We start from the raw sequence: 72089 nt of genomic DNA, 5'->3' as shown, positions 1-72089 counted from the left end.
TGATCATACAGAGGCCAGAGCACACACATGATTGCACGCAGAATATAAACCCAGTCATTCAGATACACATACACATCTGAACAGAGGACGGGATAGGGGTAGGTTGGGTGTCTCACCTTTCCATCGACATCAGCGTCTTCCTGCTTTCTCTCTTCTCGCTGCATTGTCCCCATTCGACTCACATCCACCAATGTGTTCTGGCTATACGGCCTCGCAAACCTCACATCACTCATCCTAGAGTCAGTGGTTCCACACACCTCATAGTTGTATACATGCTGTAGGGTTCCGAGGTTTCCATCTTGGTAAACGGGCGGGTAATATGGGATAACGGGAAGATTTGCTGCAGTTTTATAGAATAGTTTTTTCTGTTTCCACCGGTAGATTTTCACGGACATTATAGCAATAATCGAAAAAATGAAAAGCAGTGAAACCACAGCAAGTGCCAAAATTAAATAAAAAGTCAGGTTATCATTATAATCCTTGTCGTGCGTAAAGTCAGGGTATTCTGAGAGTACGTCGGGGAAGCTATTAGCCATCGCTACATTCACGTTGACTGTAGCTGATCGAGAGGGCTGTCCGTTGTCCTCAACTACAATTGTGAGCTTTTGTTTCAGAGTATCTTTATCAGTAACCTGACGTACAGTTCTTATTTCTCCATTCTGTAGGCCCACTTCAAACAACAACCTGTCTGTCGTTTTCTGCAGTTTATATGAGAGCCAGGCGTTCTGTCCAGAGTCCACATCAACAGCCACCACTTTAGTGACAAGATAGCCCACATCTGCTGAACGAGGTACCATTTCAGCCACCATAGCGCCACTAGTCTGTACTGGGTAGAGAACCTGAGGAGGGTTGTCATTCTGGTCCAGGACAAGTACATGCACACTTGCGTTGCCACTGAGAGTAGGAGAACCACCATCATGCGCTCTAATATTGATTTTGAAATCTTTAAGTTGTTCGTAATCGAATGATCTCACCGCATATATAACACCAGTTTCAGCATTAATTGAAACTAAGGAGGACGCTGGTGCCCCGTTAACCACAGAGTCCTCAAGGATGTAGGAGATGCGTGCGTTCTGGCAACAATCAGCGTCTGATGCTGTTACGGTGAATAATGATACACCTGGTGAATTATTTTCCACTATATTTGTAATATAACATTCCTTCTCAAATATTGGTGTGTTATCGTTGACGTCAGACACTCGTAAGGTAATAGTCTTGTTACTAGAGAGAGGGGACGAGCCTTCATCTGTGGCAGTTATAGTAACGTTATATTCTGATACTATTTCCCTGTTTAATTCTTCATCTGTCAATAACGTATAGTAATTCCGTAATGATGACCTAATGACAAAGGGGGAATCTTTTGATATGCTACAACGCACCAGTCCATTTTCTCCCGAATCTATGTCTTTAACATTAATCACTGCGATTGTTGTTCCAGGTGGAGAGTTTTCAGAAACAGGATTCGTGAATGATGTTAAAGATATGACAGGTATGTTATCATTCACATCAATTATGTCAATAATCACGGCACAAGAATCAGTGAAGCCGCCATGATCTTTGGCTTCGATGTTTAACTCGTACTTTTTAGCTTTTTCAAAATCTAGATGTCCAAAAACGAAAATCTCACCTGACTGTGCATCGATTCGGAAAAGCCCGTTGTTACTGTCTGCGCTGTACCTGAAAGCAAACGTCACCTCTCCGTTTATGCCTTTATCTGCATCAGTTGCGCTTACTTTAGCCACAGCGCTTCCCTTAGGCGCATTTTCTGGAACTGACGCCCTATACAGCTTTTTGGAAAATACGGGAGTGTTATCGTTTACGTCTAAAACGTGGATATTTATTTTCATCATGCCTGATTTCGGTGGATGGCAACCATCAATTGCGGTTAAAACGAGGGACAATTCCTCATGGCTCTCCCTGTCTACTGGCGACAGCAACATCATGTCTATGTATTTGTTTCCGTCTGCACGAGTTTCCTGTTTCAGAATGAAATGATCAGTGGGTTTCAGAGTGTAGCTCTGTATTGTATTTTCTCCAACATCTGGATCAAATGCGCTATCTAGTAAGAAACGCGCTCCCGGGAGGGCTGACTCGCTAATCTCGATATATATTTCATCTTTGGGAAATGTAGGAGCGTGGTCATTGACATCCATGATTTCTACGGTAACTTCATAAAGCTGAATAGGGTTTTCTAAGATTAGCTCGAAGCTGAAACTACATGGAGAAGTTTGTTTACACAAGAGCTCTCGGTCTATCCTCTCACTCACTGCCAGTGTCCCTTTGTCTGTGTTCAGCTCGACATAGGGACTATTGTCCCCGGCTATGACACGAGCTCGGCCGCTCCTCAGCCTTTTCAGATCAATGCCCAAGTCCTCTGCGACATTACCCACGACCGAGCCTTTCGCCATCTCCTCAGGAATAGCATATCTCACTTGTCCATGGACTATACATCCAAATGAAACGAGGACAAGCCATAGTGACGCATGGCTGTCAAAAGCGCATACCAGATTCCTAGCAGACATTTTATAAAATCCAGTTCATATACTAAATAAATGTCCAGACCAACAGAAAAACTAATCTACACAGACCAAAGACAACGAAGTAGAAGTATCCAAACGATCTTCAATTAATCACAAAACATGTAGTTCCGCCTGCTTCAGGCGTGTAATTCTGGCAAGTCTGTTTTCTAATATGGCTGAAGCAACTGGCAACCTTCAGATAGAAAGAGCTCACTGATATGGGAGGTGCTTTTTACATTTCACTGGGCCACATTTCACAGTCTGAACCAACAGCGGCACTCACAGACCATTGCTAGGAGCGCACTTCTACTGTACAAAATGACACTACAAAACATTAATTATGTAAATTGTATGGCCTACTATATCTTCTAGTGTGACACATTTGATCAAAAAACACGTCAATGTAAGACAATACTGAGAGAGATACACATTCAGGCCTATATGTTGTCATCCCCAGGCAGAACTACTTCTCACTTAAAATAAGTTAAATGTAAAAATACACCTAACGTTAAACAAAATATTAATTAAGGTTTAGTATCGTTCTGTTATAATAAAACCTGTTAACAGACTTACGGTGCCCTATAAAATAATACGTGAAAGAGGCTACGGGACTGTGTCCGGGACTGTGTCCGACAGTGTCGCTGTCCACGAGTGGTGGTGCTGAAATGAACAAGACTTGAGGCTCTCTTTGAAAAACATTAGTAAATCAGTTGATAATACACATACAAAGTCCCAATCTAATCGAATTTAAATAAAACAATTTAATGAATACAATTATTAAGCAACATAACACATTGGGCAAATTCACCATTTCAGGAGAATCTGGGAAACTTTTCTCTCTTTGTGCATGTTGGAAAGTATCTGTAGAGATCGAGTCCATTATTAACAAAAGGTCTGGCAAATGTACAGTCACTCTTCCTTGAGTCAGTCGTCATGCACACCTCATAGTTGTACATATGTTACAGAGTCCCTGTCTCTTAGGCGTCTGCGTAACTGGGTGGATAGTATGGAATAACCGGGAGACTAGACTGATACATGCGTGATTGTCTCCACCTGTAGATGTTAAATGATATTATAACTAATACACACGATATGAAGAGGAAAGAGACCACAGCCAAGGCCAAAACTAGATAAAAAGTCAGGTTGTCATTATAATCCTTGTCGTGCGTAAAGTCAGTGAATTCTGAGATCACTTCGGGGAAGCTGTTAGCTAGCCACCTCCACGTTCACACTGACTGTAGCCGATCGAGAGGGCTGCCCGTTGTCCTCGACTACAACAGTGATTCTTTGTTTCAGTGCATCTTTATCAGTGACCTGGCGTGTTTCTCCGTTTTGTAGTCCCACTTCAAACAATGCCCTGTCAGTCACTTTCTGCAGTTTATATGAGTGCAACGCATTCTGTCCAGAGTCCACATCAACAGCCACCACTTTAATGTCAAGATAGCCCACATCTGCTGAACGAGGCACCATTTCATCCACCAGAGAGTTACTAGTCTGTACTGGGTAGAGAACCTGAGGTGCGTTATCATTCTGGTCTTGGATTATTATTTTCAGAGTCACTTTACTACTCAAAGGAGGGGAGCCTCCATCTTGCGCTTTTACGCGGAACTGGAAATCCTTTATCCGCGCATAGTCTAAGGAGCGGCCTGCATGGATGACTCCACGTTCAGAATGAACTGATACATACATATTAAGAGACAGACGCCCCATTAACCGATGATTGTTTCACAACCTAAGAAACACGGGCATTCTGTTTCCAGTCTGCGTCACTGACCCGTAATGATAATATGGAAAGGCCGGGTGAATTGTTTTCACTAAGGAACGACTCATATGCGCTCTGTTCAAAGATGGGCATGCTGTCGTTCACGTCTGTCACCTTTACCATAAAAGTCTAATTTTTAGATAATCGGGGCACACCCTGATCAGTGGCAGTAATGGTGATGTTTTATTCTGGAGTTGTTTCACGATCTAATGCAGCATCAGTCTGCAAGCTATAGTTATTATTAACGATATCATCATTTTAAACTGGATGCCATCATTGATTAAACAGAGTACTCTGCCGTTGCTCCCCGAATCTAAATATTGCACTTAATCACAGCTATGATTGTCCGTGGTGACGCCATAGCAATCCTTGGGGTGTTATCATTCACATCTAACACGTCAATAACGATCTTTGCGTTGTCTTTAAGACCACCCCCGTCACTGGCCTGAACATTCAGCAGATCGTTTTTAATAGTCATATTTCCCAATTAGTGTTATTTCTCGGCTTCTGCGTAACTGGGTGGATAGTATGGAATAACCGGGAGACTAGACTGATACATGCGTGATTGTCTCCACCTGCAGATGTTAACTGATATGAAGAGGAAAGAGAACACAGCCAAGGCCAAAACTAGATAAGATATGGTACATGTACTTGATAACAACGACAATCCTCCCATGTTAACTTAGCAGATCCACTAAACATATATTGCTGAAAATGCACGGAAGGGTTCAATGCTTTCTGTTGTTAGTGGCAACGATGCCGACAGATCCAATGCTCAAGTGTCATATTCAGTTACGCACAATAATGAAGCCCTGGGGGAGATGTTACCGGTTAATAAATTGGTAACATCTCCCCCAGGGCGTCATTATTGTGCGTAACTGAATATGACAACAGAAAGCATTGAGTAAACGATTAACTGCCAATCGTTTGTGATGTTATCAATTGGAATATACAGTCCTGAATGATGACATCATGCGGGAAAACCACGAGAAAGGACTGAGCTGGTAGCCTATTGTGATGTCATCAATCAGTGTGTCAGTTCACACCGTCAACTGGCTGCATCATACACTGATCAAAGCTGTATTCAAGTATAAATATAGTACAGCCTACAACATATGCTATACGTAGCTAATAGTCTGTACTGGGTAGAGAACCTGAGGAGCGGTTTCGTTCTCGTCTTTGATAAAGAACAGTTAAAGTCACATTGGTGCTCTGGGGAGGTGAACCTCCATCTTATGCTTTGACATGAACTCTAAACTCTTTAATTCGTTCATAATCAAAGGACCGTACAGCATACAACACTCCTGTCTCAGAATAAACAGAAATGTACGATGACACAGGGACTCCAACTATCTGGGTCTCCTCCAAAAGGTAAGATATCCGCGCATTGTGATTCCAATCAGAGTCAGCGGCGCTCACTGTACATATAGATATCCCCGGAGAGTTATTTTCCATGATGAATGTGAAGTATTTACTCTGATCAAAAACAGGGGAGTTGTCATTAACATCAGAAATCATAAGAACAACTGTTTTGTTACTTGAGAGGGGTGGGAAGCCAGAATCGGTCGCTTTTATTGTGATATTATATTCAGAAATCGTTTCTCGGTCGAAAGCAGAATCGGTCACCAAGGTGTAGTAATTAGTAAGAGAAGACAAGATCTTAAACTGAAGTTTGTGATTGATGTTACATGTCACCTGACCGTTCAACTCTGAGTCTACGTCCTTGACATTGATAATTGCTATTGTCGTACCGACGGGTACGTCTTCGGTCACAGGATTTGAGAAAGACATAACATTTATCACAGGTGCATTATCATTAACATCAAGTACTTCAACTATAACCTTACTAGAATCTGCTAGACCACCTTAGTCTTTGGCCTCGACGCCAACGTCATACCTTTTTGTTTTTTTCGTGATCTAGCTGACCAACAACATATATAGTTCCAGTGTTCTCATCCACACTAAACACATCGGCCACTTTACCGTTCATGTTAGAAAATTAATATGTTACCAGTTACCAGTCCAATCGATCCGCTATCTGAGTCACTGGCATTAACGGTAGTGATGTATGTGCCTATGGACGCATTTTCAATGACAGTTGCTCTAGAGACTGACTGGTTAAACACAGGCGCATTATCATTATTATCTAAAATAGTAACCTCAATATTTACAGAGCCAGATCTCTGTGTATTACCACCATCGACTGCAGTTAAGGTTATAGAGATACGGGGCTCATGCTCTCTGTCCAACGGCAGCTGAAGCACCATCTCTGCGTATTTCAGCCCGTATATGTTGTTTCAGGATGAAGTTATCATTAGAAGTTAATATGTACTTCTGAAGAGCGTTTATTCCAACATCAGGGTCCTCCGCGCTCCCTAAAACAAAGCGCGCTCCCGGTGCAGCAGACTCACTGATTTCCAATTTGATCTCTTGTTTTTTAAATATCTGTCAGTGATCATTGACATCCAACATTTCAACCGTGACACTGTGAAGTTCAATCGGTTTCTCTGAGATTATTTCGAAAGTAAAGCTACATGGAGTAAAATCACCACAGAGCTGCTTTCGGTCAATCCTCTCGCTGACGACCCATACCCCTTTGTCTGTCTTTGGCTCTGTGTACTGAATGCTGTCTCCGGTGACGATACGAGCCCTGCCTGCTCTCAGTTGTCCCACATTTAACCCTAAATCCTGCGCAATATTCCCAACAAAATATCCTTTCTTCAATTCCTCGGGAATAGAATAGCGAAATTGACCACAAACGGTCTGGATTAGGCACGCAATGAAACACAACCGTAGTTGCCAATGGAGACGGCAAAACAGTTGCCATCTCATGCTGTTAAATATGATAAATCCTCCCTCCATTATTAACAATAGAGGGTTATCTCAATATAAATCCGGAAGGCCACTTTCTTGTAGCAGCAAAACACAAAATACTGTAAGAATTCTCAAAATTCCAGTCGGACTGCAGTTAAAACCTATATTTATTAGACGTGAAGAGATATGTGAATCTCTCTCTCTCCGCCTTCTGTTATACATCACAGTTATATGGGAGGGACCTCTACACGTTAGATAATTGTTTTTTTCTTTCTACTGACCAACAGCAGCACTCAGAGCCCAAAGACTGAATACACGAGAAATGGGAACATAAGCAAAGCTGTAAAAAAGCTGTAAAAAAGACTGCATTAAAATATTCACTCACACGTGCAACATTATTATATTATATTGATTACCACACGGTGGAATTTACACACAAACCGGAAACAGTGTATGTGTGTTAATTACTGTGTGGTAAAATAGAACAACATCCTGATAAAACACAACAAAATACCAGCCCTATAGTGAACGTGGTAGAGCAAGGCCCTGTCGCTTTCCAATGTGCTGGAATTGTGGATGAAGTCTACTGAAGGCAAGGCAGCAGCCACTCAGGCCTAGTACAATTATACAACGTGTAGGCTACAGAATATTGAACCATTACATAAACGCCATATCAATATAATACTCAGATGGATATGATCATTAGGATATATACTGAGTAGACTATCACCAGCACCACGTTGGCTAAAAGTGAACAAAACAAACATACCAGTGAAAACTAATAGCTACACGAGATGAGGTGTAGGATAACCATGAAGTATGAGAGACACAAAATAGTTTATCAAATGAACTAACTTCCAATGGGAAAACTGGCTCATCCAGGAAGTTTTTTTTCAGGCAGTGTGTGCTGCAAAGTCTCTGAGGAGTGGGAGCCCAATAATAAAATGTTCTGACTAAAAGCTCTGGCGAATTTAGCGTCACTTCTCCTCGAGTCAGTCATCATGCACACCTCATAGTTGGACACGTGTTGCAGAGTCCCTGTCCCTTCGGTGTCTGCGTAACGGGGTGGATAATATGGAATAACTGGGAGATTGGAATAGACTTTACTTGATTGTCTCCACCTGAATTGATTGTCTCCACCTGAATCCAAATGAAATATTTGTATCGTGTCCTATGCTGCTCTCTCGACTCTCTCTCTTTGTCCGCCTTCTCTCTAACTGTATACAGAGGGGAGGTGTCATTGCAATGTAATTTTTTGGTTCTTATTTCCCTCCTGTGATCAACAGCGGCCCTTGCAGTCCAAATCCAAGACAGACACCCATGAAAAACCAAGTATAACATTTTAGTTTCCTGTGTCCAATAGAGCAACATAGCGCAATGATCTACAAAATAATGATGACAACCATGCTAAATCCCCGATGATGAGACAGAGGTACAAAATCAACCCTGAAACGTATATCATGAATGTAATGTAAATGTATGAAGCTACGAAGCTATTTCTAGAACGTTATCGGCATAATTTACTGTGCTGAGAAGGATCAAGTTGTGTAGGTAAAAAAAATACAAAAAATACAAAAGCAAATGAATGGCCTCAAAGGACGTGTTCCACAATGCAGTAAATAAAACCTACAAAAATAAACTGCAGCTGCCTGCTTCGTGGCGGAACAGCCTAGGGGCAATGTCCACTAAGCGTGGTGCTGAAACGTTAAGACACTGCTACTATCATGTAAACTCAGCAAAAAAAAAGAAACGTCCTCACACTGTCAACTGCGATTATTTTCAGCAAACGTAACATGTGTAAATGTGTATATTTACATAACAAGATTCAACAACTGAACAAGTTCCAACGACATGTGACTAACAGAAATGGAATCGTGTATCCCTGAATAACGGTCAAAAGTAACAGTCAAAATCTGCTGTGGCCACCAGCTGCATTAAGTACTGCAGTGCCACTCCTCCTTATGCACTGCACCAGATTTGCCAGGAACATTCACGCAGATGAGCAGGGAGCCTGGGCATCTTTCTTTTGGTGTTTTTCAGAGTCAGTAGAAAGGCCTCTTTAGTGTCATAAGTTGTCATAACTGTGACCTTATTTGCCTGTAAGCTGTTAGTGTCTTGATGACCGTTCCACAGTTGCAAGTTCATTAATTGTTTAAGGTTCATTCAATAAGCATATGGGACACAGTGAATAAACCATTTAGAATGAAGATTTATTTGGATTTTTACGAATTATCTTTGAAAGACAGTGTCCTGAAAAAGTGACGTTTCTATTTTTGCTGAGTTTAGTAGGCCCATTCTTCACGAAACAGCACCCTGTAAGTGCTTTCTTTTTTCAAGACTAACTAGGTCTACTAAATAAACTACATTATGAAACAAATACATCATTTGATTGGCCTGACGAATGTGCTGACAATACACATACACCCCCCCCCCCCTTCCCCATCAGGACCCCACAAAGGATTTCCAGAATGTACTGACAAGAAAAACATCCAAACATATTGCAAGCTCAGCAGTGTACTTTCACTAAACAAAGCATGTAATATTTCTGTACAGCCTGTCTCACCTGCTCAGGAGAATCCGGGTCATCCAGAAACTTTTTATCATTCTGAGAGCGATGCAAGGTCGCATGGCCTCTGGTCATAGTAGAGCTCGGGTCCATTATTAAAACGTTCTGACTAAAAGGTCTGGCGAATTTACATTCACTTTTCCTCGAGTCAGTCGTCATGCACACCTCATAGTTGTACACCTGTTGCAGAGTCCCTCCGGCGTCTGCGTAACGGGGTGGATAATATGGAATCACTGGGAGATTGGAGTGGTGAAAGTTGCGAAATTGTCTCCATCTGTAGATCTTAACCAATATTATAACCACTACACACGAGATGAAGAGAAAAGACACGACAGCCAAGGCCAAAACAAGATAAAAAAAGTCAAGTTATCGTTGTAATCGTTGTCATGCATAAAGTCACTGAATTCTGAAAGCACTTCAGGGAAGCTGTCCGCCATCGCCACGTTCACATTGACTGTAGCTGATCGAGATGGCTGCCCGTTGTCCTCCACTACAACAGCGAGTCTTTGTTTCACAGCATCTTTATCAGTGACCTGGCGTATGGTTCTTATTTCTCCATTCTGTAGGCCTTCTGCAGTTTATATGAGAGCCAGGCATTCTGTCCAGAGTCCACATCAACAGCCACCACTTTAGTGACAAGATAGCCCACATATTACCGAAGAGAATCGGTGTCCCGTCGTCTGATACATTTATGGTGACGTTGTATTCTGAAATCGATTATCGGTCGAGGATACCATCAGTTACTAAGCTATAATAGTCGGTCATTGACGACTCAATTTTGAAAGGGATATCTGGAGTGCACCACGCCGTTCTTTCCAGCATCTGCATCCTCTGCATTTATCACGGCTACTGTAGTTCCAGGAGGGGAATTCTCTGCTATGGTATTGGAAAAAGAAATCAGTTGTATTGATGTAGAATTATCATTCTCGTCAATAATTTCAATAACAACTTTACATATATCGGAAAGTCCACCGTGGTCTTTTGCTTTCACATTCAACTGATAATTGTTTTCCTCTTCGTAATCTAATTTGTCTGATACTCTGATCTCTCCTGTTTCCGCATTTATCTGAAACAACTCCTTTGCATCTCTTGAGGCCATGGAATACGATACTTTTCCATACGACTCATTATCAGCATCCGCAGCGTTGACTGTTGATATCAGTGTGCCTTTTGGGGAGTTTTCTCTCACTACAGCCTTGTAAATAGATTGACTGCAAACTGGAGCGTTATCGTTTGCATCTAGCACTGTAACGTGGATGCGAACAGTTTCGGATTTTTGCAGATCCCCGCCATCGGTTGCTATAAGGAGCAACGTAAGATCTTCCTGACTCTCTCTGTCTAATGGGTTCTGCAGAATCATTTCGACATATTTACTATCGGTGTTCCTATGTACTGCTAATTAAAAATTATCTGATGGCTTGAGTGCATAGTTTTGTAAGCTATTCATGCCCACATCCGAGTCCATTGCATTATCTCATGAGAAGCGAGCTCCAGACAGCACAGACTCGCTAATTTCCAGGTTAAAACTATCTCTCAAAAAGGAAGGGGCATTGTCATTTATATCCCGGACCTCGACTGTTATTCGATACAATTGGATGGGATTTTCGATTATAACCTCAAAACTAAAGCTGCAAGGCGTAGTCTGCTTGCAGAGATATTCTCTGTCTAGTCTCTCTTTCACAACCAGAGTGCCTTCGTCTCTGTTTAGATCAACATACTGACGACTCCCCTTTGTTACAATGCGAGCTTTACCAGTAACAAGCCGACTGACCTCCAAACCCAAGTCCTTCGCAATATTACCGACAAAAGATCCCTCTGCCATCTCCTCTCGGATGGAGTATCGTGCTTGTCCTGTCACATTGTCAACCCAGATCACGCAACACACGATGCACAGTACTTGCCATATGTAACCAAAGCCTTTCCTCCACAGGCTCAGTGGAACATCGAACAAACGCCAAATATCCATTGTAATGACTATTGAAGTGGTAAAGTCGTAATTCTAATGACAACCCGATGAATTCCAAAATAAAATATTGCCAATGCCTGCATTTATCCTTCTCGGCTGCAGAGTATAGCAATACTGAGGTAGGGATCACTGCGCAGCCACCCATGAGCCAATAGAATAACTTATTGTTAACCAACAGCGGCTCTCACAGTTAAAAACATGAAAATGCACCGAATTAATAGTGACTATGCCTCTAGAAACCTGATCATTCCTCTACAGACACAACCTCCCGTAGGACTCTAGTTTAGATCCAGCCCAGAAAGAACCAATAAGACAGTTCTATTTTACACGAATGCATGGCAAGCAGTGGCTCAATATGGTTAACCAAACACTGCATTTTATTTTGGTCTACGAAGGTGTGCTGTGACAGTCTGAATATTACATTTTATACGAATTGCAATACAAAAACTTTGACATGCATGTCATTTTTCTACAACACGATTCGAAAAGCCCAAACATTGTGGATAAGAGCAAACCCCGTGGGTTTAATTCAGGATGAAGACAGGCAAACAAGATGATAAAATGTGATCCTAATAACCTAAATAACCTATACCCAACCTGGGTTCATGCCTATTTAAATACCTATGTTCTGTGTGTTTGTTTTACTAATATTGTGGCCGAAATACTTATATTTGAAGTTGTAAAATGTCAGCGTCTCACCTGCTCAGGAGAATCCGGGTCATCCAGAAAGCTTTTATCATTCTGAGAAGGTTGCAAGGTCACTTGGTCTCTGGTCATAGTAGAGCCCGGGTCCATTATTAAAACATGCTGACTAAAAGGTCTGGCGAATTTACAGTCACTCTTCCTTGTGTCAGTAGTCATGCACACCTCATAGTTGTACACCTGCTGCAGAGTCCCTGTCCCTCCGGCGTCTGAGTAACGGGGTGGATAATATGGAATCACTGGGAGATTGGAATGGAAGTTACGTGATTGTCTCCACCTGTAGATCTTAACTGATATTATAACTAATACACACGAGATGAAGAGGAAAGAGACCACAGCCAAGGCCAAAACTAGATAAAAAGTCAGGTTGTCACTGTAATCCGTGTCATGCGTAAAGTCAGTGAATTCTGAGATCACTTCGGGGAAGCTGTTCGCCACTGCCACGTTCACATTGACTGTAGCTGATCGAGAGGGCTGCCCGTTGTCCGCCACTACAACAGTGAGCTTTTGTTTCACAACATCTTTATCGTTGACCTGGCGTACAGTTCTTATTTCTCCATTCTGTAGACCTACTTCAAACAGCGGCCTGTCTCTTGCTTTCTGCAGTTTATATGAGAGCCATGCATTCTGTCCAGAGTCCATATCAACAGCCACCACTTTAGTGACAAGATAGCCCATATCTGCTGAACGAGGCACCATTTCAGCCACCAGAGAGCTCGTCGGTACTGGCTAGAGAACCTGAGGAGTGTTGTCATTCTGATCTTGAATTATTAACTTTATAGTCACGTTACTGTTAAGTGAAGGGGAGCCTCCATCTTGCGCTTTAACCTGGAATTCAAAAGCTTTGATTTGTTCGTAATCAAAGGATCTCACTGCATAAATCAATCCTGTTTCAGAATTAATCGATATTAAAGATGCAATAGAATTTCCTCCCACCTGCGATTCCTCCAAGAAATAGGAGACCCTGGCATTCTGGCCCCAGTCTTCATCTTTGGCGTGGACCAAACCAATTGACACACCTGGGGAGTTGTTTTCTAATATCCAAGCTGTGTACTCGCTTTTATCGAACACTGGCAAATTGTCGTTCACATCAGAGATTCTTATGCGAAGGGTCTTATTGTGACGTAATGAGGGAAGACCTTTGTCCGCCGCTGTCACTGTGACGTTATACTCAGACACAACCTCACGGTCTAAAAGACTGTTTGTTAGTAAAGTGTAATAGTTCGCTAATGAAGATTTTATCTTAAAGGGAAGAGAATGGTCGATGGAACAATTAACATGACCATGTTGTCCAGAGTCCAGGTCTTTCACGTTAACAATGGCGACAGTTGTCCTCGGGGATGGTATTGGAAAAAGATGTCAATGCTATAACGGGGGGATTGTCATTCACATCTATCACTTCAATTACTACTTTGCAAGATTTTGAGAGGCCACCTATGTCCTTGGCAATTACATTAATTTGAAACTGCTTAGTTTTCTCATATTCAAGTAACCTGTAAATACGAGTAAACTCGTATTTCTCCACTGCTTGGATTTAGTGTGAACACCATAGCATTTTGTTGTGTAAGCTGGTCAATGTAATATTCTAACTGACAATTACTGCCCACATTTGCGTCGGTCGCAATCACTGTTGCTACTAAAGTCCCTTTTGGGGAGTTCTCCAAAACAGAGGCTTTGTATACGGCTTGACTAAAAACCGGAGCATTATCATTGGCATCCAAAATATTCACTTTTATGCTCACAGTCCCTGTTCTCCGCGGATTTCCTCCGTCGGCAGCTGTCAATGTTAGAAACATTTCACCTTCCTCCTCTCTATCTAAAGGACTTTGCAAAACCATCTCCACATATTTACCACCATCAGCAAACGTTTGTTCTTTCAAAGTAAAATGAGTCGAAGGTTTAAGACTGTAGCTTTGCAGGGCATTTAAACCGACATCAGGATCCACGGCACTGCATAAAATAAATTGAGCTCCAGGTGACGCTACTTCACTGATATTCAGGGTAATTTCCTTATTCGCAAAGACAGGTGAATTATCGTCGATATCGAGTATTTCCACAGTTATACTAAATAATTCCATTGGATTTTCTAGAACCATTTCGAAGTTGAAGCTACAGGGCGATGCGTGTCCACACAGCTCCTCTCTGTTTATGCGCTGTTTGACGATCAGAATCCCTTTGTCCGCGTTCAGCTCTACACAATCATTTTCCTCACTAACAATGCGGGCCCGGCCAGATTTTAGTCTTCGGATATCTAGTCCCAAATGTTTTGACAGATCCCCAATCAAAGACCCTCGTACCATTTCCTCTGGAATCGAATATCGCACCTGGCATCGAACCATATGCGACAAGAGCACACACACAATAATCAATCGTGCTTGCCATTGTGGCGTTCGATTTTGCTTTCCATCAAACATTTCGGAAAAAACAGCAAAAATATACATTTCTGAACAGAAATATTGAGTAGCCTTCTGATGCACAACTCTCTCTTAGTCCATATAAATCAGCTATATTGGTAATCTATCCGTGTTGATTTTCATTCCTGTTTGATTCTAGATATCTTCCCCGAATGTTGTATCAGCTCATATGAATCCATCAGACAGGAGGTTCTGTGAATTTGAAGCTTATAACTCGTCTTACTGTCCAACAGCGGCACTCAGAGTCCAGAGTGCAGACTATCATCATGTCGAAATCATACACAGCCAACTAAAGACATACTGTTTTGTTACACAGTCCATAACTAAGCCTACATCAGCAAATGGAAGACTATTGCACTGTGTATTGTCAGTAAACACTTTTTATAACACTTTCTTTTTTTAAAACGAATTTGGAGCACTTACAAGCCTAAGACTTGTCTTTGAATGCAGCACGTTTGATATTTCAGCACCATGGAGAGCGACAGTTCCAACCTGAAACCAACACAATTTGAGCTTCTTCCAGACCAATACTTAACATGAATACTGTTTCAGGACTTAAAAATGTGTATACTATAACTGTTTCACCATATATCAATAACTAACAATCGATCACCAGCAAATCTATGTGGCTTCATGTGTTTAACCCTGACTGCAACATTTCATAATTCACAGCCCCCACCAATATACCCAAGTCTGAAATATCTGAAAAGCTGTAGTTAATGTTTTATTCATCAAAGTTGCCAACTTAGTTGCCAACTAGGGGTGAAACTGGCCTCCCACAGAGCGAGGTCAGAGGTCATCACAGGATGAGACAGACAGTGTGTCAAAGCAGTGAAGCATGAAGCCGTCTATCCCACAGCACAACTTCGACATGTTCCCCAAAACAACCTACACACGTCCTGCTGCAGGCTTACACATCCTTGAGACATCAAGGCTTGTCTTTACCACAGTCTAACAATCACCGGCAGGCATGATAGTCTAGGGTCCTCTGCACTAGGATATCACTGTCACATTCATACACCTCTTCCAATATCACAATTGAAATTGCATTACCAGATCATTATACAAAATATGTACTTTGATGAATAAAACATTAACTACAGCTTTTCAGATATTTCAGACTTGGGTATATTGGTTGGTGCTGTGAATTATGAAATGTTGCAGTCAGGGTTAAACACATGAAGCCACATATATTTGCTGGTGATCAACGAGATCAGATGCCACATAATTCAATTAATAAGAAATATATTTGAGCAGGGATGGAAGGCTGTGGATCTAAAAAATAATAATTCTCCCGACCTACTTTAGAATTGTGTGGCAGTGCTGAGCAGAGTTGTCATACTGCAGTATGTGTGTATGTGTGTCTGCAGTGCTGAGCTGTGTGAAGGTCAGCGTGAAGTATACTTTGTGTTACTGGTCAATTGTGTGTGAGTGATTTTGCTTTGTGAGCCACTACTGGGATGTCTTTTCAGTACAATGTTCTGTGTGTAATTGGTGAGAAATACGATGGACTGCTGTGTTGTGTGCTAATGACAAGTTGTGTTCATACTGCTTGTATGTGTTACTGTGTGAGCAGTGTGCTTGAGATGGTCAATGGCCAATGTTGAAGGAACTGAGGGAACCACTGAGTTTAACATCAGATAGACATGTAATCATGAAAAGGGTTACACAGTAAGGCCTGTACAATGACCTGCTATTGTGTAGGCCTACATGGCAACTGCACGAGCCACCCATTTCATTGGGAGACCCTAATTTGCATCTGTGTCTACAAGTAAAGAAGAAGAAAATCTGTTTTTTACCTTCAGATGTCCAAATGGTGGTTCAATGGGAGAGGGTAAAAAGACAAGAAAGAAATGAAAGAAGAGTGTTAAAAACAAAATACAGGTTTATAGGCACTTACAAGAAGAATGACCTATAGCAGAATTGTATTATACATCTATGGTTATCTCTTTCAGACCCCTATAAGAAGCCACATTACTACTGTAAAAAAAGCCATTACAAAAGTATGTGTTCCTGACAAATAATACAAATAGCTGGATATTTCTCTCCATTGGGCCTAAAGCTGTAGTCTTGAGCCACTTTTAAGCCAAAGTGTCACTTTTCTGTGTATGCTTTACAGAGAGGAGTGCAAGAGAAGGCTGGTTCTGACTGGCATATATACTTGGATGGAACATGTTCTTCATTAGAGACTTGGAAGCTGCCAGTATGACCCTGGGGTGACCTCAGGGAAAACAGGCTGGCCTTTTTACACTAGCTTTATCATGATGTGATGCCAGGGTCAACAGTCTAGTCTCTTCACATAGCCCAAAATAACAGGCTAGCCTCTTCACATTGCCATTTCCACTTTTGGGTGAGACATTAAACTCTGGGTGATTCTGCTCAAGACCAGAGTTGAAAAGTCTGCCCACGGGTGACAAATTCAGGTTTTCTTTAAGACCATAGAAATGTGCACAGCTATCATCAGCAAGATCTTCCTGAAAATAAAAGGCATTAACACAGTTAGATGTTAAAGATGTCTTCAGCATTTAGCTTCCTTTAAAACGTTTCTGACATAGCTTAGTCCCTAATGTTTTCATGGCAGAACAAATACTGCTGCATGAGTCCGAAAATGTCTCCTGATTTGCATTCTTCAATGGTTAAAAATCTAAATGTGAGACAATTGTATCCATCTCCAGAATGAGTTAACTTTACCCTAAAGGCTTTGAGCCTCTTCTGACCCAAGGCCAAAGTGAAAATCTGGTAATATGGAATGACGGGATGACCCAGGGGTCGCCCAGGTGTCCAATGATGGGTCAAAGGATGCAACAGCCAAGGAGCATGAATGCAACAGCCAAGGAGCATTACTTTCAGTAATCATTGACCTGTGTTTCACCACTCATCTTCCCCACTGCCACAAGCCAAGAGCCTTGTCTACCTCTACCTGGGAGCATGGTTCTATTTGACCCAATTCTCATGGTGTTATACCTGTGATCCCACCTCTTGCTCATGGATGAAGGAATTCTAGTATGGATCATCACACACAGTTGAAACTACTAGAAGGAGACCAAACAAATACATTTCCTCTCTCCCGCCCTTTATCTACACCAGTATCACACATGTCATTGACATAACTTTTGTTCAGTACCATAAGTCAAAAATGTTGATTCAATGTCAGTTGCTTCACCGGTTTCATCTGGACTCCTCTTTTGTGCAAGACCAGCCAGCAGTGCACTGTCTTTGTAAGATCTGACAAATTGGAAGTCACTGGTGCGTGAGCCCGTTGTCAGGTATGCCTCATAATTATTACTACGTAGTGTTCCTACTCCGTCCACCTCTGCATAGTTGGGAGGGAAATACGCACAGGGAACAGAGACTGCTCCATCAAACAACATTCTAGGCTTTCTCCTATGGTAGAATGAGAATAATGAAAGTCAGGAAAAAGGTGGAAACAGAGACCAGTGCTATTATCAAATAGAAAGTTAGTTTGGAACTATATTCCTAAGCCATGTCTTTCAGTTCTGGAACTTCAGCCAAGTTGTCTGAAATGAGTAAATTTACATCACGCGTTGAAGAGAGAGAGGGTTGTCAGTTATCATTCACTGATATAACAAGGTTCTGCTTCATATTGTCAGATTCAGAAACGTCCCATTGTGCCCTGATCTCTCCGCTGTGGAGACCAATAGTGAAAAGTCCCGGATCAGTTAACTTCACGATCTGATATGAAAGTCAGGCGTTCTGTCCAGAGTCAGTATCCACAGCTATCACATTGGAAACCAGGGAACACACCAGAGCAGCTATGGGGTCCATCTCGGTCAACAAAGAGTTCCCTGTTGAAGCAGGGTATACTATCTGGGGAGAGTCATCATTCTCATCTGTTATGAAGACACTCACAGCCACATTACTGCTGAGTGGAGGAGAACCATTGTCTCTGGTTACAACGTGGACTTTGAAGCTCCTAAACTGCTCATGATCAAATGCTCTCACAGCACGGATCACCCCCGTGTCTCCGTTGATGGATACACCGAAACACCGTTGATCTCACTGGGCAATAGAGAATAGACCACTGTACCGTTCTGTCTCCAGTCTGGACCTCTGGCAGTAACAGAACACATAGAGGAGCCAGGCTTGTTATATTCAGTCACATAGGCGCTGTAGGATTGTTCTTCAAACACAGGTGGGTTGTCATTCACGTCTGACACAGATACATGAATAGTCTTTGAGGAGGATAAGGGTGGAGAGCCCTCGTCAGTGGCAGTGATAGTTCAAATATATTATGATATTATCTCACAGTCTAATTTAGAGTTATAGTTTTTAATCAAAGGTTTTAGTTTGAAAGGAATATTCTGTTGAATGGAGCAGCGGACCTGTCTATTTGCCTCAGTCTTTATCATGTACATCAATGATGCCACCTCTGTGCCAGGTAACATGTTCTCAGGGATGGGATTTTTCAAAGATTTAAGAATATCACAGGTGCATTGTAATTTCTAACTGTGATTTCAACAATTACTTTTGTCATGGAAACTAAACCAGATCCATCTTTCGCCTGGATAAGCATTTCATAATATGTTTCCAATTCAAAATCTATTAGTCCAATTACTCTGATATCTTCAGTATCCTTTTGAATAGAAAACAGCTTCGCTGCTTTGTCAGATATACCACTGAAATCATAGCTCACTTCCACATTTTGTCCCTCGTCAGCATCCGTGGCACTTACTGTAGCTACCATGGTACCCCAAAGGAGAATTTTCCAGAAGACTGACTTTATAGGCGTCTTGACTAAATACTGGAATATTATCGTTTGCATCCAACACAGTGACGTGTATCACTACAGTTCCAGATCTCTGTGGAGTTCCACCATCAACCGCAGTAAGTAACAACGTCACTTCCTACTGTTGTTCTCGATCCAATTCCTTCTCTAACATCAACTCGCTATATTTACCACCGACTGTATTTGTACGAACAGCCAAAACAAAATGTGCATTCCTCTCGAGCATATATGCTTTGAACTGCGTTTAATCCGATGTCCTCATCATGGGCTTCATCTAGGAAAAAACGTTGCCCTTTATCCGCTGATTCTCTAATTTATAATTATATGTGGTCACGAGGAAAGACCAGTGAATTGTCATTTATATTCTGAATTTGAACAGTAATACGGTGTAACTCTAAAGGATTTTCAAGTGCGAGCTCGTATTTCAAAGTACACGAAACCTTGGACCGCACAGCTCTATCTATTGTTTCAGCGATAATCAAATCCCCCGGGTAAGCATTGATATCACAGTAGCGTGTTCTGCTGCCATCCATGTCTAAACGAGCTTCACGCGCCAACAGCCTCTTAGCATCCAACCCGAAATCCTTTGCTATATTTCCGACCACAGATCCACGTTTCATCTCCTCCGGAATAGAATAGCTCACATCTCCGTGGCTCGTGTTCAGTTTTAACAGAGAAAGGAGAGTCACACAGAGTATTGAGTCAGAGAAAAGGTTGTGTCCCATCTTCGAGGTAATCCTACTGAAATGCTGCATAGTCTGGTTGTCCTTGATGAAAACATATTTAAATAAAATAATATAGGTTGTTCAGCAGTAGGCTAAACGAAGAGAAGAGACGCAGCGCCAACAACCAGATTATCCAGTGAAATTATTATGTCACGCAGAGGGTGTTTTCTTGCTTTGAATATTACGGTTGTGGGAGGAGAGGCTGAGGAGAGACATATCTGTTCACGCCTGGTGTATAGCGACACACTGAGTATTTATATCAACACTGCCGTTACTGACTGTAAAAAAGGGGTGTGGATTTGAGGCTCAAAATGTTTAGAAACCCATTTTTCTATGTCTGACAGTTGATGAAATAAGCGACAGTCTACACTTCACACGCTTTAGGCTATATTATAGTAAACAATCAAAGTCAGGTAGCCTATACGGTAGTCTGCTATCATAAAATCCGAAAATGAACTACAGAAGACTTCGCAAGACGTTGGAAAACATCACAAAGAATTGCAAAAAGAGCAGCAGAGTATTAACAAACAAACAAACATAACACTAAATCAAATCCGTATTCACTGTATAGTCTCAAGTAAATCCTCCATTTTATAAACGGATGTATGCTAGATTTCAAATAATTAGATTAATTTTCCTGAAGCACCATTAAAATAACGAATAATCATATGAAATCATTATTTAAAATGGTTGTAAAAATCCCCGATGACATTCCTTAGAAAAAGGTAAGACCAGAAAAAGTTAAACTATCGATATCTTTAACCTTCCTGCTGTGTTCCGGTCGAATTGGACCGATTTACAAGTTTTCTCTCTGAAAAATGTAGTTAATTTAATCTGATTGTCATAAGGATCCATTACTTTGTCCACACAGGGAATCTGAAAACCCTAAATAAATTTGGATGATTTTCAATACATTCTGGGTGTTTTATTTAACGTTTGTACACCTGTGATGTTCCCTGTCAAAAAAATGACTTGTCATTAGAAATTAATGGGTGAGACTACAATTAGTGTAGAAAATTGAGTTCAGGCACATGCACATTCATCAGATGCACACACTTCCTCTCCCAGACCCCACATGCATGTGTGTCTGAGCACACACACCTCACTCCCCTTCTTGGCTTCCACTGCAACCCCCACGGGAACCTTTCCCCAAGATAATATTTCCCCACTGGAACCACACCTGTTGGCATTCTCACAAACAATCACAGCATTGTTTCAATAATATATAGAACTTTTCTCGTAGCTCTAGTATATAATGCTTTTTTGATGCCTGTGGCAGCACAATGGCCAAACGATATATTGCATGTGAGGCTCTTGATCATATCTTTGATAATGACACTGGTGAGGAGAAGAGAGACCTTGTTAAACTTTGACACAAAGTAGTCTGTGATAAATAGCACAATATGTTTCATCTGAGTATTTGTTATAGTCAGAATAATCCGTACATTATGCTTTTTTTTAAACTCAAAAACGAGTTGTATGAGCTCAGGTCAATGATGCCTACAGGCCACAAATAGCAAATAGAAGTTCAAAACTTGTAATGTTCACAATAACTTAAGTTGATAAAAAATCGAACACAACATTATGTGATCATATATCGATTATTATGGATTTATAATCAGCTATAACAGGGCGGTCATTTTAGACCGGGAACACATAATGAATTAACATGAAACGAACACAACAGGAGGGTAAATCTGTCGTCTGCATTGGCCATGCAGCATTTATGGTGACATGGCCTCTGCAGAATTCAGGGCATTCATACTTCTTGCGATTCACGGAGCAGCGCATAGCTGTTGAGCAGGGCTGTTGTGAAGGAAGTTGTCCAGGAAGTGAGTTTGTGTTTATACGGGACATCCCGCCCCCACCTACCGTCAATCAATCATGTTCATGCGGAGCTATACGGAGCCGGACGCATTGTTACGATATTTGGGATCTGCACGGCTATGCGGTACAGAGCTCTACTTGTCCTCTGCATGCTTCTGGAGGCTACGCAATTGCGTCCGGGCTCATTTTCCGATTAAGCATAATTATCTTTTAGTCATTCCATTCCGGAAGCCTGCAGAGATGTGGGCGCTGTCCATAATAGTGGTGCTGAAATACCAACGACCTCGAATAGGCGAACGGTTGCCATAGGATTTTTATTTTTATTTATTTTTCACCTTTATTTAACCAGGTAGGCTAGTTGAGAACAAGTTCTCATTTGCAACTGCGACCTGGCCAAGATAAAGCATAGCAGTGTGAACAGACAACACAATAACACAGTAGAAAAAAAGAGAGTCTATATACATTGTGTGCAAAAGGCATGAGGAGGTAGGCGAATAATTACAATTTTGCAGATTAACACTGGAGTGATAAATGATCAGATGGTCATGTACAGGTAGAGATATTGGTGTGCAAAATAGCAGAAAAGTAAATAAATAAAAACAGTATGGGGATGAGGTAGGTAAAAATGGGTGGGCTATTTACCGATAGACTATGTACAGCTGCAGCGATCGGTTAGCTGCTCAGATAGCAGATGTTTGAAGTTGGTGAGGGAGATAAAAGTCTCCAACTTCAGCGATTTTTGCAATTCGTTCCAGTCACAGGCAGCAGAGAACTGGAACGAAAGGCGGCCAAATGAGGTGTTGGCTTTAGGGATGATCAGTGAGATACTGTCACGCCTTGGTCTTAGTATTTTGTGTTTTCTTTAATTATTTGATCAGGCCAGGGTGTGACATGGGTTTATGTTATATTGTATGTTCGTATTGGGGTTTGTAGTATGTGGGATCACGGATGATTAGGGGTGTTGTATAGGCTTGGCTGCCTGAGGCGGTTATCAATCAGAGTCAGGTGATTCTCGTTGTCTCTGATTGGGAACCATATTTAGGTAGCCTGGTTTCGCTTTGTATTTCGTGGGTGATTGTTCCTGTCTCTGTGTAGTTTCACCAGATAGGCTGTAATAGGTTTCTCGTTCCGTTTGTTGTTTTTGTATATGTTATAGTTATTTCATGTTACGCTCTTCATTCATTAAAGTCATGAGTAACTACCACGCTGCATTTCGGTCCGACTCTCTTTCCACAAACGAAGAACGACGTTACAGATACACATGCTGGAGCGCGTGCTACGCGTGGGTGTTGCCATCGTGACCAGTGAACTGACATAAGGCGGAGCTTTACCTAGCATGGACTTGTAGATGACCTGGAGCCAGTGGGTCTGGCAACGAATATGTATCAAGGGCCAGCCGACTAGAGCATACAGGTCACAGTGGTGGGTGGTATAAGGTGCTTTAGTGACAAAACGGATGGTACTGTGATAAACTGCATCCAGTTTACTGAGTAGAGTGTTGGAAGCAATTTTGTAGATGACATCGCCAAAGTCGAGGATCGGTAGGATAGTCAGTTTTACTAGGGTAAGTTTGGCGTCGTGAGTGAAGGAGGCTTTGTTGTGGAATAGAAAGCCGACTCTAGATTTGATTTTCGATTGGAGATGTTTGATATGAGTCTGAAAGGAGAGTTTACAGTCTAGCCAGACACCTAGGTACTTATAGATGTCCACATATTCAAGGTCGGAACCATCCAGGGTGGTGATGCTAGTCAGGCGTGCGGGTGCAGGCAGCGAACGGTTGAAAAGCATGCATTTGGTTTTACTAGCGTTTAAGAGCAGTTGGAGGCCACGGAAGGAGTGTTGTATGGCATTGAAGCTCGTTTGGATGTTAGATAGCACAGTGTCCAAGGACGGGCCGGAAGTATATAGAATGGTGTCGTCTGTGTAGAGGTGGATCAGGGAATCGCCCGCAGCAAGAGCAACATCATTGATATATACAGAGAAAAGAGTCGGCCCGAGAATTGAACCCTGTGGCACCCTCATAGAGACTGCCAGAGGACCGGACAGCATGCCCTCCGATTTGACACACTGAACTCAAGGCAAGGCAGTCATCAGAAAAACCGAGGCTACTGAGTCTGCCGATAAGAATATGGTGATTGACAGAGTCGAAAGCCTTGGAAAGGTTGATGAAGACGGCTGCACAGTACTGTCGTTTATCGATGGCGGTTATGATATCATTTAGTACCTTGAGCGTGGCTGAGGTGCACCCGTGACCGGCTCGGAAACCAGATTGCACAGCGGAGAAGGTACGGTGGGATTCGAGATGGTCAGTGACCTGTTTGTTGACTTGGCTTTCGAAGACCTTAGATAGGCAGGGCAGGATGGATATAGGTCTGTAACAGTTTGGGTCCAGGGTGTCTCCCCCTTTGAAGAGGGGGATGACTGTGGCAGCTCTCCAATCCTTGGGGATCTCAGACGATATGAAAGAGAGGTTGAACAGGCTGGTAATAGGGGTTGCGACAGTGGATAGTTTCAGAAATAGAGGGTCCAGATTGTCAAGCCCAGCTGATTTGTACGGGTCCAGGTTTTGCAGCTCTTTCAGAACATCTGCTATCTGGATTTGGGTAAAGAAGAACCTGGAGAGGCTTGGGCTAGTAGCTGCGGGGGATGAGGAGCTGTTGGCCGGGGCTGGGGTAGCCAGTAGGAAAGCATGGCCAGCCGTAGAGAAATGCTTATTGAAGTTTTCGATAATCATGGATTTATCGGTGGTGACCGTGTTACCTAGCCTCAGTGCAGTGGGCAGCTGGGAGGAGGTGCTCTTGTTCTCCATGGACTTCACAGTGTCCCAGAACTTTTTGTAGTTAGAGCTACAGGATGCAAATTTCTGCCTGAAGAAGCTGGCCTTTGCTTTCCTGACTGACTGAGTGTATTGGTTCCTGACTTCCCTGAACAGTTGCATATCGCGGGGACTCTTTGATGCTATTGCAGTCCGCCACAAGATCTCTTAAACCTCTTAAACCTTGCGTCGACACTACACGAAAAAAGACAGAAAGACACTTTTGGCAAATATTTAGAGCCTGTGGCTACCCATTTCAAGTTACAAAATGTCCAGAAATGGTTAAAAACATTAAAAAGTGGGCGCTGAATCAAAATATTTTCATGGACAAAGTTATCATAAGAGAGAGGAGCAAAACCAATGGCAGAAAGTAAGCACACTGGAACAGTTTACTACATTTATTGAATTAAGTCTAGGCTAAACAAGCCTACCATGCTTTAAATGCTTATGAGCCTTAAGTGGATATTCAAACTGCACATTTCAATTTGGTAATTCAGCAAATTATATCAGACCACTGTTATCTTACCTCATCACAATCTTCTGCACTGTTCTGAGTAATTGTACTTTCTCCAATAGGCTCAACTTGTCTCTTCATTGTAAGATCTTACAAACTTGAAGTCACTGGTACGTGTACCCGCTGTCATTTATGCATCCACCTCTGCATAGTTGGGAGGGAAATACGCACTGGGAATGGCGACTCCTCCATCAAACAACATTCTAGGCTTTCTCCTATGGTAGAACCTAATGGCCAGGATGACAATAATGAAAGTTAGGAAAAAAGTGGTGAAAGAAACCAGTGCGATGATCAAATGGGAAGTTAGTTTGAAACTATCCTCAGAAGCCATGTCTTTCAGTTCTGGAACTTCAGCCAAGTTATCTGATATTAGTAAATATACATCACAGGTTGTAGAGAGAGAGAGGGTTGTCCGTTATCATTAATACCCCGGCAGTCCTACAATCTAAGCTAGATGCCCTCAATCTCACACAAATGATCAAGGAAACCACCAGGTACAACCCTAAATCCGTAAACATGGGCACCCTCATAGATATTATCCTGACCAACATTCCCTCCAAATACACCTCTGCTGTTTTCAATCAGAATCTCAGCGATCACTGCCTCATTACCTGCATCCGCTATGGGTCTGCGGTCAAACGACCACCCCTCATCACTATCAAACGCTCCCTAAAACACTTCTGCGAGCAGGCCTTTCTAATTGACCTGGTCTTTTAAAATAATCACATCAGATCTTATTAAGAGCTGATCTAATTTGTCAAAAAAGATCCGAATTGGGCTGCCTAACTAAATGCAGCCTCTGAGCCACGTGCTAGAAAACAGCACAGGCAGCCAGTACCTATCAATAACTGCAATGTGCAATATAAATCACAAAGGATCTGCTGATAGACCAGATTTACAGTAATGAAATGCGTGTGCAAAGACCTGCAGCTTATTAGTGTAATATCTGTAGGCCTAGTCAATTTTCAGCAATGCTTTGATTCAAATCTCATTGGCTGCTGCTGGAGACCAGGAGTTTTAGCAAGCCACTGTTGTAACAGTATTCATCATCTGAAGAAGAGGAGTCATCGGACCATAGCGCAGCAAGGTAAGTGTTCATGCTTGTTTTATTAAAACTGAACACTATAACAAAAATAAACAATAGAATAACCGAAACAGTCCTATAAGGTGAAAACACTAACCAGATATTCATTAACTACCCACAAAAACCATGTGGGGAAAAGCTATCTAAGTATGGTTCCCAATAAGAGACAATGATAGACAGCTGTCCCTGATTGAGAACCATACCTGGCCAAAAACAAAGAACTACAAAAACATAGAAAAGGGAACATAGAATGCCCACCCAAATCACACCCTGACCAAACCAAAATAGAGACATAAAAAGCTCTAAGGTCAGGGAGTGACAACTGTTCCCATCTCAAAAGTATGTATTCTTAATAATTAAAGCTCACCACATAGGCTATAGAGCAAGATATGACAAAAGCAACCCATTTGATTGCAACTTAACTTCATGCCACTTGCGGGCAATTCCTCATTGACAAACCCTGTCAGGCCCTGTCAGGGCAGCACTATTCACAACACTAGTGTAAAGTTTATCTCTTGATGGTCATAACACAATTATTTTGAAGAGTAACAATTCCTGTAATAGCTGAATCCATATTCTGGTTTTGGTTGAATTTAATTTATTTGGGGTAACAGACATACAACAAAAAGTATATTTAGGACCCAGAGGATATCACTTGAAAGTAATAATTAAAACGTTTGTTTCCAGTGGTCCTCGAGCTCCAATGGTAAGTTGACACACAAAAGAAAGCACAAATCAATCTCCATACCAGATGTTACTGTGAGTAACCCATCACTTTATGTATATTTTGGTGAATGAAATAACAGACTGGAATGAGGGTTTCTTACCTGTATAGCCTATATCATGTCCTCTGAAACGGTGGCCACACAAGGAGCAAAGGTCTGTATAACTGTTTCCTTACTAGAACATAAACCATGATACAGAATTACCAAACATGCAAGTCAGTGCAGATTACATAGGGTTGTGTGTTGGAATAGCACAACACACTTTGTTTTACACACAGTGCAATGTTAAAAGATGCATGCACCTACACTCTTAGAAAACAGGGTGCAATCTAGAATATTTTTGGTTCCATGTAGAAACCTTTTTTGTTTCCAGGTAGAACTCTTTTTCCCTGTGTGGAAAGGGTTCTACATGGAACCAAAAATTGTTCTCCTATAGGGACAGCCAAAGAACCCTTTTCGAACCGCTTTTTCTAAAAGTCTTGTGTGCATGATCACCCAGGCCAGTACATCATATCAGTAGTCTAGGGCAGGCTGCTATATCGTTTGTCAAATTAACCATAATACTTTGAGATGGTCGTGTTTCCGTATATATAAAGCCATATTCCAAGTCGGCCTAGACCTATTCTGGGCTATAACGATATAAGGGTCACAGCGAGTGTTGGGGAATTCGATCTCTATTTTTGTGTGATATTAGCATGGCTAGTTTCTTTGTGACGTTCATGATGACAAAAAGTTAGGCCTATGCTAGTCAGTCATCACCAAAGAAAGTAAATCCCAATCACCACATAATCAATCAGCATAACAGCTGAAGTACTGGCTAACAGCAACCTTCTTTTTTTATTTGCATGTTGTTGTCTTGGCCTAGGTTAGAAGATGTGCGTTTCAAGTTGTCAACATACTATGGACAACACTTTTCTACTGTTTGGTAGCTACCTTCTCACAAGTCATTCAGGCAATATATTCCTGCTTGGATTGCAGCTTGGCGCCGTTGACCGCGGCTTGAGAAAGGTTCTGTCTGACGCTTCATTCTGGGAGCATTTGTTTTCATCTCCCCAAAGGTGCTCTCAGCAGTGAGAAGAGGTATGCTTTGATTAGAGTTATGGTGTGTTTATGCTAAGTGGATAAATGCTGTTTAATTGATGGGGTAACATGGGTTGGTTCATATATGATAAGACAGGGACAACAAAATAAAAACCTCTCCCTTTTTCGTTCGCACATTATGTGCACGCACACGCACACGCACACACACACACACACACACACACACACACACACACACACACACACACACACACACACACACACACACACACACACACACACACACACACACACACACACACACGCACACACACACACACACACGCACGCACGCACACACACACGCAAAAACATAATCAGTAGCACTGACAGTAAACACTCCCAATTGCATGATACATGGGGTTGCATATCATCTCATTTCAGCTTGTGAGTGAACACAGACACGCTCTGCCACATTTCAGCTAATTGACTGCAAAATGCAAATCCAAACAAGTTGATGATGGAATGTCTCAAAAATACTCTGACACCTAACCAGTCTCCGAATTCAGCTCGGATGTCTTTGATGTCCATCATTTCATTCCCTTGATGGCTCCTCTCCTGGCCTCTCCCCATGTGAACAAATTCATTGACAGATACAAGGATAGTGCAGTGAATTTGACTCCATCTTCCTCATCTGCCTTGGCATAGCAGCTGTAGCCACTGGATGCCTTAACTCCTCCATCAGTCTTATACTTCCTTCCTTCCCTCCTACAGACAGTCTTAAACAACACACCCAATATATCTGGTGGCCTGTTTTAAAGGATGCTCTCTAGAGTGATCTGTTTTTAATGATGCCATATTGATGTCCTGCCTGAGCATTGCCTTGCTCCTAACTGAAGTCTGCATTTGTAAGTTTAGCGATGTTTGCTCAAAGTAGACCAAACTCTAACAGTAAAGAGGATTAAACCCAAAACACTGCAAAACATACTGATGATGTAGATACTGTATGTATTGCATTCCCCACATGTGGGACCTATGCTTGGTGCTGCCCCTTGTGAGTGATTGCCCCAGTTTAGCCTCTGTGAGGGAAGCAGCCTGTATGAGTGAAGCAGCTTGTGAATGATTTTACTCCCAGACTCCCAGATGGCCTGGCTGGGTACTCAGCCAGACAAGCCCAGGGGGAAGAGGAAAAAATATTGTCACTGCTTCAGCTCATTCTGGCCCTGGTAAACCTTTAACCCAGGGCAACAGTCAGCCTGTTTCCTTCAATCAAGCCCCCTTATAATGACATGTCCTCTTCTTACCTTTCTAACCTTCTACTGCCAGTCTATTGTTCTCTTCTTATTACTGTGTTTTTGTTGACTAGATTACCGTTGCCGTTGGGATGAAAATGGTGACATATCTTTGAACAAATAAGAGATGACATTGATACATACATACAATGATTATTACCCAAGATGGCATAGCAGTCAGACGTCCTTTGTCCTCGTCTTGTCGTGTCCCGTGTATATATACAGTGCCTTGCGAAAGTATTCGGCCCCCTTGAACTTTGCGACCTTTTGCCACATTTCAGGCTTCAAACATAAAGATATAAAACTGTATTTTTTTGTGAAGAATCAACAACAAGTGGGACACAATCATGAAGTGGAACGACATTTATTGGATATTTCAAACTTTTTTAAATCAAAAACTGAAAAATTGGGCGTGCAAAATTATTCAGCCCCCTTAAGTTAATACTTTGTAGCGCCACCTTTTGCTGCGATTACAGCTGTAAGTCGCTTGGGGTATGTCTCTATCAGTTTTGCACATCGAGAGACTGAATTTTTAGGGAATACAGAAGGGGACTAAGTACACACCCCTGAGGGTCCCCAGTGTTGAGGATCAGCGTAACAGACGTGTTGTTGCCTACTCTTACCACCTTGGGGCGGCCCGTCAGGAAGTCCAGGATCCAGTTGCAGAGGGAGGTGTTTAATCCCAGAGTCCTTAGCTTAGTGATGAGCTTCGTGGGCACTATGTTGTTGAACGCTGAGCTGTAGTCAATGAACAGCATTCTCACATAGGTGTTCCTTTTGTCCAGGTGAGAAAGGGCAGTGTGGAGTGTGATTGAGATTGTGTCATCTGTGGATCTGTTGGGGTGGTATGCAAATTGAAGTGGGCCTAGGGTGTCCGGGCGGATGTTGTTGATGTGAGCCATGACAAGCCTTTCAAAGCACTTCATGGCTACCGATGTGAGTGCCACGTGATAATTTAGGCAAGTAACCTTCACTTCCTTGGGCACAGGGACTATGGTGGTCTGCTTGAAACATGTAGGTATTACAGAGTCGGTCAGGGAGAGGTTGAAAATGTCAGTGAAGACACTTTACAGTTGGTCCTTGCATGCTTTGAGTACACGTCCTGGTAATCTGTCTGGCCCAGCGACTTTGTGAATGTTGACTTGTTAAAAGGTTTTGTTCACATTTGCTACCGAGAGCGTTATCACACAGTCATTCAGAACAGCTGGTTCTCTCGTGCATGCTTCAGTGTTGCTTGCCTCGAAGCGAGCATAGTAGGCATTTAGCTCGTCTTGTTGGCTCGCGTCACTGAGCAGCTCACGTCTGGGTTTCCCTTTGTAATCCGTAATAGTTTTTAGGCCCTGCAACATTCGAAGAGCGTCAGGGCCGGTGTAGTAGGATTCAATCTTAATCCTGTATTGACGCTTTGCTTCTTTGATGGTTCGTCTGAGGGCATAGCGGGATTTCTTATAACCGTCCAGATTAGTCTCCCACTCAATGAAAGTGGCAGCTTTAGCCTTTAGCTCAATGCGGATGTTGCCTGTAATCCATGGCTTCCGGTTGGGATATGTACATACAGTCACTTTGGGGGTGACGTCGTCAATGCACTTACTGATGAAGCCGATGACTGATGTGGTGTACTCCTCAATGCCATTGGATGAATTGCGGAACATATTCCAGTCTGTGCTAGCAAACCAGTCCTGAAGAGTAGCATCCACTCATTCCTGTCTGTGCTAGCAAAACAGTACTGTAGAGTAGCATCCGCGTCATCTGACCACTTCCGTATTGAGTGAGTCACTGGTACTTCCTGCTTTAGTTTTTGCTTGTAAGCAGGAATGAGGAGGATATAATTATGGTAAGATTTGCCAAATGGAGGCAGGGGAGAGCTTTGTATGTATCTCTGTGTGTGGAGTAAAGGTGGTCTAGGATTTTTTTTCTTTGGTTGCACATGTGACATGCTGGTAAGAATTTGGCACAAGAAGTAAAAAATAAGTTATACAAAAGGAAAAAAAACTAACAAAATAGCGCAATTTGTTTGGAGAATGTAAAATGTCCGCCATGTTCTTTGGCGCCATCTTCTAATACGAGACTGGACCCACTGGACCCACTGGACCCACTGGACCCACTGGACCCACTGGACCCGAGTGTCATAAAAGTGTGGAAAAGTGTATGTGTAGGTGAGCACAAGCTAAAATGAAACTAAAATGTTTGCTGTGTGACTTAACTCTGTCTTCCTCCTCCCCGGGCCTTCTGTTTCAACATAGCACCAAGAACCTGTTTGTCTCCCTGTCTGTCTTCCTGTCTCCCACTTTTCTTGCACTCTATGCCCTTTGTAGAGTGTGAAACTACACAATGTCTTGCGGGAACCTGCACAATGTTATTACAATACATTATTTAGATACCTCATTTCGACACATTGTAAAGATGCAGTACTTTCCCACACTCTACCCCAGCCAGGTGCAAATTGGGGGAGGAAAGGAGCGTCTTCCACTTTGGACCCTCAGCCAGCCACAGGATTAGCACGTCATTATCCAACTCATCAGCAGCCTGCAGGAGGAGAAATATGGTTGTACATATATTTTTTTAAATGGAATGGTCTTCTTGTCCAAGGAATGAGCCACCCCGCATGGCTGCCAATATAATAAGGATGCAACCAGGGCCGACACGGATTGTGGTTACTCATGTGCAGGACAAAGTCTATTTTTGAACTGTTCATCCCAGACACCATCCAGAAAATAATTCTGGACTGCACTAATATGGAGAAGGTGTGTTTTTGGAGAGAGATGGAAGGAGATGGACCAAACTCATTTACATGCAAACTTTCGGGTTCTTATCTTTGCTGGTGTTTTCAGATTCAATGGGGAATTCACAGTATCCCTGTGGGATGCAGAAACTGGCAGAGAACTTTTCCCTGCAACAATGTCTTTGGAAAACTGTTTTACAACCCTGGGCCCAACGTTACTGTTTATGAGCAGCTTATGCCATTTAGGGTCTGCTGCCTCTTCAGGTAGTACATATCATCTAAACACGCAAAATATAGAATCCAAATCTGGGCTGACTGTGATGCTGCTTCATCATTTGCGTGAAACTTGCAAGTGTATACAGGGAAGCCAGATGGAGGAGCCCCTGAGAAAAACAAAGGGATGTGAGTTGTCCAGGACTTGACACAGGGACTCCGTGGCCACAGCATCACATGCAATAACTCTTTAAATTCACACAAGCTGGGATAGGAGCTCCTCAAGAGGAAGCTGACAATAGTAGGAACAGTACGAAAAAACAAGCCAGAGCTCCCACCTCAGCTGTTCAATACACGGAGCAGGCCTATTAATTCCTCTAAGTTTGTGTTCACGGCCGACACGTCCCTAGTGTCCTACGTGCCAAAGAAAGGCTGAAATGTGGTACTCATGAGTACGCTGCATAGGGATGGGAGAATCTGTGGCCAGGAACATCAAAAACAGAAATCATAATAGATTACAATGCCACAAAAGGAGGAGTGGACAATTTTTAGACAAGCTGGTGACTGGCTACAGCTGCAAAATAAAAACCCTACACTGGTCACTTCTTCAACACATTCTTCAACATCTTGGACATCTCGGCGTACAACGCGTTTGTCATCTGGATGGCGTTGAACTCAGATTGGAACAACAGTCGAGAAGCTGGGCAAGGCATTGGTAAGACCTCAAATCCAGAGGAGGCAACATATCCCAAGGACCCCAGCTTCTGCAGACATCATGAGGAGGATTCAGGAGGAGGATGTTGGTGCCCCATACGCCCATCCGACCAACCCACAGAACTAACAACTCCAATACCGGAAGTAAGTGTGAGTGATGTTGTTGCGTGTGTGTCTGACTCTCCTACCTTGGCCTGCTGTAACTGCATATGTGGGTGAGTGAGATGTTAGTAAAATTGCTGAACTAAGTGTTTCATCATTCTAGATTGCAGCCGGTAGCAACAAGAAGTGCTGTGATGTGTGTGGACCCAAAAAGGACAGGAAGACACAGTACACGTGCATCAAGGGAAATAAATACATTTGCAATAAACATGATTTATTCCACCCATATCTTGATTATAATTGTTTTTTTGTTTACAAAAATCCAATTTTATTTTTTTTTAAAGCAAATAGCGCTTTAATTGATAAATGTGATCTAGCAGAGGTAAATGGCAAATATTAACAATGTATGCTGTCTATATTGCTTGCAATTGATATAAGTCAACATCTAAGCATTAAGTATTAAGTATTGTATGTACATTGTTATTGCTGTATTGTTTTAAAAACCCAATAATGTTGTGGGTCCAACAGACCCGCAAACATTGAGTGAAAAACAAAAACATGAACACCACACAAGGGTTAAGTTCTTCTTGCTCTGACTGGGAGAGCCCTGTTAGCCATAGATATATAATTTATCATAGAGCAGAGCTGTCTCTCCCTACAGTGACATACTCAATGAGATGTGTTATCTAACCCAGATGAGAGTCCTCGTTGGGTCCGGGTCTCTCAATCTCATCTTCAGACCTGGTCAGATTTGCCCCTAGCACTAATAGCAGGTTAGGAGAACTAATATAGCAGGTTAGCATAATTAACATATTAGGTTAGGGGAATGAGGTTAAGGTTATGGGAAAGGGTTTGGATTTTGCTACAATACTAGTTGACCCATAGAAGAGAAAGCAGCTAGGATCCAATAGAAAGAGAAGCAAGACGGGGTTTGGTTCCCCGGGGCGTTTCTTCCCTGGACTTTCCCTGGATGCAGGTCAGGGGCAGACCCTTCTCGTTGATTAGCGCTCAGGTATTAGACTCAGGGGTGTTTGTGTGGGTCTTTCTGCAGTTTTTGAGCGTTTTTCTCCTGTAGCCGCCGTTAGGTTTCTACAGAACTTAGGATATTATTTTGTCAATTGTAGCCAAAATCGGTAAATATATGTAATTATCACTTTTGCAGTGGGCCTGTTCAACCTTGTGCCCAAAACCCAACTAACCAGGCTGCTGGGCTTAGCAGTATACATTAGTTAAAATCAAGGCACAGACCATTTTTTTCCCAATATTTAAGAAATACCATTTTATTTGTGATTTATAAACAAAACACGATACCAGATCCATCAAATAATAAAAAAGACAAATCACTATATCACCATTACATTGATGAGCAGGTGTACAAAAATGTTATTAACAGATCTGCAATGTCGCAGTCGACTGCTTAGTGCCATACAGGCACCAGATGACTCAGGAAACACAAGCAGAGAGTACATCAAGATTAGGTTTTTTTTTTTTTTTTACAATTTTGTTAGTTTTCTTTTCTCAACATTATAAAAACATTTTCAAAGATGTTCGGGATATATATCGATGGTGAGTAAATGATTCAGTATTACGTTAGTGTTTCTTTGATATCAGTTCATAGCTTAACACAAGGTATAAGGACTCATTTTGTAATCCTCAAAAATCATAAGGGGCAGAGTAAAGACAGAGATGCCAACAAGGGGCCAGAAGGGCCAGGGAGAAGGGTCCCATTTCAAGCAAGGTTGGGGAGGCGGGCAGGCAGGACTATAGCTGGCTGGCAGGACTATAGCACCACCATTAATAGGGTATGTGAGGTTTCTCTCACATACTGTACGGCATTTTATACATGAAACGTCTGGGTATCTATCGGTAGTTGATTGGATTATCATCTTTAGGTTATTCTAATCAAAGAGATTTTTGTGGAATTTTCAGCAAATGTCTGGTAAATGAGAGCCTATTAAATATATTTAAAAATAGTGTTTTATAGCCAGAGGTATGGAAGCTTCAGAGGGCCAATCTGGCAGAGGATACTATTGGCTGCTTACATGTTTTACAGAGATAGGCCTCTGCTAATGGGGACCTGGCTGGGCAGACTTAACTATGCAAACACAACACATGGAGACTCTCCTGATTCGAAAATATACATTTGGCTTTTTGTCTTGCAGCTGTTATTTGGACTTTAGTTGGTAGCTCTGTTTTTATATCTCCCCTTTCTCCTCTACTCGTCCACATCCTCCTTCCCCTTGTCTTTCTTCTTTTTCTTCTTCTTGGCTTCCTCCTTCTTGCCGAAGGAAATGAAATCACTCTTGTCATCCTGCTCACTCCCTTCACCATCTACAAGAGAGAAAGAGAAGAAACGGAGCGAGATAGAAGAGCTATGTCTAATTCATGATCATCTTCATCCCCATTATTCATCATCACAATGAGATTCTGAACATACCAGCACATTCATAAATTGTTACCACTTTACCAAATAAAGTGTTACCACAGCTGTAATACAGCCAGTGGTGTAAAGTATGGAAGTAAAAATACTTTAAAGCACTATTTAAATAGTTTTGGGGGGTATCTGTACTTTACTATTTCAATTTTTTGATCACTTTTACTTCACTACATTTCTAAAGAAATATTGTACTTTTTACTCCATATATTTTCCCTGACACCCAGATACATTTTGATATGCTTAGCAGGACAGGAAAATGGTCCAACTCACACATTCATCAAGAGAACATCCCTGGTCATCCCTACTGCCTCTGATCTGGCCGACTCACTAAACACAAATGCTTCATTTGTAAATTATGTCTGAGTGTTGGAGATAGCCCTTGGCTATCAGTACAATAAAAAAATAAGAAAATTGGGCGTCTGGTTTGCTTAATGTAAGACATTTGAAATTATTTATACTTTTACTTTTGATACTTAAGTATATTTGAGCAATTACATTTATTATTTATATTTAAGTACATTTCAAACCAAATACTTTTAGATTTTTACACAAGTAGTATTTTACTGGGTGACTTTCATTTTTACTTGAGTCATTTTCTATTAATGTATCTTTACTTTTACTCAAGACAACTGGACACAGCATAGATAAGCAAAATAATTCAAGACATAGACACACCGATAAACTAAAGAAGGGGAAAGTGATTGCAGGGAGTATAACTTTATCAGCCAGTGGTGCAGCTGAGAACACAAGGTTAGACTAAACAGACGTGACCTTTAACGGCAGAGAGGTACTGGGATGTTTAACACTTGTGATGTGACAAGAATTAGCACGTAAGGATGGCAGGAACTGTGAAAACCCAGCACTAACCTAATCCCACTCTCACAAGGGCTCGACACAGCAGTGGTAAAAGAGAGAATCTCATATAATATGCAATCATGAATATGACAGAGAGAGAGAGAGAGAAGCAGGGCGAGCGGAAGAGACAATGAAAGAAAAAGACCAAGAGAGCCTAGAGAGGGTGAACTGAAGTACTAAGAGAATGAGACTCTATTCTCCTTTCATTTAGCATACAGTATAATGCAAGATATGAAAGAAATGTAATTATAACCAGCAGGCAAGAGACAGAGGCATTTGAAGGGAGATATCGATTGAGGTGAAGAACAATGCAGAAAAATAAGAGGGGAAATGAGAGGGCGTCAGTAAGGGAAAGAAATAGTGAGGTGATGTGCTCTGGGCTCGGCAGACTCAGTGCTCTCAGTCCCACAACAGCTTCTCTGGGCTCGGCAGACTCAGTGCTCTCAGTCCCACAACAGCTTCTCTGGGCTCGGCAGACTCAGTGCTCTCAGTCCCACAACAGCTCCTCTGGGCTCGGCAGACACAGTGATCTCAGTCCCACAACAGCTTCTCTGGGCTCGGCAGACTCAGTGCTCTCAGTCCCACAACAGCTTCTCTGGGCTTGACAGACACAGTGCTCTCAGTCCCACACCAGCTTCTCTGGGCTTGACAGACACAGTTCTCTCAGTCCCACAACAGCTTCTCTGGGCTCGGCAGACACAGTGCTCTCAGTCCCACACCAGCTTCTCTGGGCTTGACAGACACAGTGCTCTCAGTCCCACACCAGCTTCTCTGGGCTTGACAGACACAGTGTTCTCAGTCCCACAACAGCTCCTCTGGGCTCGGCAGACACAGTGATCTCAGTCCCACAACAGCTTCTCTGGGCTCGGCAGACTCAGTGCTCTCAGTCCCACAACAGCTTCTCTGGGCTTGACAGACACAGTGCTCTCAGTCCCACACCAGCTTCTCTGGGCTTGACAGACACAGTTCTCTCAGTCCCATACCAGCTTCTCTGGGCTTGACAGACACAGTGTTCTCAGTCCCACACCAGCTTCTCTGGGCTTGACAGACACAGTGCTCTCAGTCCCACACACCAGCTTCTCTGGGCTTGACAGACACAGTGCTCTCAGTCCCCACACCAGCTTCTCTGGGCTTGACAGACACAATGCTCTCAGTCCCACACACCAGCTTCTCTGGGCTTGACAGACACAGTGCTCTCAGTCCCACACCAGCTTCTCTGGGCTTGACAGACACAGTTCTCTCAGTCCCATACCAGCTTCTCTGGGCTTGACAGACACAGTGTTCTCAGTCCCACACCAGCTTCTCTGGGCTTGACAGACACAGTGCTCTCAGTCCCACACACCAGCTTCTCTGGGCTTGACAGACACAGTGCTCTCAGTCCCCACACCAGCTTCTCTGGGCTTGACAGACACAATGCTCTCAGTCCCACACACCAGCTTCTCTGGGCTTGACAGATACAGTGCTCTCAGTCCCACACACCAGCTTCTCTGGGCTTGACAGACACAGTGCTCTCAGTCCCACACACCAGCTTCTCTGGGCTTGACAGACACAGTGCTCTCAGTCCCACACACCAGCTTCACTGGCTCTGACCTACTTTCTGCCTCTGTTTTATTTAGATCAAACTAAGGCACTGCAAAGAGATTATTTTTGTATTTTATTTGTAGGTTAATTATGAAATGGCTGGAGTGCCTAATTAAATTCATGCATGGTCCCACAGGGACGTTGTACTCGAATATAGCCTACTACTCTGACAAGATCCTTAAAGTGAAACAGTGTGTGTGTGTGTGTGTGTGTGTGTGTGTGTGTGTGTGTGTGTGTGTGTGTGTGTGTGTGTGTGTGTGTGTGTGTGTGTGTGTGTGTGTGTGTGTGTGTGTGTGTGTGTGTGTGCACATGCTGTATCCGCATTCTTTATGAATCAATTTCTCTTAAAAGCTCACTGTATATCTGTCTTACTTTTCCACCTCCATTTTCATTCTTCTCCATGTCTGACTGTTCACTCTTTCCTCTTAACACCTATCCATCTCTTCTCTTCTCTCTGTCTCTCTCTCCCCCCTTCCTCTCTGTTTCTCTCTCATCCTCTAAATCTTCCATTCAGGTTTTGAATCGTTGCCGTGGAAACTGCTTTCACCCACTCCATGTTGATGTAGGATGGTGCAGCAATCTCTCAGTTAGACAGCGTTGCCTAGAAGCAAGTCACAGCTTTCCCTAGCAAGTACTGCAGGGCCCTGACATTCCTAAACTTTTCTCTTTCTCCAAACCCCCATACCTCTCTTTCCTTTACCATCCTTGTCATTTGTGTCTCTCTTTTGTCCTCTTGCAAATTACTCAGAATTCCAATAGTACTGTAAAAAAGATGGCTGTCTTGCCATGCCTTATTCAACAACCTCTCTATCTAACTCCGTGTCTGGTCTTAATCCAACCATGCCCCGTTCCCCTTTCTCTGCTCAAATGAATCACATTGAGGAAGTATACTCTCTCTTTGAGGTGCAATAGCTCTACTATGCAGTATGTGAATTATTTCCTTTACACTTCCAACCATACTTGATACAACATTTAGAAACAAAGCCAATCCTGCTATATGACATCATATATATACTGTATAAGACATAAGGCTTTGATAACTTTCCCTATTATGAAAACTGTCTCACCCTGCAGCATATCAGGATGTAGCACTAAGCCCCTATTAACCCTGCATGACATTTCTGATAAGCCTGCAGTACACTCTGCATGTCCTCTGCCTCCACAGAGTATTGGATTCTCTGCAAGACCACAGAGTGCAAGTTTTCCATCAATTCAAAAAAACGTCAGTCAGTAAGAAGAAAAAAAATCAATAGCTTGATACACTCTCTCCCTCTCGTTAACCTACTCTCTCTCTCCCTCTCGTTAACCCTACTCTCTCTCTCCCTCTCGTTAATCCTACTCTCTCTCTCCCTCTCGTTAACCCTACTCTCTCTCTCCCTCTCGTTAACCCTACTCTCTCTCTCCCTCTCGTTAACCCTACTCTCTCTCTCCCTCTCGTTAACATACTCTCTCTCTCCCTCTCGTTAACCCTCATCTCTCTCTCCCTCTCGTTAACCTACTCTCTCTCTCCCTCTCGTTAACCCTGATCTCTCTCTCCCTCTCGTTAACCCTACTCTCTCTCTCCCTCAATCTCCCAACTCAATTTCAGCTTGTGCAGACACACACATATAAACAGACACACTTCAGTCCATCACCGTGCTGATACCTCAACCACCTTAGGGTCCTACACCTGTGCTCGAACTCTTGTCACTGGACAGTAAATCGATGAGTCCTCAGCCTGGGCTGGCAGGCATTAGAGAGGAGGCAGGCAGCTGACAGGAACACCAAACCAGCGCCTAGGCATTCTGACAACCCCTCCGAATACAACCACAGGAGCGAACCAGTCAACTGTGATCAAGTCAGCCCTCTCTGTCTCTCTCACTCGCTGTCTAGTTATCCCTCTCTTCACTACCAGACAGATTCCTAAAATAGTCTTCAAAGGCGATTGTTTTCGCTCCATTTTATCTAAGATACTGTGTATGTGGACAAATGAATGCCTTGTTTTCTCTCTTCTTTTGTCAGTGGCAATGGATTTAAATGTACCACTCCCAACAGCACCCCATCACAACTATTAAGTCGGGCATGGTGCAGTGTCACACTTCACTTCACCTATCAAAGTCTGTCCCAATTTCCCCAACTAACCAACAGACAGATATTAGCCCACATTTGCTTGTCTCGTAACAGCTTCTCATTGGCTCTTTTATTTTGGCAGATTGTGTTGCTGTCTGTCATTGGCCTTCCTCTAGTCTTTCCAGGATGCTCCCTCTGGAGTCTCAGCGCTAATGCTTAGCATTCATCTGGCAGAAATTCTAAAAGGTCACCTGCATGTTTCCCATCTGACTTCCTTATTTCTATTTATCTTCTGTCATTTCACATCACTATGTGTGCAGAGTGCCTCCATTACAGGAGCGGGCAGCAGATCAACACTCTGTGCTTTTGACCCCCACCCAGCCAGCCATTTCACCTGCAGCACTGGACACTGTGGGCCAGTTCTGGACCAGCATCCCCTGGGCTCCCTGCATCACTGACGACTCCTCCATATGGACCGAGCTGGAACACAAAACACACATTCATGTATGCTCATTAGATACATCAATATTATCCCCTGTCGTATCAACACATTAATGAGCTGAAAGTAAAGTATAGCTTTGGTCATAGCCTATCAAAACCAGCCAGATGTGAGTGTTGGCCCACCAGGTTGTTTAGAAAACCTCAAACATTCTGATTGATGGCATCACAATAGGCTACCAACTCAGTCCTTAGTCAGTTTTGCCGCCTGATGTCATAACTCAGGCCTGTACATTCTGATTGATGACATCACAATAGGCTACCAACTCAGTCCTTAGTCAGTTTTGCCGCCTGATGTCATAACTCAGGCCTGTACATTCTGATTGATGACATCACAATAGGCTACCAACTCAGTCCTTAGTCAGTTTTGCCGCCTGATGTCATAACTCAGGCCTGTACATTCTGATTGATGACATCCCCAAACTCGGTCCTCAGGACCCAAATGGGTGCACTTTGGGGGTTTTGCCCTGGCACTACACAGCTGATTCAAATAATCAACTAATCATCAAGCTTTGATCATTTGAATCAGCTGTGTAATGTTATAGCAAAAACCTAAATGAGCACCCCTTGGGGTCCCGAGGACGGAGTTTGGGAAGTGCTGGTAAAGGGGGAATTAGGTGAATTAGGGAATTTGGCTAGGGTCTAAATGACCCCAAAGGACAGACATGAGATTTTGAAAGTCCATATAGATACAGAAAAACTAAACAATGATTTAGATTTGTTAAGAACAAATTGACTGACAAAGTCTAGGCTATGCGGAGTGACCAGAAAACGCTACCATCCGTTTTTCAGGGATACAGTATTTTCAACCGAACTTCCAATTACCCCGAAAAACGGAACTGGAACCTCCGCTCAGGCGTCTTTTTACGCTTAGGTTACACAAAGTCATGAACATTTTGAAGAATTGAATAAACTACTTTTGGGATATGATAAAAAATGCCCCTCTGGGGTCAAAATAACCCAGTCGGTAAGCTTAAGGGTTCAAAGTTTAAATGCATGTCAAGAAAGTGACTCCCATAGTCCAGCCAATACTACATTCCTTAAAAATACTCTCCAAAAAGGAAATGGATACAGACGATATACTTTCAATATTAAAAGAACTATACAATCAGACACCCACATACTTCCTCCTCTAATGCTCTAATTATCCCTTCAAGGTTGACACCATGCTTTTAATCAGTCTTGTTTAGGTAAGCCCGGCATCATTTACAGTGCCTTGTGAAAGTATTCAGCCCCCTTGAACTTTGCGACCTTTTGCCACATTTCAGGCTTCAAACATAAAGATATAAAACTGTATTTTTTTGTGAAGAATCAACAACAAGTGGGACACAATCATGAAGTGGAACGACATTTATTGGATATTTCAATCTTTTTTAACAAATCAAAAACTGAAAAATTGGGTGTGCAAAATTATTCAGCCCCCTTAAGTTACCTGTTGTATTCGGCGCATGTGACAAATGCAATTTGATTTGATTTGAGGAGGAGGAGAGAAGGACAGGAAAGAAAGGGAGAGAAGGAGTCAGATGGAGAGAGCAGGTGTGATGGGATTGAAAGAAAGAGGTGAGATAAAAATAGGGACGGGAGGTGGTAGTTACATAGAGGCAGGAGAATGAAAGAGGAGAGAGAAGGAGAGAGATGAGAGAGAGAAGGAGAGAGATGAGAGAGAGAAGGAGAGAGATGAGAGAGAGAAGGAGAGAGATGAGAGAGAGAAGGAGTAAAGCGAGAGTGAGAGGATTGGTAAGCAGAGGAAAATAGAACGCTCTGACGATCTACTCCAAGTTCCTTATCATTTTACATACAGTGCCTTAGGAAAGTATTCAGACCCATTTACTTTTTCCACATTTGGTTATATTACAGCCTTATTCTAAAAATGATCAAATTCATCAATCTACACCCAATACCCCATAATGGCAAAGCGAAAACAGGTTTTTTGAACATTTTGCAAATGAATAAAATAAAACTGAAATACCTTATTTATATGAATTAAATGTTTCCATTTGTCAACGTTGAAATGTTTCTACAACTTAATTGGAGTCCACCTGTGATACATTCAATTGATTGGACATGATTTGTGAAAGGCACACACCTGTCTATATAATATCCCACAGTTGACAGTGCATGTCAGAGCAAAAGACAAGCCACGAGGGCGAAGGAATTGTCTGTAGAGCTCAGAGACAGGATTGTGTCAAGGCACAGACCTGGATTAGGCTACCAAAAACATTATGCAGCATTTAAGGTCCCCAAGAACACAGTGGCCTCCATTTCTTAAATGGAAGAAATATGGAACCACCAAGACTCTTCCTAGAGCTGGCTGCCTGGCCAAACTGAAAAATCGGGGTAGAAAGGCCTTGGTCGGGGAGGTGACCAAGACATTGATGGTCCCTCTGACAGTGCTCCAGAGTTCCTTTGTGGAGAAGGGTGAACCTTCCAGAAGGACAACCATTTCTACAGCACTCTACCAATCAGGCCTTTATGGTAGAGTGGCCAGACAGAAGACACTCCTCAATAAAACACACATGACAGCCTGCTTTGAGTTTGCCAAAAGGCACCTAAAGGACTCTCAGACCATGAGAAACAAGATTCTCTGGTCTGTTGAAACCAATATTGAACTCTTTGGCCTAAATGCCAAGCGTCACGTCTGGATGAAATGTGGCACCATCCCTACAGTGAAGCACGGTGGTGGTAGCATCATGCTGTGGGGATGTAATTCAGCGGCAGGTACTGGGAGACTAATCAGGATTGAGGGAAAGATGAACAGAGCAAAGTACAGAGAGATCCTTGATGAAAACATGCTCCAGAGCGCTCAGGACCTCAGACTGGGGCGAAGGTTCAACTTCCAAAAGGACAACAACCCTAAGCACACAGCTAAAACAATGCAGGAGTGGCTTTGGGACAAGTCTCTAAATGTCCTTGAGTGGCCCAGCCAGAACCCGGACTTGAACCCGATCGAACATCTCTGGAGAGACCTTCGGCCCCCTTGAACTTTGCGACCTTTTGCCACATTTCAGGCTTCAAACATAAAGATATAAAACTGTATATTTTTGTGAAGAATCAACAACAAGTGGGACACAATCATGAAGTGGAACGACATTTATTGGATATTTCAAACTTTTTTAACAAATCAAAAACTGAAAAATTGGGCGTGAAAAATTATTCAGCCCCTTTACTTTCAGTGCAGCAAACTCTCTCCAGAAGTTCAGTGAGGATCTCTGAATGATCCAATGTTGACCTAAATGACGAATGATGATAAATACAATCCACCTGTGTGTAATCAAGTCTCCGTATAAATGCACCTGCACTGTGATAGTCTCAGAGGTCCGTTAAAAGCGCAGAGAGCATCATGAAGAACAAGGAACACACCAGGCAGGTCTGAGATACTGTTGTGAAGAAGTTTAAAGCCGGATTTGGATACAAAAAGATTTCCCAAGCTTTAAACATCCCAAGGAGCACTGTGCAAGCGATAATATTGAAATGGAAGGAGTATCAGACCACTGCAAATCTACCAAGACCTGGCCGTCCCTCTAAACTTTCAGCTCATACAAGGAGAAGACTGATCAGAGATGCAGCCAAGAGGCCCATGATCACTCTGGATGAACTGCAGAGATCTACAGCTGAGGTGGGAGACTCTGTCCATAGGACAACAATCAGTCGTATATTGCACAAATCTGGCCTTTATGGAAGAGTGGCAAGAAGAAAGCCATATCCATAAAAAGTGTAGTTTAAAGTTTGCCACAAGCCACCTGGGAGACACACCAAACATGTGGAAGAAGGTGCTCTGGTCAGATGAAACCAAAATTGAACTTTTTGGCAACAATGCAAAACGTTATGTTTGGCGTTAAAGCAACACCCTGAACACACCATCCCCACTGTCAAACATGGTGGTGGCAGCATCATGGTTTGGGCCTGCTTTTCTTCAGCAGGGACAGGGAAGATGGTTAAAATTGATGGGAAGATGGATGGAGCCAAATACAGGACCATTCTGGTAGAAAACCTGATGGAGTCTGCAAAAGACCTGAGACTGGGACGAAGATTTGTCTTCAAACAAGACAATGATCCAAAACATAAAGCAAAATCTACAATGGAATGGTTCAAAAATAAACATATCCAGGTGTTAGAATGGCCAAGTCAAAGTCCAGACCTGAATCCAATCGAGAATCTGTGGAAAGAACTGAAAACTGCTGTTCACAAATGCTCTCCATCCAACTTCACTGAGCTTGAGCTGTTTTGCAAGGAGGAATGGGAAAAAATGTCAGTCTCTTGACTGACCCCAAGCGACTTACAGCTGTAATCGCAGCAAAAGGTGGCACTACAAAGTATTACATTAAGGGGGCTGAATAATTTTGCACGCCCAATTTTTCCGTTTTTGATTTGTTAAAAAAGTTTGAAATATCCAATAAATGTCGTTCCACTTCATGATTGTGTCCCACTTGTTGTTGATTCTTCACAAAAAAAATACAGTTGTATATCTTTATGTTTGAAGCCTGAAATGTGGCAAAAGGTCGCAAAGTTCAAGGGGGCCGAATACTTTCGCAAGGCACTGTATATAGCCCTATATATACACAGTGGGGAAAAAAGTACTTAGTCAGCCACCAATTGTGCAAGTTCTCCCACTTAAAAAGATGAGAGAGGCCTGTAATTTTCATCATAGGTACACTTCAACGATGACAGACAAAATTAGAAAAAAAATCCAGAAAATCACATTGTAGGATTTTTAATTAATTAATTTGCAAATTATGGTGGAAAATAAGTATTTGGTCATCTACAAACAAGCAAGATTTCTGGCTCTCACAGACCTGTAACTTCCTCTTTAAGAGGCTCCTCTGTCCTCCACTCATTACCTGTATTAATGGCACCTGTTTGAACTTGTTATCAGTATAAAAGACACCTGTCCACAATCTCAAACAGTCACACTCCAAACTCCACTATGGCCAAGACCAAAGAGCTGTCAAAGGACACCAGAAACAAAATTGTAGACCTGCACCAGGCTGGGAAGACTGAATTTGCAATAGGTAAGCAGCTTGGTTTGAAGAAATCAACTGTGGGAGCAATTATTAGGAAATGGAAGACATACAAGACCACTGATAATCTCCCTCGATCTGGGGCTCCATGCAAGATCTCACCCCGTGGGGTCAAAATGATCACAAGAACGGTGAGCAAAAATCCCAGAACCACATGGGCGGGACCTAGTGAATGACGTGCAGAGAGCTGGGACCAAAGTAACAAAGCCTACCATCAGTAACACACTACTTCGCCAGGGCTGCATGTACTGTTACCCTAGACCAACTCCAATTTGCTTACCGCCCCAATAGGTCCACATACAATGCAATCGCCATTACACTGCACGCTGCCCTATTCCATCTGGACAGGAATACCTATGTAAGAATGCTGTACATTAACTACAGCTCAGCATTCAACAGCATAGTACCCTCCAAACTAATCCTTAAGCTTGAGACCCTGGGTCTCGACCCCGCACTGTGCAACTGGGTCATGGACTTCTTGACGGGCCGCCCCCAGGTGGTGAAGGTAGGAAACAACCTCTCCACTTTGCTGATCCTCAACCCTGGGGCCCCTTGGGCACAAACCCACCGTCGCTGGACCAGACAGGACTGCCGAGTCGCGGTTTTGTCTCACCAGGGGTGACGGTCGGATTCGTGCTTATCGTCGAAGGAATGAGTGTTACACCGAGGCCTGTACTCTGGAGTGGGAACGATTTGGAGGTGGAGGGTACGTCATGGTCTGGGGAGGTGTGTCACAGCATCATGACTGAGTTTGTTGTCATTGCAGGCAAGCTCAACGCTGTGTGTTACAGGGAACACATCCTCCTCCTTCATGTGGTACTCTTCCTGCAGGCTCATCCTGACATGACCCTCCAGCATGACAAAGCCACCAGCCATACTGCTCATTCTGTGCGTGATTTCCTGCAAGACAGGAATGTCAGTGTTCTGCCATGGCCAGCGAAGAGCCCAGATCTCAATCCCATTGAGCACTTCTGGGGTTGGATAGGAAGTTTAGGGCTAGGGCCATTCCCCGCAGAAATGTCCGGGAACTTGCCTTGGTGGAAGACTTGGAGTAACATCTCACAGCAAGAACTGGCAAGTCCGGTGCAGTCCATGAGGAAGAGATGCACTGCAGTACTTAATGCAGCTGGTGGCCACACCAGATACTGACTGTTACTTTTTTTGACCCCCCCCTTTGTTCAGGGACATATTATTCAATTTCTGTTAGTCACATGTCTGTGGAGCTTGTTCAGTTTATGTCTCAGTTGTTGAATCTTGTTATGTTCATACAAATATTTACACACAATTAGCTAAAAAATAAACACAGTTGACAGTGAGAGGATGTTTTTTTTGTTGCAGAGTTTAGATAGTGTGTATTAGGTTTTGTTTTGGAATTTGTTAGATATTAGGTTTTGTTGTGGAATTGTTAGATCTAGAAGCATAAGCATTTAGCTACACTCGCAATAACATCTGCTAACCATGTGTATGGTTCCCACTGTGAACCATGGAAGAGGTGGTGTGATGGTGCTTTGCTGGTGAAACTGTCTGTGATTTATTTTGAATTTAAGGCACACTTAACCAGCATTGCTAGCATAGCATTCTGCAGCGATACGCCTTCCCATCTGGTTTGTGCTTAGTGGGACTATAATAATAATAATATATATGCCATTTAGCTGACGCTTTTATCCAAAGCGACTTACAGTCATGTGTGCATACATTCTACGTATGGGTGGTCCCGGGAATCGAACCCACTACCCTGGCGTTACAAGCGCCATGCTCTACCAACTGAGCCACAGAAGGACCTATCATATGTAAGGGCTATTTTACCAAGAAGGAGAGTGCTGCATCAGATGACCTGGCCTCCACAGTCAGCCAACCTCAACCCAATTGAGATGGTTTGGGATGAGATGGACTGCAGAGTGAAGGAAAAGCAGCCAACAAGTGCTCAGCGTAAGTGGGAACTCCTTCAAGACTATTGGAAAAGCATTCCAGGTGAAGAATGCCAAGAGTGTGCAAAGGTGTCATCAAGGCAAAGCGTGGCTACTTTGGAGAATCTAAAATATAAGAAATATTTTGATTTGTTTAACACTTTTTTCGTTACTACATGATTCCATATGTGTTATTTCATAGTTCTGAGGACTTCACTATTATTCTACAATGTAGAAAATAGTTTTTTTTTTAAGAAAACACTTGAACGAGTAGGTGTGTCCAAACTTTTGACTGGTACTGTATAAATATTTATAAATACATACAGTACCAGCCTTATACAAATAGGCCCTTTTACAGTATATTTCAAAATGTTTATCAAATTCGCTAGCCTATACTTGTAACTTTGTAGGCCGCATGTGCTGCACTAGAATTCCATGTTCTCTTCTGCTTTATCATGGTTTGAACGATGTGTGTAATTACAGTCCATCTAATACAGTATAATACAATACAGTACACACTTCACACTCAAAAAGATTAGCCTACCGATTTTGTTTATTTACCCAAGAGAGCAGACACCCCCCAACCGCCAGGGGCTACTGATTAACACATTCATGTAAATAACGAAACGGTCTGCAGCCCTTTATAGTGTTTGTGTGTGTGTATGTGCGTGCATGCATTTGTGTGTGTGTGTGATGATCTGAGGCTGAGAAAGCTCTCAGTCAGTTCATCAGCTCATTTGTCCTTCACGGTTCCTTCTGAAAGACTGTGTATCTGGGAAGAGTGGTGCTTGGAATGTAGATGACCTATATACAATATGGCAGAGCAAAGGAGCAGAGCTACTGGGGCCTGGCTGGAACAGCATGGCTCTGCCCCACTGTCTGTGTGTGTACCCTTCTGGGGTGGCTGACAGGACAGCCAGGGCACAGCTGGCCCAAACATGGCAACAGGGGGCTGAGTGGGGTCAGACACATGTTGAGGAGCCACTAGTGGTTATGGAGGCTGGTGCTCATCTGATCTGAAACCTGTCTGTGGTCATGTTAGGCTGTCTGCAGGCAGGTGCTTCTGCAGAGTGCAGTAGTCAGAGTGGCTGCCTCCCAGTATACTGTAATATACTGTAATTCTAAGAGCTAAAAGTGGTAAGAGGCTTAGGAATCTTTTTAAGGAGGGTAGAATTTACAAGAGTAAAGTGCTTACCTCTGCATCCCTGTCCTCAGAGAAGTGGAGTATTGCCAGTCAGCATTTGGGGCCTTCGGCTGAGAGAGAGAGAGAGGGAGGGGGGGGGGCAGATATGGTCTCATTAATTAATCATGGTGCACATCCCAGCTCTGCATCCTGATTGGAACACTGCAGTTCTGGAAGACAGTGTGCCACTACCATCAGATACACACACACATGCCCTTTACCAAAGCAATGACTTTGAGAGACACACTGATACATTCTTGGATTACCTGTGTGTGTGAGAGTTCTTCTGTGAGAGGATGTGTGTGTGTGTGTGTGTGTGTGTGTGTGTGTGTGTGTGTGTGTGTGTGTGTGTGTGTGTGTGTGCGTGCGTGCGTGCGTGCGTGCGTGCGTGCGTGCGTGCGTGCTGATGAAGTTTGCTTGAGTCCCGTGAGCTCAGAGCTCCAGGCAGCCCTTTTAAATTACTGCCTCATCAGTCACACTGCAGCTGGGCTTTGAGCTAATCCAATCAGGACGAGCCCCTCTATCACCAGGCCAACCATATCCTCCATCCCTGCTCATGTTGGGCTGGGGTTAAGAGGTAAAGGGCGGCTCTCCTAGGGCAGTCACACATTACACCAGTTCATTGATGTTTTCCTCCAGAAAGCTGCTCCATGTGGATGTGTGTTTTTTCAATTAATGTACTTTGTTTTCCACAAGGTTTACACATTGCATGAAGGTTCATAATGGAGCTTCAGAGATTTCAATATGTATATCTTGAAAACACAAATCATAACCACTGACATCATCAGAGCCCTAGACATCAGATATGTGGGTAGGGGTGAGTACTGTAGTAGTTTAAGACTCATACCTGTTTAGGCTCCAGTAGGTGTCCCAGATAAAGAGGGTACATAATGTTATTTAATTAGTTTCATTCTGAAGGGAGTATCTCCTGCTCTGAGACACAACCTCTCTGAGTGAATCTCATTTGTGGGGCTGGAGGTTAATTTCATTTCCACCACCATTCTTATCTTGGCCAGATGCTGCCTCTGCTCGTTGCTCCATCTTGACCCATTCACGACCACAACCTAAACCCCAAAACATTCCAATCAACCCCATGTTGCCTCCGAACTACATCCTGACAATGTTTTGACCATCAATCTATCCAATGCAGAGAGTGGAGTGCTGAAACAGCAGAGCATCAGATCGTATGACAGCCAGCCCATTAGAGGACACAACCCAGATCTCTGCTCGTTAGAGTAAACATGAGTTCCCGCCAATTAAACAGAGACAAAAATACAACAAATCAACCTTAAAAGATGGCTAATGTAAGCAGAGAGCTCATGGATCTCAAAAGACATAGCTGCTGAATACAGCCATTTGCACACTCTCCAGGAACGTTAATTCCTTGAGCTCTAGTCTGTAATGAAGCACCCCTATTGGGAGTTTTACTGAGGTTAAACGAAAACTCAACTTGTGGTTCCTCGTTAGAGAACATGTTTATCATGAGTGCTGCTGCAATACGTAACATTCCAGCCCTGTTGTGGTAAACATATGCAGGGCTGTTTATTTTTCATTTCCTGTAGTACTCAGCCTTGGCTCCTAAGCCATGCTCGACCATGAATGCCAACACTTTCCTACGGCAGCATAGTGCTGCAGTAGAATAGGTTCTAGAGAGGAGAGACAGCATGAAAGACTGCTAGAGAGAACTCTGAGTGAGGAGTCAATGTGGCAGACTCTAGAGGAAGGAACACAGGAGTAAAGTTTTGAGAGGATCTTTCAGTTACTGCAATTTAACACGTACGTTGTCGTGACTAAAGAAAAAGAAGACACAAAGACACACACACACACACACACACACACACACACACACACACACACACACTGTGCAGCCACATTTAAACTGGAGAAATCACAGGCACACACATGCACTGTGAGATGTGATGAAGTCAAACACACTTGGATAGAGAATGAGCCAGTGGTAGAGTCAAAATGACCTGCACTGACTGAATATGTGATGACAACATCAAAGTGAATAACAAATCCCTGAATCATCAAAAATACAGCAGGACTCCAGAAAGTCTTCCAATCTTACACTGACACAGTGTGAGTGCTGAGCTGGGTGGAGGAAGTAGCTACACTGTGCAACTAGAGAGAGGAGTTAAGAGACACACAGACACACAACCACACACACACACACACGAAGAAACATGTCATATCTGACGCAGTCTCAAGATGTACTGGCAAATAAAAAGAATATGACAAAAAGCAAACAATATGACAATGAACGACTTCAGCTCGCATGTAAAACCACTGAGCCTCTACAGCCCTTCATGTAACAGACAGTTCAAAGAACAGTGGTAGGATGGAATGTGTTCTACAACACTCATCTAAAGACAACCAGCACCAACATAGCCAATACATATAAAGCCTAGTAGAGAGGTGTCAAACTCATTCTGCCCTGGGAACCGTAATAGTTCTTCAACATGGTCCAGAGAGCCACTCTGAAAATGTTAAATGTTTCCTCACCGTCGAAATTTGCAAAAGACAGTCCTCTATACTTTGTTTTTTTAAATTGTTGATACTTTCTAGCTTTCATTTCTGTGATTATTAGTGAGCTGGACACAGTCAAGAAACTTTATAAATGTAGGTCCATTATCATTTCTACACACTTTCAATTTGGTTTTAGTCATTTTAAAGTATATTGAGAAAAGAATATAGTTTTTAAATCATTTCTGTACTCAAACCACCAGCAGGCTGTATGCTTGACACCCCTGGCCTAGTATGTAATCTGGAGAGGTGGCAGATTGTGAGGCTATACTTCTGTTATGCCATGTATGACCTGTTAGTCATTTGGCTTAAAAGAAGAGGAAAAATATGACGCACCTCTGGGCAGACTTGCAGTGAAGCGTCGGGCATGCTTAGTCTCCGTACAAACCCACTACCTCCTGTGAAGAAGCGCTCAGAACCCCAGGTGCCGCTAATGGGCCGGCCTGTGTTGTAGAACATGAAGGTGTCGCTGCCTGAGGTGGCCGTCAGACAGGTCTTGTAGCAGTAGGTCTTGGTCATAGAGCCATTCCCACGCACCTCAATGTAGTGAGGCTCCACCTTGAGGTCTCTCCGCAGCGCCACATTGTTATTTGGTTGTCCCCCACCACCACCTACTATACTGCTGCTCCCGCCGTCAGGGAGGGTCTTTTGGGATACGCAGCAGGGGGAGCAGGACCCAGGCTGGGTGCAGTAGGCATGGCAGCGCACGATGGCCAGCACCACCACAGTTACCAGGAACACAAAGGTGGTGGAGCTCAGAGCGACGATCAGATATAGGGTCAAATTAGAAAAGAGCAGGGTGCTGTGGGGCCGGATGACCCTCTTAGGGTCAGGGGTCACCTTGGGTGGCACCTCCATGACAGCCACATTGACAGTGGCAGTGGAGGAGAGAGGCGGCTGGCCGTGGTCCCTCACCAGCACCGTCATGCTGAAGGAGGTGGAGTTGTCCTCCAAGACCCTGCGTGTGGTGCGGATCTCCCCTGTGTGTTCATGCACCTTGAACAGTTCCAAGTCTGTGCACTGATCCAACACATAGATCAGCCAGGCATTGGGACCTGCATCTGCGTCGTACGCCACCACCTTGGTCACCAGGGCGCCAGCCTCAGCGTTCTTCAGGACTGTCTCTGTGGAGCGCGTACCGTTGCCTGGGGGATTGACGATCTCAGGCACGTGGTCGTTCTGGTCCATGATATAGATGTAGACAGTGGCCACCCGGCTGAGGGGTGGAATGCCCCCATCCTGAGCTTTGACCTGGAAGTGGAACTCCCTGAGTGACTCATAGTCAAAGGCGCGCAGGGCGTAGGCCTCTCCCGTTTCGGCCTTCACAGAGACGTAAGAGGTGACAGGGATCCCATGGTTGTTGTCATTGAGGACAGTGTAGGTGATGCGTCCGTTCTCATTGACATCTGAGTCCTGGGCCTTCACAGTGCACAGCGAGGCCCCGGGGGCGTTGTTCTCCGTCACATAGACCGTGTAGGAGGTCTGCTCGAAGCGTGGCGGGTTGTCATTCACGTCAGCCACATCCACATGTATGGTCTTTTGGGAGGAGAGGGGTGGGGTGCCGGCGTCAGTGGCGCTGAGGGTGACATTGTAGGCAGCGGTGGTTTCACGGTCCAGGAAGGCGGAGGTGACCAGGGTGTAGTAGTTTCTAAAGGACTTGATCTTGAAGGGGAGGCCCAGGGGTATTTCTAGGCTAACCTGTTTGTTAGCACCAGAGTCCCGATCTGTGACACTGATCAGGGCCACCACGGTGTCAGCCCGGGCATCCTCCCTCACTGGGCTGGAGAGAGAAGACAGGACTATCTCTGGGACGTTGTCATTCACATCCACCACCTCCACCACCACCTTACAGTGGGCTGCCACAGCACCAGGGCCTTTATCCATGGCCTGGATATACATCTCATAAGAGTTGGTCTCTTCATAGTCCACATTGCTCCTCACTCTGATCTCTCCCGTGTTGCTGTCCATGCTGAACATCTGTCTGACTCTCTCAGATGTGTAGCTGCTGAAAGAATAATACACCTCGCCATTGGTACACTCGTCAAGGTCTGTGGCATTCAATTTGATGACCAGTGTGTCTTTTGGTGAGTTTTCTAACAATTTTACTTTGTACACTGAGCTGTCAAATACAGGGACATTGTCATTGGTGTCCAGGACTCGCACATTAATTTTAGCTGAACCGGTTTTTGCTTGTGTTCCGCCATCAGCAGCAGTCAGAATTAATTGGTGGTAAGGCGCCAGCTCGCGGTCAAGGGGCTTTTTGAGCACGAGCTCAATGTGCTTGCTGTTGATGGAGGGTTTGTTGGAATCCAGCGCGAAGTGTTCGTTTGGGCTGAGTCGATATAGACGAACGGAGTTGGATCCCACGTCCGGATCCAGGGCATTCTCAATGGGGAAACGAGACCCTGGTAAAGCCGATTCTGTCATTTCCAATTGATACTCATCTCTAGGGAACGTCGGCGCATTGTCATTAGCATCCACAATCTCCACCTCAACATTGTGCACCTCTGATGGGTTTTCAAAAAGCACCTCTAAATTTATAAGACAGGTGCTGCTTAAATCACACAACGTCTCTCTGTCGATTCTTTCAGTGACAATTAATTTTCCATTTTTGGGATTGACATCCACATACCGTTTTCCAGTGGTGGAGGTTACCTTTATCTTTCGATTTGAGAGCTTTCGGATATCCAACCCCAAATCCTGCACAAGATCCCCCACCGCCGCTCCATTTTCTAATTCCTCAGGAATGGAGTACCGTAGTTGTCCAAGTGAAAGGCCACAAAATAAGAAAAATACAACAAAAGAAAGAGCCACATTGTTTCCTATACAGTTACATATCCTCGTAACAGCCATTGCAAGCTCATGGGATCCGCAGACGGATTAAATACAGCTTTCCGCCTTTTTAGCTTGCAGTACCTCGCCTCCCACCACCGCATTAAAATAAGATAATTGGTTCCCCGTTAAGAGCAGGAGGAACGGCACATCCATTCTGTTTGAATGGATACCTCTCCAACGCATCCATGTTGTCTTTGTCCGTGATTTATTTTTTCTCCCTCAGCGTGCGGCTGACGGGTGTGTTTCCCTGCCACTGGTGCTGCATCTCTGCATCTCTCTCTCTCTCTCTCTCTCTCTCTCTCTCTCTCTCTCTCTCTCTCTCTCTCTCTCTCTCTCTCTCTCTCTCTCTCTCTCTCTCTCTCTCTCTCTCTCTCTCTCTCTCTCTCTCTCTCTCTCTCTCTCTCTCTCTCTCTCTCTCTCTCTCTCTCTCTCTCTCTCTCTCTCTCTCTCTCTCTCTCTCTCTCTCTCTCTCTCTCTCTCTCTCTCTCTCTCTCCTCTCTCTCTCCTCCCCTCTCTCTCTTATCAACCTCCCCGCGTCCCCATCAATTTATCCCTGTGTCTCTCTTTCTACCTCCAGTGCTCAATGTGATGGTGTCTGTGCAGAGCAGCGGGGGAGGGTCCGTGTGCTCAAAAATTGTGAGGACAGATGATTCTGAGTGAATCAGGGGATCTTGGGATCTGGGTGAATTATTCCTGCAGTAAGCAGCAGACTACAGGTCACTGATGCACTGAGCAGCCAGCCCATATCCGCAGTCCTCGCCTCATGCAATGGGTAACCCCACATCCTAACTACTCTGGCTGACCAAGACAGCCTGACCCCATCACAAGAATAGGAAACAACAACTCTGAACTGGACTCGCAAAGGAATACTGAGTGGAAAGGTCACCTAGACATATCTAACGTAGCCAATCTATTCTAGAGATTCTTTTGATGCACACCAGCAATAAACCTTTATCAATCATGTCATGTTATGGTGTTGGATACTGAAGAACCAAAGGGACAATTACATCTGGAATGGTTCCACTTAGACAGTTTGCATAATTTCCCAACTTTACACTAACAAATAAGGGTAGCAGTAACTAAATCATTTAATGAATAAGTCATCTCCTGGTTTTATATCCTGATTTTCATCTGTTGACATGAGATTAGAAAACAAAAAGACATTTAGTCTTTCAGCTGGAGGGACTGGTTATCACAGCCTGAAAAACAACACAATCCTATCAATTACACACACAGCAGCACAATCCTATCAATTACACACAATCCTTCCACCTGGCTCCTGCAGCAGGGAAAAGTACCTCTTCTGGCTCATGTCTTAAATCTTGTCAATCTAATTGTCTCTCTTAAGGAGATTGTCAGGCAGCTGCCCCATCTGTTGTCCACGTTGTAAATAAGAGCCATTTCCCGTTGTAGACTCTGATTGAGATATATCATCCTCACTGTGTATATAAAACACAACCCTTCCAAGTGAGTCAAGAATGACAGGTCCAGAACACATGTCACAGGAACACTAAGTGACACTGTTCTAATGACCTGGATCTGCTTTTCATCAACAAGACCAGGAAGATATCTGACACAGACAGGAAGGGAGATACTGTATAGTGAGAGGTGAAGAGAGTGACATAGAAAGATGGAAAGACAGAAACACAATAAAGAGTACACAGATACTGTAGATACAGTGTGTGAAAGAGATCTCGGAAGTGTGAGTAAAAGAGATGTTTCTCCTGTTCTATAAAAATAGCAAATTCCAAAACACAACATACAAAAAGTTAGGGGGTTGTCTTTGCGTCCCAGAACTGTGCCTCTCAGAAAATTCAAAATGATTCTGTGCAAACACAAATTGAAAATATAAATACTTCTTCGAGTGAGAATGAAAGAACGAGAGAGAGACAGAGAGAGAGAGAGAGCATAGAGTTGGGAATGAACATCCATTTCCAGTCCATTATTTTATTCTGTGTGGTATTTTGATTACTTGTGCAATGTCTTATGTGTTATGTGTACTATAAATGGCTTTTTGCAACATTGGATGGTACCTCTCCTGTCAATAAAGCTTATTTGAATTTCAACTAGATACATATAGATAGAGCGAGATGAACAGGGGAGGACACAGGACAGTGAGATGGGGGGTTGGGGTCTGTCTAAGTGGATTAAAGGCTTATGGCTTCGCTCCATTCCCCTTCATGTTGACACAAGATAATGATGACCTATGAACTCCAGAAAGTGGTACATTCTTTTTGGGATCTGAACTCACACCCAAAGCGGTCGAGACACCAGAGTTCAGACATGCACTCCATCTCATCAACGGCAGACAGACGGCCCCCACCACACCAGAACAGCGCCATCATCAACAGCAGACAGACAGCCCCCATCACTGAAGAATAGCACCCTCAACTAGACCAGACAGATAGCCTCCACCACAGCAGAACAGCGCCCTCAGCAAGAGCAGACAGACAGCCCCCACCACAGCAGAACAACACCCTCAGCAAGAGCAACTGAGGACACACAACCAGCTACAGGCACGACAGCTACACGGACCACTCAAGACAAACTCTCTCTCTCGATCTCTCTCTATCTCTCCCTTTATCAAACTCCATTCTCCCACTTGTTCCAGTTATTTATCCAGCTCTCTCTCCCCCTCTCTTGTTCTCAAGCCGAGACTGGACACTGCCGCAGCCTGCAGCTGAAGGGTGTGATCACAGACTAGATCTGACATTGGGTGCCCTCTAGTGTCCATTACTCACTGCAGTATTGTATGAGGTTCCAACATAGTGCACATTTCACAGTGCCTGCTGAATTCTGCCCTGTCTATCCGAACACCTCAATATATCTAGCTATCAGAGGAGCAATTCAGGTATATTAGTTCCTAAGTATGTGCTATTATACAGAACCAGTCAAAAGTTTGGACACACCTACTCAATTCAAGGGTTTTTCTTTATTTGTACTATTTTCTACATTATAGAATAATAGTGAAGTCATCAAAACTATGAAATAACACATGGAATCATGAAGTAACCAAAAAAGCTGTCATCAAGGCAAGGGGTGGCTACTTTGAAGAATCTCAAGTATAACAAATGTTTTGATTTGTTTAACACTTTTTTGTTTACTACATGATTCCATGTGTTATTTCAGAGTTTTAATGTCTTCACTATTATTCTACAAAGTATAAAATAGTCAAAAATAAAGGACAAACCTGGAATGAGTAGGTGGTACTGTATATCTACGTCAAGCATGTGACAATGAATATTACATTTAACCAACAACTACACATGTACTCATTATCCTATGGATTGAGAGATTGGTTTGTTTTAGTACAATAACCTGAACAGTAACTTACTCATACAAAACTAGCTGGTAGTGAACATTATACAAGGAGATAAATCCTGACTTGCACAGAATGTGGCAGCAGATGAATGTAGATTTCATTTCAGAAATCTGCATCATATACATGACCTCCAAGGTCAACTGGATGTATTATGACATAGTAATATAAACCAGCATGCCTTGAGTCAGTGTTTATCTTTGTCTGTGTCTCTGCTGATGCATAACATGGTAAAGAGAACATCCCATCACACAGGTAGAACTCTACAAACAATTTCAAGCACTGAGGAGTTCTAATGGATAGATCTCTTGGCTGAGTAAGACATCCAAAATTGGAGCCTTCTAAAGACACTTCCAGAGACAACTCCCATCCTTCCCCCTTCCATCACCACCACTACACAGACAGAGGGCGCCAGTGAACTTGCTAGCAGCCAATGCACCCAGCTCCGCTTAGCTAGGTCTGCCACCTGCAGCCCTCCAAAGAAACATACCAGCCAAGCCATGCAAAAGACTGACTGATCGAAACACTAGATTATCATGACCTGGGCCTTGCAGCTATAGAAATGCATAATAAAGAACATACTGTACATCTTAGAAGACAATGACATGACTAGAAACACATCACATACTTACAGCAGTGATATAGTACAGATAAAGGGATATCTAGGTGTAGCTCTGTGTGTGTCCAGTCAGTCAGTCAGTCAGTCAGTCAGTCAGTCAGTCAGTCAGTCAGTCAGTCAGTCAGTCAGTCAGTCAGTCAGTCACTCACTCACTCACTCACTCACTCACTCACTCACTCACTCACTCACTCACTCACTCTCTCACTCTCTCACTCTCTCACTCTCTCACTCTCTCTCTCTCTCTCTCTCTCTCTCTCTCTCTCTCTCTCTCTCTCTCTCTCTCTCTCTGATCTGTAATGATGTTATGCCTTTGGGTCTGACCCATGACCTTTGGATGTGAGCAGACTAATGGATGAGGGTGGACTAATGATGGTTGTATAACGGTAGATAGATGGCTATGGATTACCATTTTTGTAAGAGGGATGCTGCTGCCTCCCCACTGGCCCTGCTGAATAATACATAAAGAGATGCATGACAGATAGAAGAGTTGACATTTGTGATTCATCTGTCCAAGCAACACACAGGTGATGTGGCACAGAGAGGAGAGAGATGGCGAAAAGAGAGAGAAAAAAGGGAAATAGGAAGAGAATGGGGTAGGGAAGGACACAATACAAGAAGGTGGGGAAAGGAAAAGACAGAGAGAGACCTGCATGTGACAGTGTGTGTATCTGAAGCAACACCTTTCCCCCAGCATAGCCCTATATCTGGCTTCAGTGGTGCAGTGGAGAAATACAGAGTGGAATATTACTGGCAGGCATCCTACACAGCCTGCAAGCCAATGTGTGTGCATGTGTGTGAGAATGCGTGTGTGTGACTCTGCATATCACATTACACACCCTCCTTAATGCAGTACTCAGCATAAATTAAACACAGATGTTTCCAAATATATCAGTCTATTAATATGATTGTAAAATTCTTCCTGAATTCCCTTGGGCATTTGGAGCAGGCTCGCTTAAGGTACAAACAAAAGCAGAAGGCATGAAAGGATATCCTGTCTCTTCTATTCCCTCTCCTCTCCTCTCCTCTCCTCTCCTCTCCTCTCCTCTCCTCTCCTCTCTCTCCTCTCCTCCTCTCCTCTCCTCTCCTCTCTCCTCTCTGTCTTTGCTGCACTGCAGGGACTTGATTTTCTCTCTTCCTGAGACAGCCCTACAGCACTACTAACTAAAGACAGACAAAGTTTAGAAACTCACAATTTTCGGGGACGCTATCTGAACAATAGTGTTAATATAGCATGGGTAATTGTCCCTGTGGCGCCCCAGAGCACCAGCATGACTCCCAGGGAAATGTAATCTATCAGACAACAGCTCAGGAAGTGGACTGGGGAAATCAAATCTCACAATAAGAATGTACCATACACTCTCCATTTCAACTAGGATGGGATAAAAAGTAAGTGAAATATTGACATATACAGCCACTTTGTGAGAGGTGTTATCTCTGTGTGAGACACACTTCCTCTGTAAGGTCAACAAGTGAAAAAATGTCTTAATCATAATCCTCATCCCAGTCACCCAACATAGAAGTGGGCTCTGTGTAAGACTCTAGAGGTACTTACAAAGAGTTAGAGAAAAAAAAGGGTAAAACACTTTGAATGAGATCCTGATTCTATATGGTGATAGAAGACACTATGAAATCTGTGAAAACAGAGAGAAAATAAAGGGAAAGAGACAGGGAGAGAGAGAAAAAATTAGAGAGAGGGAGAGACAGAGAGAGAGAAAGAGAGACGGAGAGAGAGAGAGAGAAAGGGAGACAGAGAAAGACAGAGAAAGAGGAGCAGGGCTCTAGCCCAGGCGTGTCTCTCTGGGGAGCGAGGCTGCAGTATCGCTCTCAATGCAGCCTTCCACACAATAATGCAAGTGGGATTGCTCCAGTGCTCCGGCTTGCAGACCCAAGACCCTCTAATCCATGTATCTCTCTTTGCCAGATGGGCCAGGCAGAACCACAGGCCTGACCCACTTACAGCTGGAGTCATCCATGTCCTCTGTTAAGGACTCATGCACAACTGACCCATGGGATGGCATTACAGAAACATGCTATCATTACCTATCCTCAGTGAGAACCACAACACACAGTCAGAGCTGAGCTCAGTGGCATAGAGTATAGGCAATTATAGGGAAATAATGCACTCTGTAGAATGCCCTTCATGCCAATCAGAAAGGGGTATTCAACAATGCCATGGTATAAGCTGAAATCATGCATTGATGCCAATGGGAAGTTTACATGTAAGTTTGAATTAACTGGATCAGTATACATTGTCACAGTGCCCTCTAGAATGACAGCTATATGTTCCCTGAGAGGCCATGACAGGATGGCTACACAAGCTGTGACAAACACAGACACAGACCAAACACAGAGCATGCAAAGAAAGGTTAACATGATTATATGGAGGTTGACTTGTGAATTAAACAGGCCGCACATCTGTGACTGTCTCTAAACACAGACCCATCCACAGTGGCCATGCAGTTTGTTAGGGTACAGATGAAATAAATGATGATGAACTTCACATCCTGGTGAAAGTGATGCTATCAAGGGTCTTATTCTGGTGACATGATGATTGATTCTTGGCTGCCATTTGACAAATACAAATTATCTCGCTCTTTTGTCCATTATAATCGTATCATATAGGCTATACCCACACTATATGTGTGAGCTGTTGGCTAAATGATTCAGCAGGCTTCAGTTCGGCTGGCGCCTAGCCAGACTCAGCTAGGCAAACCGAAAGAGAGATCTCGCTTGCCTTATTAATTGACCTTTGCTTGAAAAACTAGGGAAAAAAACAGCAATAGTACCGTGCTTCTCCACCTGCATTGCTTGCTGTTTGGGGTTTTAGGCTGGGTTTCTGTACAGCACTTTGTGACATCAGCTGATGTAAGAAGGGCCTTATAAATAAATTTGATTGATTTGTCAATTTTGAGACGGTAGCCAAAATAGTCCAAATTAGTCTGAGATAACTCAAGAAATCTGTAATAAATGTTTCGAACTAAGATGTTTGGTGCAGTATTTAGTCGTCTCTCGTTGAATGACTACAAAGACTTTATTGAATGAAGTATCCCTGCTGTTGACCAATCATCGCCGAAAGGACATGCCTCCAGAAATGTTTTTGTGTTCCGAACAGTCGAAAAATCCCTCAATGAATTCCAAAACAAACAAAAACTTCACCAAATGTCGTCATAATGTATGCACGAACTCTTCCGAACTGTTTTCACTGGTAAGCATGTCGACACCTTTAGGCTCACGTGCCAATACCAGTGTGCGCACAATCGCTATATACCTCAAAAAAATTTTTTACAAAACCATTTAACTTGTATTTTTTTTAATCCTTACTTAGGAGTTTAACCGCAAAATATATTTTTATGTCCACTACTTCATCAGGCACGGCCTTTTATCGGCAACAAGTCAATTTGATGGAAACATCTCTGGTGGGGAAATGTGCATATTGTTTTTATGCAGATTTTAGAATATTCGCATGAAAATTTGTTGCCAATTGGATGGAAACCTATTTATTCACACACGCAATAGCTCATTGGAGATCAATGGGAAAGTGAGGATATAGCTAGGTTTCCATCCAATGTTTATTTTAATGTGAATACTAGAATCCACATAAAGAAAATATGCATTTTCCCAACAGTGGTGTTTTTCCCCCCAAATGGACTTTGTGCTAATAAAAATCAGTGCGTGATGATGTAGTGCAAACAAAAAGTACTTTTTCGCTGAAGTTTTCATGTACCTAATAAAAAATATAATGTTTAATATGTTTCCATGGCATTTTCAACTCTGACGATAGTTTCGTCACAAAAACCGCTGCGATAAATTGCAAATGTGCCTACTCTGGTCTTGGCACGTGTGCTCTGGCCAACAGATCTAAGGTAGCCTACAGTGCAGGTAGGATGTGCAGTATAGTCTATATTATGAGATTATTATGGATAAGAGCTAGAATATTTATATTTGTCAAACGCAGTCAATCATTGATCCTCAGAATAAGACCCTCAATATTTATTGGAAAGGAGCATCAAGATCACAGTTCACATTCACCACCGTGTGAAATTTCATCTGTAGCCTAATAAACTGTATGGTTTCCTAAATCGTAGTGGGAGTACCACACGCCATATAATAACGTGACTCCAAATTACTTAGATATGATGGTTATTATACGGTATCAATATTTGCGCATAAAGGCACACATTTCTCGCATAATGCATTTTACCGACAGAAAAAGATCCCACCATGTCAAACGAACATATTATCTGTTGGGATTTATAAAACTGTACCGAAACTTCATGTTTCCATCACAGCTTTCATATTTTTTTGTATATGGTATAACTTTACTCGCATAAAAACTGTGGATGGAAACTTGGTTTATGACGATATTCCCATTCATCTGGAACCAACCTGATTAAAGTTCAGTTCAGTAAAGTTCAGTAAAGCAATATAACCTTCAATATAATCTTAAAGCCTATATAATTGTGGTAAGAATGGAAAGGCTGAGGTTTGTGTTGATCTATGTTTGACAAATAACAGTAAATTAGGAGAGTGCAGAATGCTGATCTAGACTTGTAGACTTGTTTATGTGCTGCTGTGCGGTTTGTTGCTAACATTTCTTTGCTACCTGCCAACTTTACGGTTTTTACTTTTTAATTGCCATTTTATATTTTACATTTTCCCTCGTTCGACTTTTTTCATTCAACTTTTTCACTCCGGACGCTTTATCTGGACATGGTTCTACAGGACCTCCACCAGCCGAAGCTAAGCAGTAACATTAACATTATGACTTTAACTGCAGTCGCTGTACTCATAATTTACAGGAGAACCATCGCCTTATGGCGAGGCAGCCCAGGCGAGGATAGCCGTGCTGCAAGCCCAGCTTTAGAAGCTATCGTTAGGCAAAGGTAATGTAAGTGTAGGAAAGGATGAAACAGCGTTTGTGCCAGCATTAAGTACAGAAAGTAGTATAAATCCCCTCGCACAGTCCCAGCAGCCGGACAATTTTCTCATGACTTCTGGAGGGAAATGCTGTAGGAATGCTCAACCGGTGTCGCTCATTCAGCCGACAAACTTTCAAACCGGTTCTCACCATTAAGCAACTAGTCCGAGTCAGAGTCCGAGTCTTCTTTGGTCTCTCCTCCTCCCGTTACGGGGTCTGAGACGCCGAAGCCTCCCACCAATAGCTCTGACAAATTGAACACCATAGACATTGGCGACTCCATTATCCGTAGTATTAGTTTTAAAAAGAATCATCCAGCGATAATACACTGTTTACCAGGGGGCAGTGCTACCGACGTTAAGGATAATCTGAAAATGGTGCTGGCTAAGGCTAAAACTAGTGTAGAGAGTTTAGGGATATTGTTATCCACGTCGGCACCAACGATGTTAGGATTAAACAGTCAGAGGTCACGAAATTGTCTCTGGCCCCCTCCCAGTTAGGGGGAGTGATGAGCTCCAAAGCAGAGTCTCACAACTCAATCGCTGGTTGAAAACTGTTTTCAGCCCCTCCCAAAAGATACCATTTGTAGATAATTGGCCCTCTTCCTGGGACTCACCCACAAACAGGACCAAGCCTGGCCTGCTGAGGAGTGACGGACTCCATCCTAGCTGGATGGGTGCTCTCATCTTATCTATGAACATAGACAGGGCTCTAACTCTCGCCCCACGATAAGTTAGGGTGCAGGCTAGGCAGCAGATTGTTAGCCACCCTGCCATCTTAGTGGAGCCACTTGCATAGTCAGTGTAGTCAGCTCAGTTATCCCCATTGAGACCGTGTCTGTGCCTCGATCTAGGCTGGGCAAAACTAAACATGGCTGTGTTCGCCTTCGCAATCTCACTGGAATAAAGACCTCCATTTCTGTCATTATTCGAAAGAGATTGTGATATCTCACATCTCAAAATAGGGCTACTTAATGTTAGATCCCTCACTTCCAATGTCGTTATAGTCAATTAACTAATCACTGATCATAATCTTGATGTGATTGGCCTGACTGAAACATGGTTTAAGCCTGATGAATTTAAATGAGGCCTCTCCTCCTGGTTAATGTAACGGCTTCCTCTTCAGAGGAGGAGTAGCAAAGATCGGACCAATACGCAGCGTGGTAAGTGTTCATCTTGGTTTTTAATAAGAACACTGAACAAAACAATAAACGACAACGTGAAAAAACAAAACCGAAACCGAAAGTTCCGTGTGGAAACAAACACTGACACGGAAAGTAATCACCCACAACTCAAAAGTGAAACCAGGCTACCTAAGTATGGTTCTCAATCAGCGACAACGATAGACAGCATCCTCTGATTGAGAACCATACCAGGCCAAACACAGAAATCCCAAATTATAGAAAAAGGAACATAGACAACCCACCCAACTAACGCCTTGACCATACTAAAACAAATACATAACAAAAGAACTAAGGTCAGAACGTGACAGTTACACTAGTGACCATATCCCCCGCGCATCCCGCAAAGGTGGAGGTGTTGCTAACATTTACAATAGGAAATTTCAATTAAAAAAAAGAAATTATTGCGTTTTCGTCTTTTGAGCTTCTAGTCATGAAATCTATGCAGCCTACACAATAACTTTTTATAGCTACTGTTTACAGTCCTTCTAGGCCATATACAATGTTCCTCACTGAGTTCCCTGAATTCCAATCAGACCTTGTCGTCATGGCAGATAATATTCTAATTTTTGGTGACTAATATTCACATGGAAAAGTCCACAGACTCACTCCAAAAGGCTTTCGGAGCCATCATCGACTCAATGGGTTTTGTCCAACATGTCTCCGGACCTATTCACTGCCACAGTCATTCTCTTGACCTAGTTTTGTCCCGTGGAATAAATATTGTGGATCTTAATGTTTTTTCATGTTTAATTTTATTATGTTTGCAATCGCAACAAATAATCTGCTCAGACCCCAACCAATGATCATCAAAAGCTGTGCTTTACATTCTCGGACAACACAAAGATTCCTTGATGCCCTTCTAGACTCCCTTCATCTACCCAAAGACGTAAGAGTACAAAAATTGGTTAACCACCTAACAGAGCTCTGTTAGGTGGTTAAATTATTTTTGTACTCTTACGTGTAAGGTTATGTAACCTTGCATAATACCCTAGATGCAGTCGCACCCCTAAAAACAAAAAACATTTGTCATAAGAAACTAGCTCCCTGGTATACGGAAAATACCCTGGACATGAAGCAAGCTTCCAGAAAATTTGAACGGAAATGGCACTACACCAAACTGGAAGTCTTGCGACTTGTTTGGAAAGACAATGCCGTGCAGTATCGAAGAGCCCTCGCTGCTGCTCGATCATCCTATTCTTACAACTTAATTGAGGAGAATAAGAACAATCCAACATTTACTTTGATTCTGTCGCGAAGCTAACTAAAACGCAGCATTCCCCAAGAGAGGATGGCTTTCACTTCAGCAGTGATACATTCATGAACTTCTTTGACGAAAAGATCATGATCATTAGAAAGGAAATTACAGACTCCTCTTTAAATATGCATATTTCTCCAAAGCTCAGTTGTCCTGAGTTTGCGCAACACTGCCAGGACCTCGGATTAAGGGAGACACACAAGTGTTTTAATACTATATCTCTTGACACATTGATGAAAATTGTCTTGGCCTTTAAACTTTCGAGCTGCATACTGGACCAAGGCTCTGCATCTGTCCTCGTGCTCCTAGACCTTAGTGCTGCTTTGATATCATGATCACCACATTCTTTTGGAGAGATTGGAAATGCAAATGGGTCTACATGAACAAGTTCTGTCATGGTTTAGAGCTTATCTGTCAGAAAGATATCAGTTTGTCTCTGTGGATGGTTTGTCTTTTCAAAAATCAACTGTAAATGTTGGTGTTCCTCAAGGTTCCGTTTTAGGACCACTATTGTATTCACAATATATTTGACCTCTTGGTGATGTCATTCGGAAACGTAATGTTAACCTATCCATGTGAGAGACGTAGACTCGGTCTCAACCTTTTAAGTCTTTATTGAAGACTCATGTCTTCAGTAGGTCCTATGATTGAGTGTAGTCTGGTCCAGGAGGGTGAAGGTGAACGGAAAGGCACTGGAGCGACGGATCTCCCTTGTTTCTCTTCCTGGCCGGTTCCCCTCTCTCCACTGGGATTATCTGCCTCTAAACCTATTGCGGGGGCTGAGTCACTGGCTTACTGGTGCTCTTCCATGCAGTCCCTAGGAGGGGTGTGTCACTTGAGTGGGTTGAGTCACTGACATGATATTCCTATCCGGCGTTGGCGCCCCCCTCGGGTTCGTGCAGTCGGGGAGATCTTTGTGGGCTATACTCTGCCTTGTCTCAGGGTAGTAGGTTGGTGGTTGGAGATATCCCTCTAGTGGTGTGGAGGCTGTGCTTAGGCAAAGTGGGTGGGGTTAAATCCCGCCTGTTTGGCACTGTCTGTGGGTATCGTCAGGACAGTGCCACAGTGTCTACTGGCCCCTCCTGTCTCAGCCTCCAGTATTTATGCTGCAATAGTTTATGTTTCGGGGGGCTAGAGTCAGTCTGTTATATCTGGAGTATTTCTCCTGTCTTATCCGGTGTCCTGTGTGAATTTAACTATGCTCCCTCTAATTCTTTCTTTCTCTTTCTCATTCTCTCTCTCTTTCGGTCTCTCTCCTCTTGGATGACCTGAGCCCTAGGACCATGCATCAGGACTACCTGGCCAGATGACTCCTTGCTGTCCCCAGTCCTGGTCATGCTGCTGCTCCAGTTCAACTGTTCTGCCTGCGGCTATGGAAGCCTGACCTGTTCACTGGACATGCTACCTTGTCCCGGACCTGCTGTTTTGGACTCTATCTCTACCACACCTGCTGTCTTTAACTCTGAATGATCGGCTATGAAAAGCCAAATGACATTTACTCCTGAGGTGCTGTCCTGTTGCACCCTCGACAACCACTGTGATTATCATTATCTGACCCTGCTGGTCATCTATGAATGTTTGAACATCTTGGCCATGTTCTGTTATAATCTCCACCTGGCACAGCCAGAAGAGGACTGGCCACCCCTCAGAGCCTGGTTCCTTTCTAGGTTTCATCCTAGTTTCCGGGCTTTCTATGGAGTTTTTCCTAGCCCCTGTGCTTCTAAATCTGCATTGCTTGCTGTTTGCTGTTTGCGGTTTCTGTACAGCACTTTCTGACATAGGCTGATGTAAAAAGGGCTTTATAAATACATTTGATTGAGTGATTGATTGATGTTTTGCTGTAGCTTGGTGTTGCTAAAATGGTCCTGAAATATGCCTATACTATACATCAGTAATGATGCTACTGTCCACAACTGTATAAGCACTTTGTAACATCTGCCGGTGTAAAGCTTTATAAATACATTTGATTTCATTTCATTTGGAGAACTCCCTTCACCTAGGTCTAAATTGAAATGAAAAAAACTAAAACCGCAGACACTAGGCCCTCCATGGAATGAGTTTGACAGCCCTGCTATTGACAGCCCTACTATCACCATGTATGATGAAGCAGCAGTAGCTGTTATGTGAAATCTGAATCACTTCACAATCGACGACAATTTATAGGCTTACATTTACATGCACACTAATAATTTGATAGTAAACGGATTGTGCCAATAGGCAGATTATGCAATAGTCATGTAAACACGTTACTCTGTTTATCGTAATCAGCATAAGGTCCAAATAGAAGTAAGCATACGCCGATTAAAACATCTGGTTTTCTAAGCAATCTTTCCAATTATTAGGACATTATCTGCGTTCCAGCTGTGTATTTGATCTGCGCATGTGCTAGCACCAGCGGAGCGAGCCTCCCTCTTTATCGCGAGTGAAGTGAGTTTGGAACAACTGAATGTACGCATCTTAGAAGGTTTTTTTTCTCACATACAAACGTTATGTCGAACTTAGAATTAAATATGTTTCGCAAAAATAAAATGGTCGAACGTATATTTTCATTGGGGATTTTCTGCATTCATCAGAGTGCCGTCAGGTAGCCTGATTGTAAAGATTATTAGGGAAATTGTACTTCTTGCAAAGAATATAAAAGTTTTAATCGAACTATTATATTAATCTGACTATCCACAATAATCGTACTATTGTGTGCATGTAAACCGTACTCAATGTCACTGTCAATAATCATCCAACAATATTTTTATAAAAAAACACATCCATAAGCAGTGAATGAATTAAATAGACCCTCATTCTAACAGATCCAGTACTTATTGTGAATAGTGAAAAGGGCTTACCTTCTCACTACTAGGAAGCGTTCGTGTCCTTTGAAAAGTATCCCTGCCATTAATGCTGATCAGCTCGCCATCAGCAGATGAAAACGGAGTTGGGAAAACTACTACGTCACTCTTCAGAGAATCTGAGAAACTCTCCTCCTTTACAGGCAGTTGTCTGAAAGTTGTCTGTGTGTCACCTGACCTTTCAACGACCATAACATCAATAGACACAGTCGCAGACAGGGAAGGTTCTCCATTATCAGACACCAGAATGACCAACGGGTGAGTTTTTAGGTCATTGTCACTCATGCGTCTCCTAGTCGTTATTTCTCCATTGTTGGTTCCTATTCTGAATAGATTGGTCCCCTTTGGTTCAGAGATGTGATAAGAAAGCAGTGCATTATAACCAGAGTCGGCGTCTACAGCCCTGATCTTGGCCACAAAGTATCCCGCTTCAGCAGAATAAGGAATGTTCTCAGAATGAACGGAGCCGTGGTCAGAATAGGGCGGGAGAATCACAGGACTGTTGTCATTCTCATCAAGAATAAAAACGTTGACAGTGACGTTGCTGTTTAGTGGAGGAACACCAGAATCTGTGGCCTGAACTTGGAACTGGAACTGTTTTACTTCTTCATAGTTAAAAGACTGCATGCTATATATCTCACCTGTTAAAGAGTTGATGTTTATCATCGTAGACAAGGGTATTGCATTATTGCCTTCTAAAAATGAATAAGACATCTGAGCATTTTCATTCATATCAGGATAATGCGCAGTCAAGCTGGCAACAAGCCCTCCAACGGGACTATTCTCCTTCAGATAGACATTCATTATTGGTCCTGAAAAGCGAGACGCGTTGTCATTCACATCAGCGACATACACAATAATGACACTGGTACTGGAGAGAGGTGGGATGCCTTCATCTGTAGCTGTAACGGTCACATTGTACTGGGAACCACTCTCTCTATCTAGAGATCCATCTACTACTAATGAGTAATAGTTTTTATAGGAGGATTTCAGTTTGAATGGAACAGAGCCTACTATTTGACAGTGTACTTTTCCATTTACACCCCTGTCTTTATCAGACACTGTTATTAGGCCAACAGCTGTACCTGATTTTGCATCTTCTCTGACTGCATTCAGCATTGAAGTCACTGATATTTCTGGGGAATTGTCATTGACATCCATCACTTCTATCAGGACTTTACAGTGTGTTGCACGGGGACTAGAACTACTGTCTTTGGCCTGTACTTGTAATTCAAACGCAGCATGCTCTTCGTAATCAATTGTTCCTTTAACTGTAATTTCACCAGTGACTGGGTTTATTTGAAAAAAGTCCCGTGCGTTTTCCTCCCCATGGCCTATCAAAGAATACATTATTTCCCCATATACTCCTGAGTCCACATCAGTTGCGTTAATTGTTATTATAGGTGTGCCAGCAGGGAGGTTCTCAAATATACTTATTTTATACAAATGTTTGCTAAATGTTGGGCTATTATCGTTTACATCTATCACATTAATAAATATATTTAATGTCCCGGATCGTGGAGGTTTTCCTCCATCAACACCAGTCAGAAGGAGCACGATAACCGCTTGTTTCTCTCTGTCTAAAGCTTTCTGAAGCACTAAGTCAGCAGACACCGTTTTCTCACCGCTCTGTACATCCAGAGAGAAGTGCTCATTTGGGCTCAGTTTGTAGGTTTTAACAGAGTTACTGCCTATGTCAGCATCATTAGCTCTTGGTAGGGGATATCTTTCACCTGGAGAGGTTGATTCTGTTATATTTAATGTATGATCACTTGTACGAAATGAAGGTGCGTAATCATTTATATCTAATACTTGGATCTCTAAACGATACATGTTGAGAGGGTTCTGTGAAATGGCCTCCAAGTTTAGAGAGCATTTTTGACTGGTCATACAAAGCTCCTCTCGATCGATTCTTTCTTTCACAAACAGATCACCGGTCTTTAAATTCACATCGAAATACTTCTTGTTAGACCCGGATACAATCTGAAACATACGAGACTCCAGTTCTTGAACATTGAGATTGAAGTCCTTGGCTATATTCCCAACAACGGTTCCCTTGTTCACCTCCTCTGAGACAGAATAGACAATCTGACAGGAAGATAAATCCCAGAAACAAAGAAGCTGCACAACCGTAATCCAACAATTTCCACAATGCACGGAATGACCCATCGTTAAATCCACGGGAATCCCACACTTTCCGTATTCTATGAGAAAATCATGAAGATAATAAGGCAAATATTTTACAAATATACTCTCACGAAAGAGCTGTCGTTTCAAATGGAATCTGGCTCTGTTATTCTGACAAAAGCCTGCACAACACTGACTGATAGGCTCAGAAGGAGGGGCCCTAAAATAATTAAATAATGGGTTCATATCCACGGTCTACAGCGACACCCTGTGTTTTTCTTACTAAATGGACATGACACCGCTCAATTAGAAATAAGCACATGACCTACATCTGCATCATGTCTTTTCCTGAAATAAAACGGTTTAAGTAAAACATTCTGCTTCATTACAAGAAGAGGCAAATAGTACGCCAACTTATTTCACTTGTGGTTTACTCTATATAATTTAGAGACCACCTACCACTTTGACTAATCAATAGCACAACACTTGACATAGTTATCATACAGGCTTCCGCTATAGGTATTAGTAGTTGAAAAAGAAACAGAGAACTGAAGGTTATAACCCTTATGGTTGAATACATTGCCAAATGAGATGGGTCACAACATTTAGGCAGTTCACAAAATGAAGCACGAAAGAAGATAAAGAAAAAGACAAATTCTTAATTTAATCATGTGGAAGAATGACTATGAGAAAACTGATGCTTAATATTTTGTGCCCATTAATTCCAGTTATAAAAGAGAAAGGTGTCACAATTTAAGGTTAATTGAAAGTCGAGAGACGTTAACACAACCCCTCAAAGATGACGAATTTAAAGAAAGAACAACAATGTATACTGCTCGTCATTCACCAATCCACTGATGGAGATGGTTTCTGTCGCGGCATCGCAGTCCACTAGCATGGTGCTAAAATCACCAATGCTGGAATCTCGGCAGATTTCACGAGCTCTGTACTAAAACTTTAATGAAATATTAGAATATTGGTAAAATAAAAATATGTTCTTACCTTTTCAGTGTTGGGAAGCGTCCGTGTCCTTTGGAAGGTGTCCCCTCCATTAATACTGATCAGCTCACCGTCAGCAGGTGGAAACGGCGTGGGGAAAACTACTACGTCACTCTTCAGTGTGTCAGAGCTAAAACACACGTCATACTGCTGAGTAGATTTGGAGCAAGACCAGCTCCCGTCAGGGTGGGTGGTGATAATTGGGGCGCTGCACCTGCTGAAACTGCCGTCTGTCCTGTGGCATTTTACAACTATTAAACTGATGAGGCTCAGTAGAAATATCACTGATACTGACACAATGGCGACGAGCAGATACAGATTTAAATCTGAGAAACTCTCCTCCTTTTCAGGCAGTTGTCTGACAATTGTCTTTGTGACACCTGTACTTTCAACGACCACAACATCAATAGACACAGTCGCAGACAGGGAAGGTTCTCCATTATCAGACACCAGAATGACCAACGGGTGAGTTTTTAGGTCATTGTCACTCATGCGTCTCTTAGTCGTTATTTCTCCATTGTTGGTTCCTATTCTGAATAGATTGGTCCCCTTTGGTTCAGAGATGTGATAAGAAAGCAGCGCATTATAACCAGAGTCGGCGTCTACAGCCCTGATCTTGGCCACAAAGTATCCCGCTTCAGCAGAATAAGGAATGTTCTCAGAATGAACGGAGCCGTGGTCAGAATAGGGCGGG

The 72089-nt window shown here is 43.0% G+C and overlaps 1 protein-coding gene across 2 annotated transcripts; it reads right to left on the bottom strand.

The window, feature by feature from the left end:
- Positions 1–34493: 34493 nt before the first annotated feature.
- Positions 34494–70586, bottom strand: LOC118383749 (protocadherin alpha-C2-like). 2 transcript variants are annotated; one of them, XM_052458030.1, is made up of 4 exons: positions 68267–70586; positions 48784–48842; positions 40560–40645; positions 34494–35574 (listed from the first exon to the last, which is right to left on the bottom strand). In XM_052458030.1, the coding sequence occupies exons 1-4, from the start codon at positions 70436–70438 to the stop codon at positions 35459–35461; spliced, it is 2433 nt and encodes an 810-aa protein (XP_052313990.1). In that variant the 5' UTR covers positions 70439–70586; the 3' UTR covers positions 34494–35458. The 2 variants fall into 2 exon arrangements, with proteins under 2 accessions (XP_052313990.1, XP_052313989.1); XM_052458029.1 differs by lacking the exon at positions 68267–70586 and adding an exon at positions 51634–54409.
- Positions 70587–72089: the final 1503 nt, after the last annotated feature.

Source organism: Oncorhynchus keta, chromosome 12, assembly GCF_023373465.1.
Source record: "Oncorhynchus keta strain PuntledgeMale-10-30-2019 chromosome 12, Oket_V2, whole genome shotgun sequence".
Taxonomy (NCBI): domain Eukaryota; kingdom Metazoa; phylum Chordata; class Actinopteri; order Salmoniformes; family Salmonidae; genus Oncorhynchus; species Oncorhynchus keta.
The sequence above is the reverse complement of the archived record's forward strand: the minus strand, read 5'-3'. Positions and strand labels throughout refer to the sequence as shown.

What these genes read in the sequence shown, in the direction of transcription:
- LOC118383749 (XM_052458029.1), bottom strand. Translation starts at nt 54,150, where the DNA reads ATGGCTGTTACGAGGATATGTAACTGTATAGGAAACAATGTGGCTCTT. An exon ending in CACTGCAAGTCTGCCCAGAG is followed by an intron (nt 48,843 to 51,633) that starts GTGCGTCATATT and finishes TCTCTCTCTCAG; the next exon opens with CCGAAGGCCCCAAATGCTGA. An exon ending in CACAGTGTCCAGTGCTGCAG is followed by an intron (nt 35,575 to 40,559) that starts GTGAAATGGCTG and finishes TCTCTCTTGTAG; the next exon opens with ATGGTGAAGGGAGTGAGCAG.